The sequence below is a fragment of the Bos taurus genome, chromosome 8 (genome assembly GCF_002263795.3).
Source record: "Bos taurus isolate L1 Dominette 01449 registration number 42190680 breed Hereford chromosome 8, ARS-UCD2.0, whole genome shotgun sequence".
NCBI classification, from domain to species: domain Eukaryota; kingdom Metazoa; phylum Chordata; class Mammalia; order Artiodactyla; family Bovidae; genus Bos; species Bos taurus.
This window is the reverse complement of record NC_037335.1, coordinates 6,777,784-6,849,872: the sequence shown is the minus strand read 5'-3', so window position 1 is coordinate 6,849,872 and position 72,089 is coordinate 6,777,784. Positions and strand designations below refer to the sequence as shown.

At 38.8% G+C, this 72,089-nt stretch overlaps 1 protein-coding gene across 1 annotated transcript; it reads left to right on the top strand.

Annotated features, from left to right (window-relative positions):
• Positions 1-25,364: 25,364 nt before the first annotated feature.
• On the top strand, positions 25,365-62,201 carry HPGD (15-hydroxyprostaglandin dehydrogenase). The gene is given in 7 exon segments (NM_001034419.2): positions 25,365-25,484; positions 25,754-25,877; positions 28,436-28,542; positions 40,396-40,492; positions 55,091-55,167; positions 58,320-58,483; positions 60,473-62,201. Coding segments are annotated over 7 exon segments (801 nt in total). The 5' UTR covers positions 25,365-25,391; the 3' UTR covers positions 60,612-62,201.
• Positions 62,202-72,089: the final 9,888 nt, after the last annotated feature.

The following is a 72,089-nucleotide window of genomic DNA, read 5'->3' as shown; positions in this document are numbered from 1 at the left end:
ACAACAACAAATACCTGAGTGTTGTTAACTGAAAAGCCCTTGATTGCCTCAATAGCCACTTAGGTCATCATACAAGTACCTTCACAGTTTACAAGGACACTGCACAAAATGTATTTTAAAAAGAAGGCCCCTAAAAATGTGAGGATCTTTTAGGAATTTGAAATAGGATAAAATTCCTGTTTTCATACAGCAGAAATTCTGGAAGAAAATCTAATCTTTTATACCAAAGAAGTGAAGTGAAGTGAAGTCGCTCAGTCATGTCCGACTCTTTGCGACCCCGTGGATTGTAGCCTACCAGGCTCCTCAATCCACGGAATTCTCCAGGCAAGAATACTGGAGTGGGTTGCTGTTTCCTTCTCCAGGGGATCTTCCTGACCCAGGGATCGAACATGGGTCTCCTGCATTACAGGCACACGCTTTACTGTCTGAACCACCAGGGAAGCCCTTATACCAAAAAGGCTTCTTGAGGCTTCTTGCAAATGAGATCTGGCAATGGGGACATTGAGTTTACCTCAAGGAAAGTACTGCCAACCCTGCTACATCCCTAAACTTACACTAAGCGAAATGTACCCACTGGCTATGGCCAGAGTCAGTTCTTAGGAGAGTCGTTAATGGAAAAAATATGCAAACAAACAAACAAACCTGACCAGCCTTCCCGGAAACTCCTAAGGTTATCAAAAACAAGGAAAGTCTGAGAAACTATCACAGCCAAGAGGAGGCTAAAGAGATATTGACAACCAGATGCAGTGGAGTATCTTGGATAGACTTTGGTAAACAAAAAAACTACCTTAGATTAAAAACTAAGACAATATGCATAACATATAGACTTTATTAATAATAATAGGTGGAACTTCCCTGGTACTCCAGTGGTTAAGACTCTGCACTTCCAATGCAGGGGGTGCAGCTTTGAATCCTGGTCAGGGAGCTAAGATCCCACATGCCTCCCTACCAAAACACTAAAACATAAAAGAGAAGCAATATTGTAACAAATTCAATAAAGACTTTAAAGTGGAATGCATCAAAAAATATCTAAAAGCAAAACCTAAAATAACAGTAATAGGTAGCATTGGTACATTAACTGTAACAAATGTATGCTAGTAATTTAAGATGTTAATAATAGCGCAAACTGGATGCAAACTATAGGGAAACTTTCAGTTCTGTCATGATCTTTCTCTAAACCTGAAACTGTTTTCAAAAATGAAATTTGTTTGAAAAATAGCTGTTTATATATAGGCATAAATGATCCCTTAGCAAACTATGCATGTGAAATCCTATTTATATTAAGTTTAATTCATATTAAAGTACACATGCCTATGCACATGCCAGAGCTGTAGGATGCCTAGGCTAAAGATTACATCTCCTTGTTCCTTGGACTATGAGAGAGGCTGCTTTCTAAAACCCAAGACTTTCTGTTAGCAAGGGAGTAGCTTGCAATTTCTCTTCAACATGTAGTTCATTAACACTAGAGTAGCTGTTTTTTAATCACAGAGATAGCTGCACAAGGGCTTCTGTGGCTCATGGGACATATCCTTCCTAGCTAGAGAGAAAAGAAGTGCCCAAATCTGGGAAGAAATATCTTACAAACTGATGTGTGTGTGTGTGCGTGCGCGCGCGTGTGTGTCCAACTCTTTGTGACCCCATGGACTGTAGTCCACAAGGCTGTTCTATGGGATTTTTTCAGGCAAGAATATTGTTATGGATTGCCATTTCCTACTCCAGGGGATCTTCCTGTCCCAGGGATTAAACTCATGTCTCTTGTATTGGCAGGCAGATTCTTCACCACGGTGCCACTTGGGAAGCCCCATTAAGAACCGATACTCAGAGCATATCAATGGGAGTTCAGTTTGTAGGGGAAGCAAAAATGTCTTTTCCTTCTACCCATTTTAGGTTATCTGGCTAGGGCTCTGTAAGTCAGACTGACAAAAAACTAACAAGACAAAAACAAGCAGAAGTTTATGAACATGTTTATTGCATATACAAACGGAAACACCCAGTGATGAGTAACTTTAAAAGGTGGTTAGAATTTGGGTTTATATAGCATCTTAAAAAAAGGATGATATTATAGAGAAATGGCAAATCAGAAGAAAGACTTTGAGCTTCTGGGCTGTGCTTAGTCATGTCCAACTCTTTGCAACCCCTGAACTGTAGCCTGGCAGGCTCCTCTATCCATGGGGATTGTCCAGGTAAGAATACTGAAGTGGGTTATCATTTCCTCCTCCAGGGGATCTTCCCAACCCAGAGACCAAAGCCAGGTCTCCTGTATTGCAGGCAGATTCTTTACCATCTGAGCCACCATGGAAGCCCAAGAATACTGGAGTGGATAGCCTATCTCTTCTTCAGGGGATTTTCCTGACTTAGGAATAGAACTGGGGTCTTCTGCATTGCAGGCAGATTCTGTACCAGTTGAGCTAACAGGGAAGCCCCGCTTTGAGCTTCTAAGGGAACCGAATTCTGGGAAGGCAAACACAGGAGGTCTCCTCCATAGGAACAAGTTCCATTTTGAAAGCATGCTTGTGAGTCCAATATGTTCTTAAGTCCAATAAAGTTAGCCTAGATACCCAACTAACAGAATCAGCTATATACCCAACTAACAGAATCAGGTATATAACACTGTACTGTAATAGGTCTGTAATACTTTTCATATAAATAATACACAACAAACACAGAAAATAAGGAAAACATTTTTACTCTTATAGTACAGTACCTTGAAAAGCATAGTTGTACTACCTACATAATCGCGGCTTTTACCCTTGCTTCTGGACATCCTGGGCTTGAAATAAAGATACTGTATTACTGTACTCTATATAGGAGTATACAGGAAAGCACAGAAAAGCACAGCCACTTGTAGAGGATTCATGCACATAACAATGTACACCAGCCACGTGAACTAACTCACCTGACTGGACAGGTCAATGAACATTTGCCTCTTTCAAAGTTTGCAGCTTAAAGGTTCATATGTAGGGGACTTAATATATAGGGGAACTTGATGGTAGATCAGAGCTACTTTTAGCAATGTTTGATGTATAGATTCTTCTAGTGCTGCCTCTGGGCTGACATAGGTCTAGCATTGTCTCAGGTAATTATCATCTGATCTTCCTGGTAGAAAGGAGAGAGGAGACATCTACACAAATTTATATCCTGATCTTGGCAAATAATGAGAGAGTAGAGAGCTTTTCTTATGTCTACTTCTCATTTACCTTCATATCAAAAAATCACTATGCCAAAGGGACATATTTTGGGATAGCATCTTCTACCTTTGACAGTCATCACAAACTGTCTTCAATAACGCAATTCAGGAAATGTGTTTCTTTATTTTATTAAGGGTTTTTTTTTGCATAAAAAAAGAAATTTTATTTTGTAGATGTTCAATTCATACATTTTAGATTTAAATGAAGAAAAAAAAGTTTTTCCCTACCTTGTCTACAAATAAATTAATTTTACCATATCATTACCCTAGAAGGCTTTTGTAAGTTTTATTTTCCCTTATATTTAAGGATTGAAAAAGCCAGTAATAAAGCAAGACATCTCATGATTAGCATACGCTCTATGGAATAGCAGATGTTACAACGTACCCTAAGGACAAAAGAAGCTGCCAAAATAGAACAGGCCAGCTTTAACAACCCTGGAACTCAGTTTTGCCAAATGTTTTAAGTACAGGAAATGACTGGAGCCACTCTATTTCTTTTTAGTTAAAGCATGACTAAAGGTTGAGTCTTCCAGATCTCAGGCAAATAGCCAATTAAAGCCATGCCCATCACCTACAAATTTCTCCATGAGATTGCTGTGCCCAATAACCCAAAGAGTTATTTACTTCAATTACCTCAAGTAATAAGTCAATGCTAAGACCCCCACCCCCATGTCTTCAGAGTTATTTGCAATGATCCAGACTATATGGTCCAAATTAGAGGGTACGAATAAGGAATTGGAGGAAATACATAAAAAAAAAAAGTTAAAAAAATCTCCATGTGATATTTACTTTCCCATTTTTTATTCTCTGGATTATGAATCTTGTATTTATGTTTTTATCCAACATATATTTATGAGTTTTTTTAACCCAACTCACATTTATAATTACATATACACTGTATACTTTGAGTATACAGTATACTCAAAGCATACTAAAGGGGCATGGAAATTAATAAAAATACTTAAAATAGTCTATCAGGATTTATTGGATTAATTTTGTGAGAAATTGTAGACTTTTGTAAATTTGTAAGAAGTTGACTAGAGGAAAAATCAGGAATATTTTTGGATATATATTGTACATATATTTATGTTTGAACAAACAACCCTTAAACCATTTAACAGTTTATTCTGGCATAGGGCTAAAGGTCATATGTTTAGCTTCTTTGTGTGACAGGTGACTTTCTTTTATAATCTCTGACATCCTTAAAGGATTCCAGCTGTATTTATCACAAATATATCATCAGCGACAGAAAACCAAGTCAAAGTACATGCAGATTGGGCCAATAACATCATGATTTGCATATGTACTGCAAGACTTTTAAATCCTGCTCTCTTGTTTCAATTTGTCATGTATCCAGGTAACATTGTCGCTATAATCCCAGATTGTATCAAGGAGATACAGAAGGGGTGTGGTTTTCCAGTTGTGGTGTGTGTGAAACATGGTATAAATGGCCCCTGGAATTGTCAGAGTAGAAGAGATGGATGACTCTTTCGTTCTGGCAAAACCCCATCCTCTCAGAACCCAGCTTAAAAATCATTTCCTCTGGGAAACACTGAACTACCCTCCACTTATCCACCTCTTCAGATAATTTGTTTCCATTGTGCTACATGGGAATTCTACTTCCTGTTCAATTTTTCTGCAAACCTGAAAGTGCTCTAAAAATTCAAATCTACTCACTTAGAAGATGTCCTGAAAAATAGAATGCGTAAGGGGTGGGGGTCACGGTTTTGTTTCACATCCCTAATTGTGTTAAATTTTTTTCTTAAACTTTACGACTGCCATTAGAGTATTTAAAAACTCCAGTGTCAGCATATTAAGATTAATTTGGCCAAGCTATATTTTGACTATCTCAGATTCTTTACATTTCTGACACACTGCCAATAATCATTACTTGGCAAAGCAAGTCTCTCCTTAGGGAAACTTCCCTGCTTCTAAACATGCTTTTCTGCCTGTCAGCAGCCTGCTAATGTTCACAGTGGATGTTTTTGCAAGGGAAGAGTTCCATGTTTAGTTGTAGTAGTATTTGAGGATTCTATGTGAACTTTTTAATAACCTGTATAATGAATTTATTACACTAATAGATTATATTCAAATAATATGTATGCCAATATTTATTTATTTTTGACTGTCCTGGACCTTTGTTGCTGCATGGGCTCTTCCTCTAGTTGCAGTGAGCTGGGGGTGAGGGGTGAGTGGGGGTTTTCTAATCTCTATTGCAGTGCATGGGCCTTTCATTGAGGTGGCTTCTCTTGTGTGGAACACCGGCTCTGGGGTGCTCGGATTTCAGGAGTTGCAGCACGTGGGCTCAGTAGTTTAGGCTCCTGAGATCTAGAGCAGAGGCTCTATAGTTGGGGCACACAAGCTTAGTTGATCCATGAAATGTGGGATGTTCCTGGACCAGGGTTTGAACCCATGTCTCCTGCATTGGCAGGTGGATTCTTTATCACTGAGCCATCAGGGAAGTCCCTCAAATAGTATATATATATACTATTATATATATATATATATATATAAAAAATATATACTATTATATATATATATATATATATATATATATATATACACACACACACACACATATATATATGTATATATATATATTGACTCGAATCTATATTGCTGAAACTGTCAGCAATATATATCAAAATATATATCTATCAAATCTATCAAAATAAATCTTTAAAATCTGACCCATATACACTTTCAGCTATTATGTACTCCATACTATTAAGCTCAAAAATACTGAAACAATTAAATAGGATTATAATTTTCCAGTGGTCATGTATGGATGTGAGAGTTGGACTGTGAAGAAAGCTGAGTGCCGAAGAATTGATGCTTTTGAACTGTGGTGTTGAAGACTCTTGAGAGTCCCTTGGACTGCAAGGAGATCCAACCAGTCCATTCTAAAGGAGATCAGTCATGGGTGTTCATTGGAAGGACTGATGCTAAAGCTGAAACTCCAGTACTTTGGCCACCTCATGACTATGGAAAAGACTCTGATGCTGGGAGGGATTGGGGGCAGGAGGAGAAGGGGATGACAGAGGATGAGATAGCTGGATGGCATTACTGACTCAATGGACATGAGTTTGAGTGAACTCCAGGAGTTGGTGATGGACAGGGAGGCCTGTTGTGCTGTGATTCATGGAGTCGCAAAGAGTCAGACACGACTGAGCGACTGAACTGAACTGAATAATTTATCTAGAATCTCTTATCCTTCCAACAAATGTTTTTAATTACATAACTTCCAGACCAGGTGCAAGAAGCTGGGAATATAAAAGAGAACATTCTTATCACTAAGGAATTTACACTTTCTTGAGTGAAAGGGACCAATGAACAATTATACTACAGCATAATAATTTCTACAATAATGGGTAAATTTAAGATTGTTAGTGAGTAGAAAGTATTCATATACCTATTGCTCTTATTGTCATTCTGAAAATATTGCAGAGTTGAATTGACTGGATAAGAAAAATGATTAGGAAAGGGAACAAGAGATGAAGAAATACTAAGTGTATCACAATGATTTCTGATTTGGGGAAGTGATAGAGACACAGCACACATGAGCAGGACCTAATTCTGAAGTTCGAGGTGAGAAGGGGAGAGTGATCTATATAGAGGAAATTTCAGGTTCAAGAACAGGACTTTAGATTTGAAAATGGTCTATATTTAGATAAAACTGATGCCAGAAAATGCATATGCATAACCAGGGAGTCTGCATAATGTGTGAAAACAAGAGAAGGTGTTAACATTTAGAAGTTGACTTCAACAGATCAATAAAAGACTTTGCAAAGAACCATGAAAAGATTCAAAAATTGGAGGGGAAAAACGCAGAGTGCAAGGTCAGGAAAATTCAGGACATGAAAATGTTTCAATAGGTAAGTTATAAAGAGGGTCAGGTGGGTAAGATAAGTAAATGTGATCGAGACTGAAATGTGCACGGGCCTGTGGTGTGGGTATTGTTGTCACCTCAAGGGAAATTTAGGACAGTTCTGTTTCCTCTCCCCACTCTCAGTGGGGAGTCTAGCTTGGGATCCACCATCCATTTGCTTGCTCAAAAAATATTTTTTGAGGGTCTATTATGTCCCAAGAAATGGAATTTTTTGAAAGAAAGGAGCTCTTTTATGCACTTTTGGGCTTGGGCTACATCAGAACCAAAAGACCCAAACGCCTGCCCTTGTGGTGCATCCCTGCCAGAATTAGGTAAGACAGACAATAAAAATACTTTTTATTGTAAATTAATAATTTTTGTATTTATTTTTATAAATGTAAAAAGAAATTTTATATTCTTCAATCAATTTTAATGGATCAAAGAGTAAATAGGAAGTAATTTAAGATAATTAGTATATACCAATATCAAAATTGTTATTGTTGCTGTTTAGTTAGTAAGTCATGTTCAACTCATTGCAAAGGGACTGTAGCCTACCAGCTCCTCTGTCCATGGGATTCTACAGGCAAGAATACTGAAGTGGGTTGCCATTTACTTCTCCAGGGGATCTTCCAGACCCAGGGATTGAACTGAGGTCTGCTGCATTACAGGCAAATTCTTTACTGCTGAGCCAATGTGGCAGCAACAGATTTTTTTTTTTTTTCTAAAATGTTCACATAGGATTGATGCCAACGGAGAAAGAGGAACTGAATATAAGGGGGAAAGAAAGCAGATAAATGGTGAACTAACATTGCCATGAAGAGGAAAGGACTGGATTTTAAAGTACAGGTGGCTATTTGAGGTTTTTTGTATTTCCATACAAATTTTGAAATTATTTGTTCTAGCTCTGTGAAAAATACCATTGGTAACTTGATAGGGATTACATTGCATCTATAGATTGCTTTGGGTAGTATACTCATTTTCACTATATTGATTCTTCCGATCCATGAACATGGTATATTTCTCCATCTATTAGTGTCCTCTTTGATTTCTTTCACCAGTGTTTTATAGTTTTCTATATATAGGTCTTTAGTTTCCTTAGGAAGATACATTCCTAAGTAATTTATTCTTTTCGTTGCAATGGTGAATGGAATTGTTTCCTTAATTTCTCTTTCTATTTTCTCATTATTAGTGTATAGGAATACAAGGGATTTCTGTGTGTTGATTTTATATCCTGTAACTTTACTATATTCATTGATTAGCTCTAGTAAAAAATGGGCCAAAGAACTAAACAGACATTTCTCCAAAGAAGACATACATATGGCTAACAAACACATGAAAAGATGCTCAACATCACTCATTATCAGAAAAATGCAAATCAAAACCACAATGAGGTACCATTTCATGCCAGTCAGAATGGCTGCGATCCAAAAGTCTACAAGCAATAAATGCTGGAGAGGGTGTGGAGAAAAAGGAACCCTCTTACACTACTGGTGGGAAAGCAAACTAGTACAGCCACTATGGAGAACAGTGCGGAGATTCCTCAAAAAACTGGAAATAGAACTGCTTTGTGACCCAGCAATCCCACTGCTGGGCATACACACCGAGGAAACCAGAATTGAAAAAGACGACACGTGTACCCAAAAGACACGTGTACCCCAATGTTCATCGCAGCACTGTTTATAATAGCCAGGACATGGAAGCAACCTAGATGTCCATCAGCAGATGAATGGATAAGAAAGCTGTGGTACATATACACAATGGAGTATTACTCAGCCATTAAAAAGAATACATTTGAATCAGTTCTAATGAGGTGGATGAAACTGGAGCCTATTATACAGAGTGAAGTAAGCCAGAAAGAAAAACACCATTACAGTATACTAACGCATATATATGGAATTTAGAAAGATGGTAACAATAATCCTGTATGCGAGACAGCAAAAGAGACACAGATGTATAGAATAGTCTTATGGACTCTGTGGGAGAAGGCGAGGGTGGGATGATTTGGGAGAATGACATTGAAACATGTATAATATCATATAAGAAATGAATCACCAGTCCAGGTTCCATGCATGATACAGGATGCTTGGGGCTGGTGCACTGGGATGACCCAGAGGGATGGTACAGGGAGGGAGGTGGGAGGGGGGTTCAGGAGCACGTGTACACCCTTGGCAGATTCATGTTGATGTATGGCAAAACCAATACAATATTGTAAAGTAAAAAAAAAAAAATTAAAAAAAATAAAGTACAGATGGAAAAATTAGAGTTATGCCAAAGACGTGACATTGCTAGTGTGATCTGAATGCAAGGAAAAAGGAATAAAAAGTCATGGGTGTGATAATAATAAGAGAGATAATAAGATAATAATATTATGATAACAGTTTAGGCTTTCAGGGAAATTATAAGGTCTCCTCCTGACAGTAAAAGGAAAAGTATAGAGATAGAAGGGTTAGCAGATACTTTGAATTATTACACCTGAGTATGAGAGGACAGCAAAGAGCTGGGCATGAGAGAGAGGATTGCCAAGAGGGTCACTCTTATCATTAGAGTTGATGCCCTCGTAGGACCCGAGCAGCCTGAATTTGAAAATAGAGAAGTTGGATAGATTTGTCATTACAGATCCAGTAGATGAACATTGGTGCTTAGGTAATTGGCAATAAGGTAATGCACTAATGGGTTGTGGATCCTAGAAAATATGTGTGTGCATGCTCAGTTGCTCAGTCATGTCTCTCTGTAACCCCATGGACTGTAGCCCACCAGCCTCCTCTGTCCATGAAGTTTTCCAGGCAAGTATACTGGATTGAGTTTCTATTTCCAACTCCAGGGGATCTTCCTGTCTCAGGGATTGAATCCATGTCTCCTGCATTGCAGACAGATTCTTCACCACTGTGCCACCTGGGAAGCCCAGAAAAGATGAGGATCAGAGAAAATGAGATGCCAGGTAGGCAAGCAGAATGCCTGAAGATCTGGAGGTGCAAGTTTGGAAACCTCATATGTCCAGCTAATCAGTTCTTTCGTGGATCATGCTGGATGTACAGATTTATTATCAAACCCAAGGTCAACCTACATATCCACCTATTTTACCTTCCAGGGAGTTTATAGTTTTGCATTTTACATGTAAGCCTGTGATCCATTTTAAGTTCATTTTTGTGAAGGGTCTGTGCCTGTTCATTATTTTGCACATGAAAAAATGTGTTCCAGCTGTCCCAGCACTGTTTGTTGAAAAGACTGTCTTTAAGCCATTATATTGTCTTTGCTCCTCTGATGAAGATCAGTAACTACACAGATTTCTCTCGACTTATGATGGGGTTGTGTCCCAATAAGCCCATCGTAATTTGAAAATATCAAAAGTCAAAAGTGCATCTAATTACCTAACCTACCTCTTAGGAACAGCTCGTTCCTCCTTTCTGACTAGTTAGGGCATGGTTCTGACCCCATTTTGGAAAATAAGACCCAGACTGGATATTGCTGGCAAGTTGCAAAAAAATGTATGTTCTTCCAGTTTCAATCTAATTTGAGTTGCTGATAAACCCCACCTAGGAAAGATTACAGGGCTCTGTGGTACTATTTTGTGTTCCGGAAGCCATGGTTTTTTGAGGGTCCAGAGGTCACCCTGTGGAGGGGGAAGCTGTGACAGTCGATAGTGCTTTCAGGAGAAGGATGAATTGATTCTCTTTTCCCCAGGGGATGTCACATAACACCCGGCATACACAGGAGGAGAGCGTTCCCGGATACTGCAAAGGAGCGTGCACCTTGACGTCCAGAATTTGGTTTGCTAGAATCACTTGTTGTTGACAGGGGCCAGGCTGAAACCATAATTGGTGCAGAGACACTGCATATGATTAATAGGTCTGGTGCTGACTGCCCTGAACTAGAGAGAAGGTGCCTTTTCTGAAAGTGCATCCACAGATGTCCCAGTGACTAAGTCTATAAGAGATGAGTGTGTACACCCCATACTAGGACTCTTCCAGGAACTGAGATCACAGAGCAAATAAGGGTTTGTTCACTCTCATAGCGTCCAGACTGTTCACCTTAAGGCTATTGCTGCACAGTCCGGAAAATGAAGATAGAGGAGAGAGAAATCCTATAGTCTTTTATCATGCAGCCAGAGTTTTGTTGACTCAGATAGAGATGATTTTTACTGCTTGCCAATGTGGCCAGCTACTAAGAAGGGTTGCTCTTCCCAAGGCACGGAGAGGCAGAAGGTCAAGTAATTATAAGCTTGCCAAAGCCTCTGGTTTCTGGAAAAAATATAGATAGAAACTTATACTGAATCACTTTTTAAAAGTTCTATTGACATCTGACATGCTATAGACTGCACATAATTAAAGTGTACAGTTGGATTTGTATGCTACTGCTACTGCTAAGTCACTTCAGTCGTGTCCGACTCTGTGCGACCCCATAGACGGCAGCCCACCAGGCTCCCCCGTCCCTGGGATTCTCCAGGCAAGAACACTGGAGTGGGTTGCCATTTCTTTCTCCAATACAGGAAAGTGAAAAGTGAAAGTGAAGTCGCTCAGTCGTGCCCGACTCTTAGCGACCCCAAGGACTTCAGCCCACCAGGCTCCTCCGCCCATGGGATTTTCCAGGCAAGAGTACTGGAGTGGGGTGCCATTGCCTTCTCTGGGATTTGTATGAGGTACATATAAATCCATGAAACCATTGTAACCATTCTAACGAGCACATCCATTGCCCCGATATTCACCCTGTGCCCTTTTATAATCTCATCCTGCCCTCACCAGCCCTCTGGGAATCCACTGACTTACTTTCTTTGACAATAAACTCATTGAAACTTTCTAGAATTTTCCATGACTGGAATCATAACGTTTGCTTTAAAAAAATTTTGGTTTTCTTCATGCTTCATAATTATTTTCAGGTTCAAAAACAGTATTTATGTGAATAGTTTCTTATTTCTGTTGTTGAGTAGTATTCTCCTGTTTGGATATACTACTACTTGTTCATCTACTTAGCTGTTGATGGACATTGGGTCTCCTTCCAGTTTGGGGCTATTACAGAGAAAGCTGCAGATTTTAAATGTATAATTTGATGTTTTGATACATGCTTAAATCTTTGACACCAAAAGTCTCTTTTGAGCCTTTTTAAATCCATCCTTTGTGACTTGTAAGATTGTTGGTGCAGGGACGCTCAGAGTGGACATTCACTTGCAGTGGATATTGATATGTCCATACAAACGGTGAGGACCCTGTTATGAAGCCCTAGTCCTTCCCTGACTGTCATCTCACAGCCATTCTTGCATCATCAGTCTCCACCACCTTACAGGGTTATTTTACTTATAAGTCCAGACATCCTGTCACTTAATGCATAACCTCTTCAGAGTGTATTTTTAAAATGTAATTTCATAACCTGAGTAGCTATCACACAAAATACAAATATTTAAACTATGACCAAAATGGATAATGTGAAGGAGTTTACAATTCACCAAAAATTAAATTTGACCAATAAACATACAAAAAATACCCAACTACACTAGCAATCAAGATATACACATTCAAATACAACCAACAACCAGCTATATAAATTTTTTTGCTCAAATTTAGCAAAGATTTAAAAGTGTGACAGCATTAGCTAGTAGGAAAATGGTCACTTTTATACCAGTTGGTGGGAGTATACATTGGTATCACATTTTTGGAAATTTAATCTGGTATATCCTAACTCAGAACTTTTACTTTTTGGAATTTAAATTAAGGAAATAATTAGAAAGGGTTTTTTAAGTAAAAATGCAAATAATTGAAATATCCAATAATAAGATATTTCCTTTCATGGAGTAATGTGTGTCATTAAAATAATGCTGTTAAATAAAAAGATGGGTACATATATACAATGAAATATTACTCAGCCATTTAAAAGAACGAGATAATGCCATTTGCAGCAAAACGGATGGATCTAGAGACTGTCATACTGGGTGAAGTAAGTCACAATGAAGGAGAAATAGTGTATGACATCCCTTGTATGCAAAATCTAAAAAGAAATGACACAAATGAACTTATTTACAAAACAGAAACAGACTCTGAGTCTGCCACTGGACCACCAGGGAAGTCTCAAGACTGATTCTAATTCTAGCATTTCTTTCTTTGTCCAATGTCTTTGTCCAACGCCTAACTTATTACAAAATCTCAGTATACAAATCAGTTCTTCCTTTTAGATTAGAATGCAACATTGTTGCACTTTTCCTTTTTTTGCTTCATCTCTCTTGAGATTGAGAATGAGTAAAATCAAATATATTTCACATGCCTTGCTCTTTCAGTTGAAAAGAGACACAATCCACTACCCCATCATCCTGTCTTCCTGTCTTCCTTCTGGGCGAGTGTTGCCCACCTGCTCTACTCACGGCTCCCAGGGAGTAAGTTATTTAAAGTCATGACTCATTTACTCATTTTTTCAAATCCTCACCACTAGGCAGCAGAGTCTGACTATAAATGGGAACAGTAGCTTTAGGTGAAATTGAATTGAATATTCTTGTTCCTTCTTTCTTAGACCAATTATTTCTTCTTTACCTTCTTGGAATTTAAATTATGAACATGCTGTCTACTCCCCTGTCCCTGTTCTTAGAGATCTAATACAAGGAAGCTTTTAGCCTGCCGTATTCCAGTCTTGACTGTCATCTCACTAGTTCCCAGTAATAAGGGAGATCTAGTTCACCTCTTTCTGGTTCATTTAAATGTCATTTTATTCATTACTCCAAATCACTCACATTTTCTTATTGTTTTCATTTAAGAGTTACCAGGACCATCCATGTTGCTGCAAATGGCATTATTTCATTCTTTTTAATGGCTGAGTAATATTCCAGTGTATATATGTACCACATCTTCTTTATCCATTCATCTGTTGATGGACATTTATGTTACTTCCATGTCTTGGCTATTGTAAACAGTGCTGCAGTGAGAAGTGGGGTGCATTTATCCTTTGGAACATGTGTTTCTTCAGATATATACCCCAGGAGTGGGATTTCTAGATCATATGGTAGCTTTATTTTTAGTTTTTTAAGAAACCTCCATACGGTTCTCCATAGCAGTTGAACAAATTTACATTTGTACCAACAGCGTAGGAGGGTTCCCGTCTCTCCACACCCTCTCTAGCATTTGTTATTTGTGAATTTTTTTTTTTTTTTTTTTGGTGATAGCCAGTCTGGATGGAAGTGGGGTTTGAGGGAGAATGGATCCATATATATGTATGGCTGGACTTTCCAGGCAGCACTAGTGGTAAAGAACCCGCCTGCCAATGCAATAGACATGAGAGATGCGGGTTCAAATCCCTGGGTTGGGAAGATTCCCTAGAGGAGGGTATAGCAACCCACTCCAGTATTCTTGTCTGGAGAATCCCATGGACAGAAGAACCTGGTGGTTACAGTCCACAGGGTTGCAAAGAGTCCAACACTGCTGAAGCAACTCAGGATGCACACAGAGCACATACGTATGGCTGAGTCCCATCGTTGTTCACCTGAAATTACCACAACATTGTTAATCAGCTATACCCCAAAACAAAATAAAAAGTTTAAAGTTTGGGAAAAATTTTTTAAATAAATTTATCATTCTGTGAAAAAAAAAAAAAGTTACTGGGAAACCCAGCCAAAGTATTTGGATTTTAATTTTATCTAATTACATCCCCCTTCTTTTGAAATTTTTTCCTTCCATCCATCTTTTCTCCCTCCTTTCCTCCCTTCCTTCCTCTTTCCTTCCTTCCGTCTTCTTTCAGCTTCTGCCTCTGTCCTCTCTCTCTCACTTTCTAAGCCAGACTATTGACCTTAATTCCACAAGATACCCAGGTTACTTGCATAGTTACAGTTAAAACCCATAGTGCCTGTCAACAAGAATTTTTCCATTATTAGCTTCCATTGTTATTTAGACAGCATAATATAAGGTCTCACCTTATCGGTTCCAAAATTTGACAGCAATTAAGAAAACTAAATTCCAAAGCAGAGGGAAAGCAAGCTAGCATATTTTCCCAAAGGTTAAAGTCTTGAAAAGACAACCTCAGTATCAGTTTTCAATTAAAGAGCCTGATTGTTTGAGTTATTTAGGTGTGTCCAGATATATTTTAAAACAAAATTAAACAAACTACAACAATTTTAAGGGGTGTCTGGAAAAATACACTTGCCTAACTTCTCCAATTATTTATGGCCTTTTGTGAGTCAAAGAGCAAATGAGAATGTAGAAGTCTTCTTTGGTCAGATAGAGCTCCAGAAATTCCACTGTGTTCCCAGATCAATAAGAGAATGTTCCTGAAATGTAACCAATAAATTATACAGCACATAACTAGCCTTTATCTTTAGATCATCTTGAGGAAGTCAGTTCATAAATATTAATGGCTCCGGATCAAAGACTTTATTATGTTTTGTTTTTTTTTTCCAAAATAAAAGTTAACCTAGTTGTCCCTATTTGAAATAGATGTCTGATCGTAGGCCTCTGGTATGGAAATGGCTTGTCCTGATTCCATATCCTAATATATATTATGTGTTAGTGGTATTAGATCCAAGATAACTGAGACATACACTTCGAATTTTGTAGTACTTCCAAATGCTATATCTAGTTCAACCTATTTTTTTCATTCAAATGACTCTGTGTTGCTGTCATGTGTCACTGATCTTCACCAATATTTTAAGAGCAGAGAGCATGTGGTAGGTGGGATAGACATATGTGAACCCCTGAAACTTGTCTGCCCCACTCTCCACGATGGCTTCTCCCATCTTCCACCTTAGCCAGGACTCATGGGACAGTGAGGGACCTGTCCCGAACCTGCACATGCAAAGCCTCCAAACCAAGGAAGAAGTCCACTTGGTACCCTGTTCCCTGTCCTGCCTCCATTCTTTGTTCCCTATTTTCAAGGAATTCTAAGCCTGAATTGGAGTACAGGGCAAAGGCGAGGAAAGAGGCAGAGAAAGAGAGAAGGAAGAAGATGGGGGGATTAGGGAGGAGCTCTCCCATCTCCCCAAGCCCTAATCTTCAGGACCAGAAAACTGAGGATTCACTTTGCAAATACCCACAAAGCCTACAGAGGGGCAAATTCTCCAGGCTTCCAAGTCATAGATCCTAGAAGTTTCTGAATTTGGTTTTCTGTTGTATATTCTAACTCTCAGAACCAAAAATAGCTTCACTGAGGAACATTTTTCAACCTTCATTTATAAAGGCCATTAAATCGATTGCCTTAACGCCCTGACCCCAAATTTACAAAACATGGGAAATCACGCATTTTAAAAGTCCCTTGCAAGTCTAGGCACTAGATATCTCTGAAAGTTGTCCTCTACCATTACTAGAAGGCTGACCATCGAAGAATTGATGCTTTTGAACTGTGGTGTCAGAGAAAACTCTTGAGAGTCCCTTGGACTGCAGGGAGATCAAACTAGTCAATCCTAAAGGAAGTCAGTCATGAATATTCATTGGAAGGACTGGTGCTGAAGCTAAAGCTCCAATACTGTGGCCACCTGATGCAAAGAACTGACTCATCGGAAAAGACCCACATGCTGGGAAGTCCTGAAGGCAGGAGGGGAAGGGGACAACAGAGGATGAGATGGTTGTATGGCATCACAGACTCGATGGACTTGAGTTTGAGCAAGCTCTGGGAGATGGTGAAGGACAGGGAAGCCTGACATGTTGCAGTCTATGGGGTCACAAAGAGTAGGACATGACTGAACGACTGAACAATAACACAAAAACCATTACTAGGTGCTAAAGAGCAGGGCCCTTTTTGACAACCAAAAAAAAAAAAAAAAAATCTCAGATCACCAATGGAACATGAGCAACATATACACTTCTGAACTCTTAAATCTTTCCTCCAAAGAAGACTTTGCTTGTGTATTTGAGCATAGTGAGGCACAGGCCAGTTTTGCTAGAACCTTTCATAGTCTCCCTGTCTGGTAAGTCCTCCTACTGGAGAACCTAAAGAGTGGGGAAGTGTTTTCTCCACGATGCATGGGAGGGTCTAAAAATTGCATAGAAAACCCTCAGTGCAGGAAACTTGCCTCTCATTTTCCCCATCATACTATGGCACTAGAAAAGGCTAATCTGATTACCCTTCTGTGACTAGAATGGTTAAATTTCCAAATAAAAACATACAAACCACTAGGTATAAAATAAGCTACAGGGTATGTTGTACAATGCAGGGAGTATACAGCCAATATTTTATAACTAATAAATGGAGAACAATCCTGAAAGCTGTGAATCACTATATTGAACACCGTGGCTTACATAATATTATACAGCAAATACGCTTCAGTAAAAATAAATAAGAAATTTTAAGGAAAGGGCTAGTCTTAAATAATTTTCTAGGACACTACCTAAAAATTCAAAAAGAATAAATAATATTCCAAAGATAAAGCAGCTCAGCCAAGTACCAAGAAAATTTCCTTCCCCAAGATTAAAAACCAGATGTATAAGCCCTAACATCCAGCATTATACATACACAACATATTTTTTGTCATTTATCAAGAGTGCTACAAACTCAAAAACAGGAAACAATTCAATGGAAATGTGACTAGGTGGCTGTCCCAGGAGGTTTCACTGACACGCATCCTCCTGATTCTATCTTGCCAGGTGGATTCTTGTGGTCAGTGTCATGAAGGAATCTTCTCTTCTCTTGCTGTCTCCACCAGAACTGTTCCTCCCAAACCCCTAGACTCTGTCAGTGTAAAACAAGATAAATACAGTTGATCTTATTCCCTTGCCCTCAACTTCAACTCATTCTCCAAATGGAATCAAGATAAACTTTTTAAAAAAATGCTTAATGAATCTTTCATTTGGACTATACTCCACTACATAAAATCATAAAGCAATGAAAAAGTATTTCAAATTGTTGTTACTATATATATATATTCTCTTTAGTAGACAGCATGGTAAAAAAGGAAATAGCAATTACCCCAAATCTCACCACTAAAAAACTGTCACCATTAAAGCATTGATAGATTTTCTAACAGTTCCATTTTCACAAGCAATATACATAATTTTTAATCAAGATTTGGGTGTTGGCTGTATTTAGAGTTTAGCACTCCATTCCATTAGGATTCCAGCTTACTGCTATATCAGAAGATTCTCTAATTTTTCAGCATTTGTTGTCTAATAATCTTTATTCATCATAGCATTAACTGAAAAGTGGAGACGAATTTAGCTTTCAACAGCTGAGGAATTGTTGGTACATCATTGTAGTACATCCCCTCCATCAAACATTTAATCAACATTAAAAATAATTTTCCTAAAGATAAACTTTTAAACACTTAAATCTGAGAGCAATCTCTGGTTTTTAAGGCCATTCAGTGACTTGTCAATGTCCGAGAGTGAAATCTGATGTTCATTTTATTACTTAAAAGGTTCCTGGGATCTGGCCTTACCTTCTGCCATTACTTCAACCCCCACCATCATCACCAAGTGAGGAATTTCCTTTTCTGCTCCCTATACCTCCATCACAGATCACCACCAAGTGAGCATTTAGCAGCTGTGACCTTGACCATTTAACTCTCCTTCTCCCATTTCCTTTGCCTTCCAGGTCTAAACGCCCACAGAAAAATGTGATGCCTTGTCAATTACAAGTCACAAGACTAACTCAGCCTCAAATGCCATGTAGATTACAAGGTTTCCCAGTTTGGTAGAGTCAATAAATGGAATTCCATTTTCAAACTGGAAAACCTGTTATGGGATGAACTCTCTCCTCCCACCAACCATAAATTCATCTGTTGGAACCCTAAACCCTAGGACCTCAAAATGTGATTGTATTTAGAGATAGGGTTTTTTAAAGGAGGGATTAAGTTAAAGTAAAGGCCATAATTATGGGGCCCTAATCTAATTATTATCTGTATAAGAACCAGAGATTGGGACACACAGGGTAACATCAGGTAACGCACAGAGAAAGACGATGTCAGGACACAGGGAGAAGGTGGCCGTTTGCAGGCCCAGGAGAGAGGCCTCAGAAGAAATCACTCCTGCAAAGGTTCGTCTAGTCAAGGCTATGGTTTTTCTTGTGGTCATGTATGGATGTGAGAGTTGGACTGTGAAGAAGGCTGAGTGCCGAAGAATTAATGCTTTTGAACTGTGGTGTTGGAAAAGACTCTTGAGAGTCCCTTGAACTGCAAGGAGATCCAGCCAGTCCATTCTGAAGGAGATCAGCCCTGGGATTTCTTTGGAAGGAATGATGCTAAAGCTGAAACTCCAGTACTTTGGCCACCTCATGCCAAAGAGTTGACTCATTGGAAAAGACTCTGATGCTGGGAGGGATTGGGGGCAGGAGGAGAAGGGGACAACAGAGGATGAGATGGCTGGATGGCATCACTGACTCGTTGGACGTGAGTCTGAGTGAACTCTGGGAGTTGGTGATGGACAGGGAGGCCTGGAGTGCTGCGATTCATGGGGTCGCAAAGAGTCGGACACGACTGAGCGACTGAACTGAACTGAACTGAACACCTTAATTGATCTTGGACTTCCAGCTTCCAGAGCTGTGAGAAATAAATATCTGTTGTTGAAGCCACAGAGTCTATGGTGTTTTATTACGGCAATCCGAGCAGACTGGTACACTATGAAAAGTTAGAAATATTTAACTTGCATTCTGGAGCTGAAAATCTACCCATATAATCATTATTTTTCCATTTTCAACTGTCTTTACCTCTAAATCTAGAAATAAATATGAACATCAAGGAAGAACCTAATAACAAGGATTCATTCATTGGTCAACGTATACAGGGCAGGCCCTGTAATGGGTGCTTCATGAATGCCAATTTATTCTCCACATAACAGCCCAGGACACTTAGGACCACACAGATTGAGTAATCAGCCCAAGATCATACCATCAGCACAAAGATAGAGATGACATTTGAAAGTGCATCTCTGTGAGAGCTGAGTTTGGTAGAAGGAGCAAAGGCTTGAACCCAGAAGTGTTGCTAAATCTCCAAGTCTGATCTTAAGTCAGATTATTTGTCTTCCATGAGCTCAGTTTCTTCATCTGTAAAATGAGGATAGTGTGATATTTACTTTGCAAGATTGGAAAAAGGATTAAATGAGATAATATGCAGAAGAATAAGAATGCAGTAGATATTCAAAAGTGGTCAACCCCTCTACTGTAGCTTGTCTCAGAGACAAAGCCAAGAAAAGAATCCTTGATGCCAATATCAGCAGAAATTGGCTTGTTTCAGTAAGGCCCTTCAGTTTCAATAAAGAATAAGCCTATTTCTCTATTGATTTATATGTGATCATTTATAAATTAAATAGGCTTTTAAGTGACTGATCTGCCTCTGTCTAAGCTGGGGCCTGTGACTAGGTGCTTTTGGGATGTCTGTGCTCACCTCTAGAACAGGACAAAGGAAAATCAAGTGGAGACTGGCCCATCTCGACAAGTCAGAGCTGAGCAAACAAAGTCTCATGCCGTGTGAAAATATAAAGTGAACAAGGAACTCTGATTTGAACTAAAGTCTATTTGTGTTTCTTAAAGAAATCACTATTCAATCATGGTGACAAGTACTGCTCAGTTACAATACTTTCAAAAAAATAAAAAGTTTAATTGAAAAAAAAAAAAAGAAGAAGAAGCACCACTCAGGAGTCAGCCACACTTAGAGTCAAAGTCACCTCCTTCAATTTTCGAGATAAGTGACCTTGGCCAAATTCCCTAACCTCCCCAAACTGGTTTTCCTCATCTGTAAAATAACACAATAATAACTGCCTCATGGTTTGGTTGTAAATAATAAATGCAATTATATACGTACAGTGCTTCATGATAATAGCATTTACATAACACTTGCTATGTGTCAGTCACTGGCTTAAGAACTTGACTTACATATATTCAATTTGGTATAGTCTTCATAACAAGTTTTTGAAATAGGTACTATCAGCAGCTTCATTTTACTGAGGAGGAAGCTGAGATTCAGAAAAGTTAAGTCACTTTCCCAGAGTCACACAGGAGTAGTTGGTGGAGCTGGATTCCAGAGGCTGTACATTTAGCCTTTATGGAATGCCTGCCTCTGAGTAAATGCCTAATACTTCAGTTCAGTTCAGTCGCTCAGTCATGTCCAACTCTTTGTGACCCCATGGACTGCAGCATGCCAGGCCTCCCTGTCCATCACCAACTCCCAGAGTTTACTCAAATTCATGTGCATTGAATCGGTGATGCCATCCAACCATCTCAGCCTCTGTCGTCCCCTTCTCCTCCCACCTTCAGTCTTTCCCAGCATCAGGGTCTTTTCCAATAAGTCAGTTCTTTGCATCAGGTGGCCAAAGTATTGGAGTTTCAGCTTCAGCATGAGTCCTTCCAATGAATATTCAGGACTGATTTCCTTTAGGATGGAGTTCTTGGATCTCCTTGCAGTCCAAGGGACTCTGAAGAGTCTTCTCCAACACCACAGTTCAAAAGCATCAATTCTTCGGCGCTCAGTTTTTTTTATAGTCCAACTCTCACATCCATACATGACTACTGGAAAAAACCATAGCTTTGACTAGATGGACCTTTGTTGGCAAAGTAATGTCTCTGTTTTTTAATATGCTCTCTATGTTGGTCATAACCTAATACTTACAATTGCATTAAAGAAAAAATAATCCTCTTAATTTGACTCTTAATTTTTGTTTTTTATTTTAAGAGGACTTTGTACAACAAACTAAAGCATAACCTATCAATAGGAATGCTTTCAAAAATCATATGAATATGGTTTGTTTCAGATTTAGCCTAATTTTAACTAAGAATTATGTTTTTAATTACATAAATTACATTGATGATAGAATCACAGTAAGTTAATGTAAATGAAATTAAATAATGTTAGGAGCACAGAAGATGAGAAATGTTTATCAAAAAGTCATAGAGGAATGGAGGATTTGTTTACTGAATAAAGAGTACCTTTTTTGATTTTCAAATATACATAATATCCTATAGATAGTTTTAAGTGAAAATGTACCTTTCATATAAAATATAATAAGATTTCAACACATTCTTCTCCAAAGATATAACACCCATGCATTTTTTTTTTCCAATCTTATGTTTAAGTTGTGTAAAAAAGTAATCACAGTATATAGGAATTTTCACCATCTAATTCAAATTTTCTGTCTTTTCTCGAACACAGATCTCACATTTATCTCACATATCACACTTATTATTTTTCTTCATACAATCTTGGTGGTAAAGATGGTAAAGAATCTGCCTGCAGTGCAAGAGATCTGGATTCGATCCCTGAGTATGGAAGATTCCCTTTGAGAAGGGAAAGGGAATGGCTATCTACTCCAATATACTTGCATGGAGAACTCCATGGACAGAGGAACCTGGCAGGCTTCAGTCCATGGGGTCCAAAGAGTCAGACATGACTAAGTGACTAACACTAAACTACTAACATTTACTCAGTACTCACTTTGGGTGGTCCTGCCCTGAATGCTCAGGACACAGCTGTCCTTGAAGACACTCAGAGACAGGAAGGTAATTATAATAATGTGAGCGGTGTTTCCACTGTAGTTCTTCAGCTCAGTAGGAAGACGAGTGAAGAAGGTAGGAGAGGACTATGCTTGGGTGAGCAGATACTGTACTGGTATGCCAAAGGCCTGAGCCTGGCCAGTGAGGTCAGTTTTTTAATGGATGCAGCTTCCCAGGCTGCAAAGAGGAGCTACAAGAAAGATAAGGGGTGTGGAATGCCTCCCGTGCCATGCCAAGGATTGAGATATTTTAAGGGTTTTAAACATAAGAATGTCTAAACATAATCAGATTTGTGTTTTAGGATTTTTATTGGAAGGAGTGTGGAAACTAAATTTTTTTTTTTAGTTGGAGGATAATTGCTTTACAGTGTTGTGTTAGTTTCTTCTGTACAACAATGTGAATCAGCTATATGTATACATATATCTCCTCCCTTTGAACCTCCCTCCTACCCTACTCGCCATCCCACCTCTCTAGGTCACCACAGAGCACTGAGTTGAGCTCCCTGTGCTATACAGCAGGTTCCCACTAGCTATCTGTTTCACACATGGTAGTGTATATATGTCAATGCTATCTGGAGGCAAAGAAATAATTCAGGAGTCTAACTGCTATTTGTGTCAGAAGAGAAAGTATAAAGGGTCTGAACAAAGACAGTCACCATGGAAACCAAGGGGAAGGAAAGCCGTGGGGGTTACTAACTGTGCTCGAATTCACAGACTTTCCTTTCTACTAATAAAACTGTTTCTCACATTTTTCTCCATCTCATATGAGCTAAAATTGTTATCAATTTATGCCTGACCTAATTTCATTGTCCCTAAAGTCTGATAGGAACTGCTACTTACCAATAAGGGCTCTGAAACACAGAGTTGAAGCAACTAGCTCAAGGTCACACAATCAGGCAGGAGCAGAGAGACAAGACCCAAACCAGCTTTGTCTGAATCTCCAGCTGATGTACCCACCCACCCATGCACCCACCCACCCCCTTTCTGCTTCTATTCTCCTGTTTTTCACTCTCACTGACTGGCTTTTAACCTGAATCCATCCCTGTCCTTTCTTAAAAGAATAACTCATCTGCTTACTAGTCTTTCCAACACGGTGCAATCTATTGCTTTCCATGTCATGTTGGTCTTAAACCTCTGCAATGTTCACCTTGTCATCATTTTTGTCCTTAAATTTCAGCATTTGGTTTCTGTGCCATCTAAATATACTGACGCCGGGACTTCCCTGGGGGTCCAGTGGTTAAGACTTTGTGTTCCCACTGCAGGGGCATGGGTTTGATCCGTGGTTGAGGAACTAAGATCCCACAAGCCACAGGATGTGGCCAAAATATAAGTAAACATAAACATTGATTTAAAAAATCCATGATGAACGAAAATCAAATTTAAAAGGCAAATATACTGACACCAATTATTATCTGGAAAATTTTAAAGTATTTCTTCATCCTTCTTTCCCTGTGCTTATCAGAGTACTTTGCGTTAGTAATAACTCCTTTATTCCCTGAAACTCTTTTTCCATATGCTTTTCCAACACGTCCCTGTGTCACTCCAGCGGCTCCTTCTCTGGCTCTTATGTTAGTTCTTTCCTGATAAAGAAAAACATTTCCTTTCTGCTATGTTCTGTACGTGCTTCTAGAGGTTTGGGTTTTCCTTTGCTTCCTTTTAATTTTTTTTTTAAATCCTCTGCTGTTCTCTTTCAATATAAAGTCTTCTGTTCCAGTGGTGTGCTGACAACATATATTTCACACAACCTCCCCATACATGCCTGCGTGCCAGTTACCTAATCTGCTGCCCCTTGGGAGCAACAAAGAAGTACGCAAAGGATTCATCCCTGTTGTGTAAGCTTTTTGCCTGACCTCTGTCTCCCCAAGTACTTAGATTTCTTTGATCATGCAAATAAATGCCGGGCAGGTATTCAGTTTACAGAACTAGAACCTGAAGCCTGCAGATGACAACAGGAAAGAGAGAAAGACAAAGTCAGCGGAATACTCCCAACTGAATGCATCTTAATGCAACAGCTCAAGCTCAGGAGGACCAGGAACCCCTGTCCCATACTTAACTGGAAGCCTCCAAAACGAGTATGACTCAACCAGCAAACATTCCATTGAACCTGCGCCTCACCAGGCTGACAGCGAGGCTGGAAGCCCAGTGCAGTCAGTGATGACAGTTCTTGCTGGGCACTCTCAGGGTGACCCAGAATTGACACTGATCTGAAACACGAGTGTCAACAAGACTCCTAAAAGTTCCATCCTTGAAAGACAGGATCCATGGGTTTCTGTTCAGAGCACAGTTCAGTAAGGAAAAAAATAAAAGAAGAAACCTAAAAACGGTGTTAGTCACCTTTGCTCCCTCCATCCCCACTTCGATGTCCATGAGATAAGAATTTAAAAACTTAGATTAAGACAAAAGCGCAGTCCCTAAAATTGTGCTTTACTGTTTTTGTTTTTTTGCTTTGTTCCTTCTTTTTCTATTTTTTGGAGGGTGGGGGTGTTGGGGGAGAGTGGGGTGGGTGAGGAAGATCTGGGCACAGAGGAGGAATCCAAGTTCTTCAGCTTCTCCTCTGCCCTCCTTTTATGGGGTGGTCTTCAGCGCACGGAAGGGATCTCTTCTTGGGGAGTAACCTTTCTGCTTGCTCTTTAACCAGCCAGCCTGCGTCCAAATCATCATCTCCCCAGCTAGTTAGGTTACAAGCTCCACAGAGGCAGAGCTGTTTATTTACCGTATGTCTCATGCCCTAGTGCAGGGGGAGGCTCCTAGGCTCGGCTACGAGTCAGGAAGGCAAAGATCGACGGGCCGAGTGCTTAGGGCCAGGTGACACAGTCCTGGGTGCCGGCGCGGCTTGACAGCTTCATCCCCGCCCACTGGCAGGCGAGCGCGGCCCGGCCACACATGCGCGCGCGCAGGGTCCTTAAAAGCCGCGGCCGCGCGGAGACGCTGAGCTTGCCCACCGAGCGCAGGCGGCGACATGCACGTGAACGGCAAAGTGGCGCTGGTGACTGGCGCGGCCCAGGGCATCGGGCGAGCCTTCGCCGAGGCGCTGCTGCTCAAGGGCGCCAAGGTAAGCGCGGCGAGGCGCACTGCCCACCCGAGACCCGCTCTCCAGTCGAGGTCCCGGAGAGTGAGCGACCCGGTGCTCTCCTTGCCGCCTCCAGAGCTGTCCAGGCTGGCGCACTCCAGCGGACTTCGAATGCGCTGGCAGAGAACCCGATCTGTAAACTGCCCGGTCTCAAGTCCAAACGAGGAGCTTCCTGTTGTCTCTGTATTGTCGGTCTGTCTGTCAGTTTTACCAGGAGCGAAGGATCTCGATTCCTCCCCTTTTGTCCGTAGGTAGCGCTGGTCGATTGGAATCTCGAAGCAGGTGTCAAGTGTAAAGCCGCCCTGGATGAGCAGTTTGAACCTCAGAAGACTCTCTTTATTCAGTGCGATGTGGCCGATCAGGAACAACTGAGAGGTAAGCGAGGGGAAAATCAATCCATCAGCGCGGAGCGCGCCTTGAGCAAGTAGCAACCTGAAGGCAGCCTGCGCCAGAGAGCCAGCTTGGGGTGGCGGCAGGCTACCTTCTGCAGAGGGGCTATCTCCTGCAGAGGGGCTACCTCCTGCAGAGCAGCTACCTCCGAGCTCCAAGAGATAGCCGACTGCTACCTGACATCACAATAGACATAAAAAAAACTAAGGAGGAAGGGATATCTGACATCCCAATAGACATAAAAAAACTAAGGAGGAAGAAAAGCCAAGCATGTTTGAGAAATCCTTTTCTTTTAGTCACTTGGCAGCACATAATGTAATCAAAATTCCTTGGTGTATTCCAAGATAGTGCTGCTTCAGTAGTTATTAAATGATTGAGCTTGCAAATGGAACTTAGAAAGATAAAGTAGGCTAGGGGATTACGGCGTACTACTTCTCCCAGAAAGCTGGAAGACGGCAGAATCCAATGGCAATCAAATGTGGCAGTGTTTCTCCTTGGAACATGCTAGAATGCAAGGTCAAGGGTTGTCATCACAGCTGTGCTGGATGCTTTTGACCAGATGTTCTCCCTGATTTTTCCCCTATGAAATATTTTAAAAACAGTAATAGTTGTATTGCAGAGTTAGAATTGCAGAAGAAAAGTTTCTATCAGACTTTCCTCAATGCTTTCCTGTTTCTGTCTACTTGATTAAGACAGATGGATCTACTTGACCAATCTAGAAATAGTATTGGTGTAGACAAAAAAAAAAAACAGATTTGATCATTTAGAAGTCCAACAGATCTGTATGAGAAAATACGTGTATTTCAAGGAAAAATGAGAAAATAGAACATTTGTATTTCACAAAGTTTTTTTTTTTTTGGAAGACTAAGTGAAAAAATTTGTTAGGCACATCTTTAATTAACGGATCAAAAAACTTTCATGAAAGTCACTTTAGTACTTCTCTTCTTAAAATGGATGAGTCTGTGTGTAATTTTTTTTTTTAAATGTTGGAGTGTTCTGTGAAAGAGTGAAAATGAAGTGGTATGTTCGAAGGAAACAAATTGTTCAGGGAAATTGTTTTAAAGGAAATTATGTAATTAAACTCTGAAAATTTTATAAAGACCCATAACATGGATTATAAGTGTGAGCAGAAGAGACCTGTAAACACAGTGCCAGAGGAATGTATTTTGCCAGAGGAAAAAGTTTTGCTGATTGCACAGGGTATTTTTCTTCAAGGGTAAAGTCATGTCAAATCCCAACAGCCATGCTGATAGAATAGGGAACAGTAGAGGTCATCTGAAAGCTATTTCTGTCTGAATTTATATAGTTTGGCACATGACATTTAACCTTAATTGTTTTGCTTCCCAGTATTTAAAATTAGTACCTTGGCTGTAAACATGTTCCTTAAGGATAACTGATTGTGGAGGAGGAAACCAGACACATAATGAGTGACCAGGAGAAGGCATGATGGTCAATGAGAAAGCCACATGTTTTCTGGATATCAATGTTTATTTGCATTTTAGGAAAACTTGGCATTGGCTCTTCCAGTTTCAGGATTTAGTGTGGCCTACAACTTTTAAAACTATGTAGACACATGGCCCAAGAGATGTCATTGAAATCATAAAAATACAGAGGTGAAAAAGTTCTTGGAGATGACCTACAGATGGAAAAAAAAAAAGCAACAGGAAGAGTTTAGACAAAGTATAAAGGGTGCCACAGCATTTAAATGTCAGCAAAACCTAGATTGTAAGTTGCTTGAGCCCAGAAGTGAGAAGCCATTAGTATTTGACAACCTAATTTCCTGTAAGGTGGTTGTGGAGTTCTGAAGAGTGTGTGCGTACCTGCTATGTCACTTAAGTCATGTCCAACTCTTTGTGTCCTGTGGACCGTAGCCCTCCAGGCTCCTCTGTCCATGGGATTCTCCAGGCAAGAATGCTGAAGTGGGCTGCCATGCCCTTCTCCCCATCGAACCCACATCTCTTGTGCCTCCTATATTTGCAGGCAGGTTCTTTACCACTAGCACCGCTTGGGAAGCCCACTAGGTACTAGATGCATGGAAATGGTCGTAATGGATCTGAATACACAAGTGCTTAATATGACACTTTCTGAAGATAATATGGCTTATTTTTAAAAGGATGTTTGTCATAGGCTAAGCCACAGGACTTCAGTAACTTCTCAGGGACAGAGATGCTGGCTGCCCAAACTGACTTCCAAGAGCACTTAGCACAGGGTCCTCAGCTCTCTAAAATTTACTCCATTGAGGTACTGCTTACAGAACTTTAATGTGCATACAAATTGTCTATGGATCTTACTAAGGTTAAGATTCTGATTCTGTAGGTCTGTGGTGACCACTGATTCTGCATTTTTGACAGGTTCCCAGGTAATTCTGATTGATGGTGCTGGCTCGCAAACCACACTGAGAAGCAAGGCAATAAGCCACAGTCTAAGAGTGTAATTTTCACCAGAAGACTGCATAAGTTAAAACATCATTTCAGGGCATACACTGTGATAAATGTGTCTGGGCAAAATAAGAACAGATCTATAATGTCTTCTTTTTTTATTAGATACTTTTAGGAAAGTTGTAGACCACTTTGGAAAGCTGGACATCTTGGTCAATAATGCTGGAGTGAATAATGAGAAAAACTGGGAAAAAACTCTGCAGATTAATTTGGTAAGCTGTCTAAACCATGTTCATTCTCTACAATTATTTCATAAAAGGATATCTTAAAAGGAAAAAAGAGTTTTTTTCCATGGAAACAATATAATGACCTACAATTTAGAAAAAGGGAATTTACAAAAAGCTAGGGGAAAAAAGCACTTCCTTTCACAAATAGGAAGACATTTGAGATTTCCAATTATGAAAATAAATCTGTCTTAAAATATTAAAGGAAATAGGAAAAAAACCATCATTTATCAAATAACTTAATAGTTGTCAAACTATGATCTCCAGCCAAACTAGCCTGCCACCTGTTTTTGTATGACCTGCAAGCTACAAATGGGCTTTACATGTTTTAATAGTTGAAAAAATAGTAAGAAAAGAAGAAAAAAATGAAATGTATAAATATATGAAATTCAAATTTCAGTGTCTGTAAAGCTTTATCGGCACACAGCCAAGGTTGTTTATGCACATGTTGTCTCTGGCTACTTTTCTGCTACAACAATAGAGCTGAATAATGGTGACAGTGGCCCTGTGATACACAATGCCTAAAATGTTTACCATTTGAGTTTTTTCAGAAAAAATCTTTCCAATTTCTGCTTCACATTATTTATTTAAAAACTAAATTTAATTCCAGGACTACAAAGGCTAAAGTGACCATTGTACTTTGTAATAATTAAGGTTTTTATTATTAATGTCAGTGTATGTGTGTGTGTGCATGTATGTGTATCATTTCTACAATGTTTGATGATAATTTAATTATTTCATGAACTGTGAAAATATAGAATTAGGAAATAAAATTTTTTTTCTGCATTGTATTACAAGCTTACAGATTATCCCATTTTATAAACACATGACATAAACCACTGGGGTTTAGAAATACTGAAACTTTAGCTAAAGCCAGATGTCAGAGCTGGGCTGGGCATGGGGTCACTATGCCCTTGGTAATTTCTTTTATTTGGTAATATTTTTTATTAGTTTTTTTTTTTAATTAATTTAATTTTATTTTTAAACTTTACATAATTGTATTAGTTTTGCCAAATATCAAAATGAATCCACCACGGGTATACATGTGTTCCCCATCCTGAACCCTCCTCCCTCCTCCCTCCCCGTACCATCCCTCTGGGTCGTCCCAGTGCACTAGCCCCAAGCATCCAGTATCGTGCATTGAACCTGGACTGGCATCTCGTTTCATACATGATATTTTACATGTTTCAATGCCATTCTCCCAAATCTTCCCACCCTCTCCCTCTCCCACAAAGTCCATAAGACTGTTCTATACGTCAGTGTCTCTTTTGCTGTCTCGTATACAGGGTTATCATTACCATCTTTCTAAACTCCATATATATGCGTTAGTATACTGTATTGGTGTTTTTCCTTCTGGCTTACTTCACTCTGTATAATAGGCTCCAGTTTCATCCACCTCATTAGAACTGATTCAAATGTATTCTTTTTAATGGCTGAGTAATACTCCATTGTGTATATGTACCACAGCTTTCTTAACCATTCATCTGCTGATGGACATCTAGGTTGCTTCCATGTCCTGGCTATTATAAACAGTGCTACGATGAATATTGGGGTACACGTGTCTCAGGCATGTGTAAAGTGCAGAGGGGCCACGGTGTGTATATAAACACATAGGGAGTGCTCCCTACTTCACCATATCCAACTTCTTAAAAATAGGTACCATGTCATGTTTTTCTTTGTTCTTCCCTCACTAATCAACATGATATCCTGAAGATAGTGCTTAGTCCATAAATATTTGACTTGAATTGACATTCTCATGAGTAATGACTTAACTGTAATAACTTGATAGAATTGATGAAAATTACCCTAACTCGCGAAAAAAGGTAATCTGTGAGCACTACTTTTTTTAAGGTACAGAGTTGCACCCCAAGCTTGACAGATCCCTAAAATCCTTTGACCCAGATCAAAAGGTACTATTTTAAAATGCAAACACCCTCCTTCTCGTTCTATCTAAGATTTGTCTCAAGCATTCCTGGGTATCATATTTCAAAATAACTATTTTTTAATTTTTTTTAATTTTATTTTATTTTTAAACTTTACAATATTGTATTAGTTTTGCCAAGTATCAAAATGAATCTGCCACAGGTATACCTGTGTTCCCCATCCTGAACCCTCCTCCCTCCTCCCTCCCCATACCCTCCCTCTGGGTCGTCCCAGTGCACCAGCCCCAAGCATCCAGTATCGTGCATCGAACCTGGACTGGCGACTCGTTTCATACATGATATTATACATGTTTCAATGCTATTCTCCCAAATCTCCCCACCCTCTCCTCCCACAGAGTCCATAAGACTGATCTATACATCAGTGTCTCTTTTGCTGTCTCGTACACAGGGTTATTGTTACCATCTTTCTAAATTCCATATATATGCGTTAGTGTACTGTATTGGTGTTTTTCTTTACGGCTTACTTCACTCTGTGTAATAGGTTCCAGTTTCATCCATCTCATTAGAACTGATTCAAATGTATTCTTTTTAATGGCTGAGTAATACTTCATTGTGTATATGTGCCACAGCTTTCTTATCCATTCATCTGCTGATGGGCATCTAGGTTGCTTCCATGTCCTGGCTATTATAAACAGTGCTGCGATGAACATTGGGATACACGTGTCTCTTTCCCTTCTGGTTTCCTCAGTGTGTATGCCCAGCAGTGGGATTGCTGGGTCATAAGGCAGTTCTATTTCCAGTTTTTTAAGGAATCTCCACACTGTTCTCCATAGTGGCTGTACTAGTTTGCATTCCCACCAACAGTGTAAGAGAGTTCCCTTTTCTCCACACCCTCTCCAGCATTTATTGCTTGTAGACTTATGGATTGCAACCATTCTAACTGGCGTGAAATGGTACCTCATAGTGGTTTTGATTTGCATTTCTCTGATAATGAGTGATGTTGAGCATCTTTTCATGTGTTTGTTAGCCATCTGTATGTCTTTTTTGGAGAAATGTCTATTTAGTTCTTTGGCCCGTTTTTTGATTGGGTCATTTATTTTTCTGGAGTTGAGCTGTAGGAGTTGCTTGTATATTTTTGAGATTAGTTGTTTGTCCGTTGCTTCATTTGCTGTTATTTTCTCCCATTCTGAAGGCTGCCTTTTCACCTTGCTAATAGTTTCCTTTGTTGTGCAGAAGCTTTTAAGTTTAATTAGGTCCCATTTGTTTATTTTTGCTTTTATTTCCAATATTCTGGGAGGTGGGTCATAGAGGATCCTGTGGTGATGTATGTCGGAGAGTGTTTTGCCTATGTTCTCCTCTAGGAGTTTTATAGTTTCTGGTCTTACGTTGAGATCTTTAATCCATTTTGAGTTTATTTTTGTGTATGGTGTTAGAAATAACTTTAAAAGGTGTTTGTTAAGTGTCTCTCAAAATGTTTCTGATGTGTGTACGTTTAGAGACCTCACAACTGCTGTTTCTAAGTTGAGACAACTCTTTGATTTTCTTCTACTTTACACAAATAGTATAGTTAAGTAAAATGAAATATTTTCATTCTGTGAACCATAGTTACATCTCTTGGCTAAATCTTACTTTATTACAGTGTATCAATGTCTAATACCATTGATTTTGCTTAGTTAACATCTAATTTAATTTTACATTTGTGTCTCTGTTGTGAATGATAAGATCTTATCATTTTCTGAAAATATTTCTATTTGATTTGGCTGTCAGTTATTCCTGTGCTTACTTTATCTCCTTCATTGGTCTGTTTCTGAATAGGATGTAGTTATATCTCAAATGACAATTGTCAATTCGCCTACCTCTTTCAGTCATCCTGTCAGTTTTAATTCTGCATAAATGGCTGGTGATCATAATTTATCGACTGTTGACTTTTTCAAGTTGTAACCCTATTGCAACCTGGGAATTTTTATGTGTTTTCTATTTCCAGATATAAAATTGGCATCCATGTTTTCTTTTGATTCTCATTTACCTAGGCATACTTTTTTCTGTTTCTTAATTTTGAAAATGAAAATAACCTTTTATGTTAATTTTGTCTCTTGCTAACAGTATAATGTAAAATCTTATTTTTCAAATCACATCCTAGAACTTTTTACTTTTTATATTTGTGAATTTAAGCCACTCATTTATTTTTACTCTTCTGTTAGGATTTATTCCTTTTGCTTTAGTTCATGCTTCATGTTCACTAAATTTTCTTTTTGTCTATGTTCTGTTTCCATTCTTACCTTAAATTCCACTGGATAGCCTTAATTTTCTTTGGCTGGTAAGAAAATAGTACATTTTATGTGTACTCTTTGGTGGTTATCCCTGACTGATTGTGAACCATACTTCAGTATATCCTTTGGTTGCCAGACTTAAAAAAAATTTTTTTGAACATGCAACCAATTGGAAACTTTAGGAATTTAAAGAAGATATATTTTTATGAACTTATGCCACTCTCTGAAACCACATAAAGTGACCAAATTTTTTAAATTGAGCTATACTAATAAAAAAAAAAAATCACACAACAGTTCTTTCCCTTGTGTATCACTATGATTTTTAGTTTCATCTGTAAAACTCCAGACATTTTATAGATAGAGGTCCCTAGGATGTAAATTTTCCATATTCAGTTCATTCATAATGGGTATCTACTGTGTCTTTTCTCTGAGAAATCAGCTGTCAGAAAACATATGCAATGATTAGAGTTAATATAAAGAAACATGAAAATAGTGAAGAGATATCACGGGGGGATAGGATTGGATTCTAATGATCTGTTTTCATCCAGCAGAGAGGGCATGTTTGCTTTATTATAATAAATACACAGGTGAATAAACATCTGCTCCAAGCTGGGAAGTTCTTGCATTGTCTGCAAATAGAGAATTCTGGAAGGCGGGAATTTTATTTGTTCCCTTTGGTTATAGCTCACTCTCCAGGATTCTTCCTCATTGAAACTCAACTGGCCTTTACTTTTCTTTGAACTCTGCTGACAGAGGCCACTCCTTAGCTTAACTCCAGAGACTGATGACATTTGTTTAATGTTATGGAAAGAGAACAAGCTATAACCTTTGTCACCCATATATAACTTAAAAACAAGTTCCTTCACTGCTACCTACAATATGCATTGCAAGAGTAGATTAGAGTCTGACTAATCATTGTCCTCCTAACTTGATTATCTCTGGTAGTAGAATGCAAATATTTGTGTGTGGTTAGTGTATAATACTTTTTTTTCAATTCTGCTCTGAATATAATTTGCTTCCTTGAATTTTACAATTCTGTGTGTGGTCTTTTCCATGTTTTTTCCATATTCTTGTCCATGTCAGAGAGTCACCAGTTAGTTAAAGAACCTCACCACATATCATTCCCTCTTCTGAAAGCTTATACAACATAACTTATCCTCATAGGGCGTATCAGTTTTTGAAATTTTATTAGAATTATTTTGATACATGTACAACGTATGATAATATGCTGTAAGTTCTTTCAAGGCAGAACATTTTTGTTTTGCATGCTTAGTAGATGTTCAATTAAAATGTATTAGAAAAATAAACCGCTATCCTGTGATATTTTGCAGACACAGATATTCATTTTTGTGTTCAGTACAATGTTTGTATGGTTTCCTATTACATCAGTGTTGCAAACAGTATCGTCTATCCTTCCACTTTTATTCCTTACCAAATTTATCCCTTCTTCATTCTTCAGACAGTGGTTCTCACCATGTGTCCCACACAAGAGCTCCAGTAAACCTCTTCCCAGTCTTTTTTTTCCCATTAGACTTCTCTGTCCTTCCTTTTCAGACTGAAATCAGCCACAGGAGCCTTATTTATAGCTGCTCAGACTCACAAGGAACATTCAGGAAAGAAATAATTTTTACATAACTATCTGTTGGTCTGGCCATTGAGCAGAGGTAGACTTAATACTGATAAAGTATTTGAATACTGATTAAGTCATTTGGTAATGTATTTATTTCACTATTTGAAACTTTAATAAACCTAAATAACTCATTCACACTTGGGTGGGACTTACGACTTAATTTGGGCATATGACTAACTTGTATTGACTCCATTAGTATATTCAAATAAAAATTAAATAAAATTGATGGCTATCACTGGGGATTCTTTAAAAGGATTTGTTCTATACCTGAATTTAAAACTCATGAACTTTTGGGACTTCCCTGATGGTCCAATAGGCAAGCATCCATGCTCCCAATGCAGGGGGCCCAGGTTTGATCTCTGGTCAGGGAACTAGAGCCCGCATGCCGTAACTAAGACCCAGAACAGCTGAAGAAATAAATAAAAGTAAAATAAATAAAATATTTTTTAAAGTTTATGAATTTTTATTTCATTTTTCTGATTTTTTATTTCCCAGATTGGGAAAAGATGAAAATAATCCTTTTACCTCTAAAGTTGGTTAAACTTCAGTAAAGCATAATTTGTATGAAGTCACATTTTCTTCATTCCCACCATCTCATTTCTAAATGAGGTAGACTTTTCTGCTCTACTCTGCCTCTAATGAAGAGTTGAGGAAACAGATTGAAACCCTGTTGTCAAGCATACTCCTTTTTCTTGGCTCCCAAGCATGCTGATTACAACTTAAATTAATAACTATTTTCTGTTATTGCATCTCTATCATATCTAAAGATCCTATAGAACTATTTTAGTTAGTTAGTCAAGGCTTCCTGAATTATAAGTAGCTTCTGCAAGGGGGAACAAAATCATATTTACCCCCTAAATAAGCAGAAATTTTGAAAGATTGAACATGGAAGAAAAAAAAGATGAAAATAGATTTCAGAAAAAATGATCATGTCTATTAGTATCCCTTGAAAACTGACTGGAGGAAAAACAAGAACCTAAAAGGTAGAGTTTTATGATTATATGACAGAATTTTTTATAATTGCTTTACTTACTATGTAGCACAAGAACCATAAATAAACTGAAAGCAACTCCAGAGTGGAGGGAAATGAGATAAAGGAAATAACAGATTAGAAAATTTCAGTAGTAAACACACACACACATACAAATATAAATGGAACATATATACATATATGTGTCTGTGCGTTGCTCTGTTGTGTCTGACTCTGTGACTCTGTGGTTCCTCTGTCCATGGAATTCTCCAGACAAGAATACTGGAGTGGGTAGCCATTTTCTTCTCCAGGGATCTTCCCGACCTGGCAATCAAACCCAGGTCTCCTGCATTGCAGACAGATTCTTCTTTACTGTCTGAGCCACCAGGGAAGCCCATGCTCCCCTCCACGGGATCTTCCCAAACCAGGGATTAAACACACATCTCCTGGGTCTTCTGCATTGCAGGTGGTTTTTTTTTCTGCTGAGCCCCCAGGGAAGCCTATCTATACATATATGTGTGTATAATAGAAGACATGATGCTTAATGAGAGGAGTTAAGTTCATTTATCCATTTATCTTTATTACTAGAGAATTATTTCCAGGATAGGGGGATTTATGAGAGTGATTTTTAAGTTACAGAATGCCTTAATTCATGAAAAAAAGTACTTTAAGATTTGGAATACTAAACAATTGTAATTTCAGTATACATATAAAAATTCTCTCTTCATAACCAAAAATGTTGAGTAAGCATGTGCTCATTAGATTATTTTGTCAATAGTCAAGTTTTTACTTATTCTCACTATGTAAAATTAGGGCTTCCCTGGTGGCTCAGTCGGTAAAGAATCCACCTGCAATGCTGGAGACTGGGTTAGATCCCTGGGTTGGAAAGATCCTGTGGAGGGCATGGCAACTCACTCCAGTATTCTTGCCTGGAGAATTCCCATGGACAGAAGAACCTGTCAGGCTGCAGTCCATGGGTTTGTAAAGAGTCGGACACAACTTACTGACTAACCACACGTAAAATTAGACATTGAATTTTCCTTAATATATGATCTGGGATGTGGAAAAGATTGTCATAGTAAAGGAAAAGAGGTGAAAATACCATATATGTTCAGCTAAAACATTAGGGTTTTTTTCTTGTAGATTTATTTGAAGAATACTTTCATTTGAAAAATTACTCAATTCTTAACCTGATAATAGATGGCACGACCATTATTTTTCCTCCTCCATCAAAAACCAGGAAATAAATCTGGCTTTTAAAAAAACATTCCCCAATCTTCTATCTGGCTGCCTCATGTAGATGTTGAAAACCCAAAACAGGTGTCAGCAAAGCTGTAAATACCTGAGAATAAAAGAGTAGTGTCAATACACATAAACAGAGGTTCTGTTCAGACATGCTAGAGACCTGGTCAGAAACACACAGAATCTGACTTCAGTAATTCCAGCCATGTACATTTGTTAATCCTTCTTATATAAACCACTGAAGGTTTTTTTTTTTCCTTTTAAAAGGGAATCACGTGCAAGTTTTATGCATTCTCCCTGAGTTTGCTTAATATCACACTGATGTATGGCTTGAGTGAATAGAATCTTCAGTTTACTTCTTTGTGCTAAAACTACTGTTAGGTATAGAGGCAACTCTGGATGCTTGTCAAGAAAACTCCAAAAGGAATTTTTAAAATAAAAAGAAGGTTACCATCAATATATGCCCTCAGGTTCAGACTCGTTATCCCATTCTCTGTTACATTGTTTTCTTTGCAGTATTGTGAAAAATGAAAGTCATAGGAATTAAGATGTCAAAAGGAAATTTTCTCTTAAAAGTCTAAGTTGGAAGGGAGAGGCATTCTTAAATCTAAAAGGGAATGTAAGGTTTCAAATACGTTGCATGTCACAAGTTGCTTTTGATAGTGGTTAGTTCTTATTTATTTATTTATTTTTGGTTGTGCTGGGTTTTTGTTGCTGCACGCAGGCTTTCTCTAATTGTGGAGAGCAGGGGCTGTCTCTGGTTACAGTGCACAGGCTTTTCTTGTCATGGAGCACAGGCTCAGAAGTTGGGCACATGGGCTTAGTTGCTCTGTGGCGTGTGGGATCTTTCAGGACCAGGGGGAAAACCAGTGTCTTCTGCACTACAAGGCAGATTCTTAACCACTGGACCACCATGGAAGTGCCAATTAATTCTTAAATGTTAGAATAATACCGAAAAGGTGCCTATATGTGGGTGTCAGTAATAAGAATAAGCTATCAAAAAGGTAGCTGCAAGAGTGATGAACAAAATTAAGTGATTTCATTACTGAAGACCATGTGTCCAGGGAACAATAATCCCCCACTCAGTCTAGGTGAAACAGCTATGTGATCTCACAGGACACTGAGTCAGGGCTGCTTGATGCTGCAGCTCTGTGATATCATCAGGACAGTCCCTGTCATCTCTCCCATCTGCCATTGTTCATGGTGGTTCCCTCTTAAGGATGCTATCTCTATAACTTCATTCCAGCCATTGTTGTTGTTCAGTCACTCAGACATGTCCAACTCTTTGCCACCTCGTGGACTGCAGCATGGCAGGCTTCCCTGTCCGTCACCAACTCCCAGAGTTTGCTCAAACACATGTTCATTGAGTCAGTGATGCCATCCAATCATCTCATCCTCTGTCATCCCCTTCTCCTGCCTACAATCTTTCCCAGCATCAGGGTTTTTTCCAATTAGTTGGTTCTTTGCATCAAGTGGCCAAAGTATTGGCACTTCATCATCAGCATCAGTCCTTCCAATGAATATTCAGAACTGATTTTCATTAGGACTAACTGGTTTGATCTCTTTTCAATCCAAGGGATTCTCAAGAGTCTTCTCCAACACCACAGTTCAAAAGCATCAATTCTTCAGTAGTCAGCCTTCTTTATGTTCCAATTCTCACATCCATACATTACTACTGGAAAAGGTCAGTTTTCATTCTGATCCCAAAGAAAGGCAATGCCAAAGAATGTTCAAACTACCACACAATTGCACTCATTTCACATGCTGGCAAAGTAATGCTCAAAATTCTCCAAGCCAGGCTTCAATAGTATGTAAACCGTGAACTTCCAGATGTTCAAGCTGGATTTAGAAAAGGCAGAGGAACCAGAGATCAAAGTGCCAACATCCGTTGGATCATAGAAAAAGCAAGAGAGTTCCAGAAAAACATCTACTTCTGCTTTATTGACTATGCCAAAGCCTTTGACTGTGTGGATCACAACAAACTGGAAAATTCTTAAAGAGATGGGAATATGAGACCACCTGACCTGCCTTCTGAGAAATCTGTATGCAGGTCAAGAAGCAACAGTTAGAACCGAACTTGGAACAATAGACTGGTTCAAAATTGAGATAGGAGCATGTCAAGGCTGTATATTGTTACCCTACTTATTTAACTAATATTCAGAGTACCTCATGAGAAATGCCAGGCTGGATGAAGCACAAGTTGGAATCAAGGTTGCTGGGAGAAATATCAATAACCTCAGATATGCAGATGACACCACCCTTAAGGCAGAAAGTGAAGAAGAACTAAAGAGCCTCTTGATGAAAGTGAAAGAGGAGAGTGAAAAAGTTGGCTTAAAGCTCAACATTCAGAATACTAAGATCATGGCATCTGGTCCCATTACTTCATGGCAAATAGATGGGGAAACAGTGGAAACTGTGAGAGACTTTCTTTTTTGGGGCTCCAAAACCACTGCAGATGGTGACAGCAACCATGAAATTTAAAGACACTTGCTCCTTGGAAGAAAAGCTATGACCATTCTAGATAACATATTGGAAAGCAGAGACGTTACTTTGCTGACAAAGGTTCATCTAGTCAAAGCTATGGTTTTTCCAGTAGTTATGTATGGATAGAGAGTTGGACTCTAAAGAAAGCTGAGCACTGAAGAATTGGTATTTTTGAACTGTGATTTTGGAGAAGACTCTTGAGAGTCCCTTGGACTGCAAGGAGATCCAACCAGTCCATCCTAAAGAAAATCAGTGCTGAATATTCATTGGAAGGACTGATGCTGAAGCTGAAACTTCATTACTTTGGCCACCTGATGCGAAGAACTGACTCATTGGAAAGACCCTGATGTTGGGAAAGGTGGAAGGAGAAGGGGATGACAGAGGTTGAGATGGTTGGATGGCATCACTTACTGGATGGACATGAGATTGAGCAAGCTCTGGGGTATTGGTAATGGACAGGGAAGCCTTCTGTACTGCAGTCCACAAGGTTGCAAAGAGTCGGACATGAGTGAGCAACTGAACTGAGCCTTTGTTGGCAAAATAATATCTCTGCTTTTCAAAGTAATGTCCCTGCCATTCCCTGCGTACAAAGCAATGAAAAAGGAGTAATGCAATCATTTGGTTTTCTTAAGAGCACTGAAAAATTTCTCTGTAGCATCCTCCTTCATCACCCTCCCCAATCTGGACCCCACTTGCGGCTGACTCCTTCTCTGGTCTTACTGGCTGGGAAATGGGTCACTTTTATCTCCTAAACCAGTCACAGGCAAGGTGAATGGGATTTCTGCGACTCAATTAGATTAACCACTGTCTGCACTAAAGCAAGGGAGATCGCCTTCCTTTGTATTACATGAAGAAGTAGATACAAATACAAAAAAGAAGGAAATGAGAACTGTACAGGCAATCAAGGGTATCCACTATGATATATTCCAAGAGGCAAGAGAATGAAACACAGCAGATGGATGTGCCACAGAATACCTGGGCAAGAGAACTATGGGCTAAACAGGGTGAATAAATTTTGTATCCACGATTTAGAAGAGAAAAAGAATATATAGAATTCTTGAAGATGCTATGAATTAATGAAAGTTAATAAGATACTGTTGCAATGTAACATTTATCATAAAATCTCAGAAATTGGGCAACTAAGTGAAGTTTTGCAGAAATGTGATGAGCTCTACAAGTTTAGGCAAACAAAAGAGTTAATTACTGGCTTAAAACCAAAACACAGCCATTTCATAACCTTTCATTGATAACTTTTGCAGGAATCTCCATCAGTGTCTGAGATAGCAATAGAAACGTTGGGGTGTGACTATATCATAAAATATAATGGTTCTGTTGCTTTTCCTATTTCTGCCCCTGGACTAGGTTTCTGTGATCAGTGGAACCTACCTGGGCTTGGATTACATGAGCAAGCAAAATGGAGGCGAAGGTGGCATCATTATTAATATGTCCTCGTTAGCAGGTAAGGACAATTATGATGTTAATAATGATTTCTTATTGGTCATTTGGACCACAGAAATATCTCTTCAAAGTGTATTTATTACCAACTCAGGTTTGAAATGGCAACTTGGTTTACTTTTCTTTTTACTGGTTCTATGGGATTTTCTGTTTCATAATATCAAAAGTTTGAACTCAAAATTTCTTTCTTTTGTTTTAAATTGTGACTTTAAAGTTACTTAATACAGTGCTGTTTTCAAGAAACATGTTGTTGTTTAGTCATTAAGTCGTATCTGACTCTTTCAAACCCAAGGACTGTAGCACACCAGACTCCTCTGACCTCCGCTGTCTTCCAGAGTTTGCTCTAATTCATGTCCATTGAGTCAATGATGCTATCTAGCCATTTCATTCTCTGCTGCCCCCTTCTCCTTTTGCCTTCAATCTTTTCCAGCATCAAGTTCTTTTCCAATGAGTTGTCTTTGTATCAGGTGGCCAAAGTATTAAAGTTTCAGCTTCAGCAGCAATCCTTGCAATGAAATTTCAGGGTTGATTTCCTTTAGGATCAACTGGATTGGTCTCCTTGCAGTTCAAGGGACTCTCAAAAGTCTCCAGCACAAGGTGGAGAAGATCTTTTTCTCCAGAAAAAGGTGAAGGCATGGGCAATACTTAAAAGACATATTTGATCCTAGAGAGGGCTTTAGTTTAGATTCTCAGAGACTGGAATCCTAATTCAATAGCATCAATTCTTTGGCATTCAGCCTTCTTTATGGTACAGTTCTCACATCCAAACATGACTACTGACAAAGCCATAGCTTTGACTATACATATATATTTTCCTAGCATTGCTATTTGTCAAAGGTTATTGTGAGATTCCTAAACAGTAAAGTTTGTAAAAACACCTTTGTTGAACTAAAAAGGACTAAAATGAAGTTAAGGTATCTCTACTCATGTGTGATGGTAGTAAGAGTGTATAATTATAAAATACGGCATATATAGTTAGTTGGGATATACTGTGGGGGAAACCAAACTTCATCTCTTTCTCAGTGTCTCTAGCCCAGTGCAAGAATTAAATTGACATAAGATAGATCAACAGAGGAGCAAAGCATACAGGTTCTCACATGTCCATGAGAGCCCCCAGGGGAAAAATGAAGATCCAAAGAAATGGTGAGACCTCAGTGTTTGTAAACTGGGTTGAGTGAAGCGAGGCATTTGCAGGAAAGTAACTAAAATATTGAGGAGACTCAAGAAAGATAAGAGTTATTTTAACAAGATCTGTATAGATGTCTCTTCTCCTTGACACCAGTCTCTGATGATAAAGTTTCCTTCCTCCTGGGACTGGGACAGCATCTTTTACATGGAAGTTCTGTGTCCTGTTTTCAGGAAGAAAAGAGAGATTAAAGTGTTCCCTTGCACCTGCTGTTTTACAAGTGCCTTTAGCTCAAAAGTCACCCTTATGCCCAGGTGACATATTTTGAGATGCCATACTCCACCTCCCTCCAGTGCTAAACTTCTTTCATAAATAGACCCAAATGGGTAGTGGCTTAAATATAGCACAAACTTATTCCTCACTCCTGGATCAACCTAGGGCAAGATGCTCGCTGCAGGAAACCTTTTCTGTATGCAGCCTTTTGGGAAACCAGGCTGGCTGAAGCTGGGAGTCTAGGAAATGCAAGCGAGTTGTGTGCCTAAGGGTGGACATCAGCAGAGAGCTGATCATTCTTTCCACAATATGCCATTCAAATTGTGTTTTATTCAGGGCTATGTGACTTGCGATCAGCTGATATCATTTTACTTGGTATAAGCCATAAACCATTAGGGTTTCCCAGGTGGCACAGTGGTAAAGAACCCACTGCCAATGCAGGAAACACTAGAGATGCAGGTTTGATCCCTGGGTTGGGAAGATACCCTGGAATAAGAAATGGCAACCCACTCCAATATTATTGCCTGGAGAATTCCATGGACAAAGGAGCCTGGGTAGGCTACAGTCCATGGGATTACAAAGAGTCGAGCACAACTCAGCACAGCACAGCAGCAGCTATAATCCTTTTGGCAGGAACTTTTGGAGCAAAAGACTTCACTTTGAAAATTCTAGGAAAATCATCATGAATGGTTCTTGAATAGTTCAAGTGGAGTCATGAAATTTTAGAAACCTGACCAATATGGACACCAAGTCTAAACTATCTGTCCAAAAACGAGACTTTCTTCAGTCATCAGGTTGGATTCAGTTATTGTGGTAATGGCAGAACAGTGTGCCCACTTCCTGTTCTCCACCTCTCAGCTCTAGTACCATTGCAAGCATCAGCATTAGAGGTGCCTGTGATCACATACCTGTCTGAGGCTCTGCGTTTTTCTCATTCCATTGGGAATCATTGTCAGATAGTGCTTAAACCACTGTGAACTTCACCCAAGTAGAAATGTAGACATCTCCTTCTTTAGAGGTTCTCAAAAATAAACTAGCATTTCATTTTCTGTGTTGCTTCAAGACAAAAATGACATCTCTGGAGTTATTATAGATATAGTTATATAAACTGTTCAGGGTAATCTGGTTAGTTTTCCTAATGTGACATCTACTTACAAATTATAATATTTCAAGTCCAAGAAAAAGGTGAAAGCATGGGAAGTACTTAAAAGACATGTTTGATCCTAGAGAGGGCTGAAGTTTAGATTCTCAGAGACTGGAATCCTAAAGGGAAATTGTCAAGGCTAAATCTATACACCTTTGAAATAAAATCCTAAGAAAAATATATAAATGATTGGAGAATTAAGAAAAATGTTTAATAGTTTATTAAAATATAAACGTGGAAAGAACCTATGGTGGCAATCAAAAGGTAATTCCATGAATTCCTTCTTAAAGTTAAGAGGTCTAGTAACACTTTGAGAACCATGAATGCCATATAGTGGGAGACCCTTGACCTTGTATCATTGGAGGCACTGATTTCAGTCTCAAGAGGACTAGAAGCCCTCAGTGTTGAACAATATAGGATTCTCTGGGAGAGATTCTGTAGCAGAAGAGGCTCAATTTCCCCCAAGAGCATGAGTAGAGAAATGCAATGTAGTACTGCCTCTTATCCAATGAAATTATTTAAACATATAACAGCAATTAACTTTAACTGAGCACTCACCATTTACAGGATACTCTTCTAAATACTATGGACACCTTGTGCTGTGCTTAGTCACTCAGTCGTGTCCGACTCTTTGTGACTCCATGGATGGTAGCCCACCAGGCTCCTCTGTCCATCGGGATTCTCCAGGCAAGCATACTGGAATGGGTTACCATGCCCTTCTCCAGGGGATCTTCCCAACCCAGGGATCGAACCTAGGTCTCCCACATTGCAGGTGGATTCTCTACTGACTAAGCCACTAGGGAAGTCCTTATCTCATTTAATTCTCTCAACAGCCCTGTGCAGTAGTTTCTATAATCTCCATCTTGAAGATAAGGGAGCCTAGTCTGGAGAGCATAATAAGTATCTTGCACAATCTTACATGCAAGGAAGCTTGGGAGTTGGAATTCTCATAATAGCAGCCTGATAGGAGATCCCCTATGCCTTAACCGCAAGATTTTCTATCTCTTCTGTCTATAAGTTTGTTAAATCTGTGTCTGTTTCCATGTCTCTCTTAGCCTAACTATAAAGAAAGAGAAACTGAAGTCCTGTAGCTTAATTAAGCCAGTGTGATGTCCCAGTATATTCAGGACTCCTGGGCACTATTTTAATCTCAGGACTACTTACTCAACCTTCAGTGAAAGCTTAAGCTTTTGCCCTGTTTGACACACACAGAGTAAAGCCCTGGAACCATGTGGGGAGATTACCAATGTCACAAGTCAAAACATGCCAAACAGAAGAGCAATTTAGATGTCCACTCGCCTTTCTTGGCTAAAAGCTTGGTTTGTCACACTTCTTATCCTGAGTGTTAATGAACTCTTATTCATTATCCCAGAGTTAATATTGGGAAGCATGTGTGAATCTTTTGCTAGTCATGTAGACAAAGCAATGAATGGATGGAAATTCAATGAGGATACCATTCTGCCTTTGAGTTACTTTCTGATACTCTTACAATCTAGTGAAAATCAGAGCAATCCAAAATGATTCTCCCTCTGTTATTCCTCCCGATAAGCAGGGTAATTCCACTGGTGATGGTTCATTAGTTCATCTCTGTCCATTACACTTGTCTGGGTACCTTCATAATGCCCATCTTCCATACCTGCAACATCTAACACCATTTCCTTGTTGCCTCTGACCCATCTGGGCAACCCCTGCTAGCCCTCCTCTGACCCTTGGCTTTGACACTGAGGTTCTCTCATCTCAGAAAGAATAAAAATGTACTGTTTTGTGTTTTATCCACTCATTATGAGCCTCTGATCTTCCCTTAATGAAATCAGTTTGATAAAAATACAAGATTTTGTAATAGTATAGCAGAGAATAAATTGTAGCTGTCTCACATCTTCACACTTTCCTCAGAATTAGTATCAAAAATTTTGTGCCCTTGAAGTCAGAGCATGTTGGCAGACGTCAGCTGACCAAAAAAGTCTTTGAGAATTACCAGAGTCAAAGTTTTGTTTGTTTGTTTGTTTTTACTTCTCAGCTTATATGAGATATAACTGACAAATGAAATCATAGGAAAAGTAGTTCTAGTGCTTGCTTCCTGTGTTTTCCAGATGTTCCTTCCCTATAGACCTTTCCTCTTTCCCCTACTGCTCTCTCTGTTGAAGGAATAATGGGTACTATTCAGTCCAACCAGAGTCCATCCCATGATCTCGTGTCCAGATCCAGTGGAATCATTTAGTGTCATAGTAAAACCTCAAGTTGACACACTGGTTTGGGCAGAGGAGTTAATGAGTAATGACCACTGACGCAGACAGAATATCAGATGCAATTAATAAGTTTAACAAACAGAGGAGTAGTTACAGTAGAGAGTGATTCTTTGCTGTGTTGAGGGAAAGGTGTCTCCAGTCTGGAGCCAGGGAAGTTGTTCCAATCTCTGTTAACCACATAGACTCTTCTGTATGAGCTTTCATCTATAAATCTAATATATAAACCTGCACTCAGTTTGCCACATTCATCCTTAATTATTAAGCAAGAAAAGTTGAACATCAGAGAAGAGCAAAGTCTGGTTTAATGCAGGTAATCAAACAGCTCTGCTCCCATAAGACATCCCATATATGTGTGCGTGAGTGCTCAGTTGTGTCTGACTCTTTGTGACCCTGTGGACTGTAGCCCGCCAGGCTTCTCTGTCCATGGGAGTCTCCAGGCAAGAATACTGGAGTGGGTTGCCATTTCTTCCTCCAGAGGATCTTCCCAACCCAGGGATCAAACTCATGCCTCCTGCACTGGGAGGTGGGTCTTTACTAATAAGCCGTCTGGGAAGCCCAAGACATCCAATAGGAGTCAAGTATGCTTCTTTATACTTAGTTACTCAAATAGTGGGAAAAGAGAAGTCATCATAGGAAAAGGAATCAGCCCACCAAACCTGCTCCCAGCTACTCAGCTACCACAGTCTTGGTGTTTGCTGCAGGTGATCTATGTGCTTCAGAAATAAGGCACTCAGTGGCATTTTGTGAGTGACACTATGAAGGTCATATCACTGAATTGAAAACATTAAGAGTCCTGTGAAAATATTTGGATATCTTAGAATTTTTGTAGCTAAATACTAGCCCAGTGACATACCCATTTGAGTTATGTCATATCTCAGTTCAGTTCAGTCGCTCAGTCATGTCCGACTCTTTGCGACCCCATGAATCGCAGCACACCAGGCCTCCCGGTCCATCACCAACTCCCGGAGTTCACTCAGACTCATGTGAGACTCACATCCATCGAGTCAGTGATGTCATCCAGCCATCTCATCCTCTGTCGTCCCCTTCTCCTCCTGCCCCCAATCCCTCCCAGCATCAGAGTCTTTGCCAATGAGTCAACTCTTCGCATGAGGTGCACAAAGTACTGGAGTTTCAGCTTTAGCATCATTCCTTCCAAAGAATACCCAGGGCTGATCTCCTTCAGAATGGACTGATTGGATCTCCTTGCAGTCCAAGGGACTCTCAAGAGTCTTCTCCAACACCACAGTTCAAAAGCATCAATTCTTCGGTGTTCAGCCTTCTTCACAGTCCAACTCTCACATCCATACATGACCACAGGAAAAACCATAGCCTTGACTAGACGGACCTTTGTTGACAAAGTAATGTCTCTGCTTTTCAATATGCTATCTAGGTTGGTCATAACTTTTCTTCCATGTCATATCTAGAACAATATAATTTGTTGTGTTACAGTAAAAGTGCTAAGGTTACCACTTTAAATAACATATTCAAGTTAACCAAACGTGTTGAACATCTACAGAAAGGTATTGGGGTATGAAAGCAAGCTTTATACCCCAGGAGCTATATGTCAGTGTCTCTTGTAAGTATGTAGCACTAAATATTGGGCTGGCCAAAAAAGTTCATTTGGGTTTTTCTGTTACGTCTTATGGAAAAACCCAAATAAACTTTTTTGGCCAACCCATTAGTTATCATGGCATAGATGAAGCAGAAACATAATAAGCAGTGAAAGTCTTTAAGATTCACATGGCCTGAAGAGAAGCATTTGGGCTGCAATGTCACAACAGACCAGAAATTTCAGGTTATCACATGGTACAACCCTCTGTAACTCTTCTTGCTTTAAAGAAGGGGAACTAACATATTTAGCAAATGCCAAGTTCCTGTCATATCCACAAATGCCGGGCATTGTGATAAACCATTGGCTGTACAATGTCACATTTAACTTTCACAGTTCCCTACAATAGAAGCCTGTTTAATTATCTACAATTTATAGTTGAACAACTCATCTTGAACAAGTTGCATAACTTGGTTAAAGTGGTGAGAATTAGTAAAGAAAGCAATGGACATGAGTTTGAGCAAACTTAGGGAGACAGTGAAGGACAAAGAAGCTTGGCATGCTGCAGTCCTTGGAATTGCAGAATTGGACACGACTTAGAGACTGAACAACAACGATTTTAGTGTATCTTGTACAATGGATGACTCTGCATTATCTGGATCTTCATTGATCCAAAGAGCCACCTCCCTCCTTTAGTACCAAAGAACATCTTCATGGTGCCATTTTGCTGTCTTATGACTTAAAATTATTAAGAAGACACACACTAGAATGAGTCAGTAGGAAAGGTCAAATATTTATATATTGGCCTTTGAGAAATGGATGAAAAATTTAGCATTTCCTAGCCGTGTTGGGCGGAGAAGGCAATGGCACCCCACTCCAGTACTCTTGCCTGGAAAATCCCATGGACAGAGGAGCCTTGTAGGCTGCAGTCCATGAGGTCGCGAAGAGTTGGACATGACTGAGTGACTTCACTTTCACTTTTCACTTTCATGCATTGGAGAAGGAAATAGCAACCCACTCCAGCGTTCTTGCCTGGAGAATCTCAGGGACCGGGGAGCCTGGTGGGCTGCCGTCTATGGGGTCGCACAGAGTCAGACATGACTGAAGTGACTTAGCAGCAGCAGCAGCAAGTGTGTTGGGGGTGGGGAAGACTGTTAAGGAAATGAATAGTCTTTCAGAATTCAATATGAAAGATATTACCTTTGTTTAGAGGTAAATTCTACTCTGGGGCGGGTCCTGCAATTATGATGCCAGTCCTTGGCCCCCAAGTTTGCACAGGGACATTCTTCGAGTGGCTTAAAAAGCTCATCTTGGTTTCCTCTAAACCCAGCATAGGCAATAACTGAACTTTTAGGAAGGGGCATTTTGATGGGATATTAGGGGCAACTTTCTGAGAATTAACAATCCCTGGAAAGTGCTACTGAAGTTACCTTTTGGAAAGATTTTTATTATGAAGATGTAGTCATTTTGTGAAAATTTATGCCACTTTTTATGTCATGGCACATTTCAAAGCATGATTTGTTAATGGCAGGCATGAGACTGAGGGGGAAATAGCAGCATCAGATAAGGTGTTCTACTGTGTGAAAGATCATATAATGAAGACATCCACCAGTTACTTCAGTTAGCTTTCTGCATAAACATAGATAAATGCATTCTCACTAGTTCTCGCTTCCCCTTCTATTAGAGAAGTGGTGGTCAAATGCAGAGAGATAGGTAGACACTGTGAGATGGGTAGAAAATGTGAAGAGTTAGCTGCTGAGCCCAAAGTTTATCATGCAAAGACATCAGTATGTTTAGACTCTGAATTTACTTTCCTAAGTCGAATTCCTTTAACACTTCTGTATAGTTTATTTTACATGGTTTCTATCCACTTAAAAGCAAGTATGTTCATGGATTCAGTACAATTGCCATCTGAGCATATTTCAGTTTTTTGCACCAGTGAAATGGTGCTTTTGAGCTTTGTACTCTCCGTGAAATGTAGATATTGAAGCTATCTTTTGTAAATATGGGTAGAAAGAATGTTAAAGGTAGAAGAACTAATGTGGAAATGGAAATGATATTTTATCTTTATGAATGACTTTATTCTGTAACTGCATGTTTAATTTCCAAGTATTTAAACATTTTTTGATCGTTATTCCATCAGTTTGTGTCATTTGGTGTTATTATCCTGAGCGGTTGTAGAAAATATTTCTCTGTTTCATGGATAGATTGTCTTGCTTTGTTGATGTTATTTTTCTTAATCTCAGTTATGACAGACATAAGCCTGCTACTAATTAGACGTGTTCTATTTTGGAGAGAGCCATTTTGCAGTTCTTTAAGTAAACTTGCACAGTGCTGGGCCTAGAATAAATAAGCATTAAAAGTTTCTTCCTAACTTTTTTATAATTTAAGACATCTATTTTTAAGCACAATTGAGGATTCCCCACAACGTCCAACAAAATGACATTTCTTTAGAGACTGTTCTCTCCTGGTCACAATCCTTGTTTTGTTATTCTTAAATCCTTTAACATGAAGACAAAAGAATCTCTCTGTGCATATGGGAATTAATTTGCAAGATTTTAAAATATCTAAATTCATTCCAGCAACTGCGCCTGCAGTCATTATACTGGCAGAACTCCCTGTGAAGTCAGATGGGGTCATCTGGCTGGTTGAATATCAAAGTTCTACCCTACCCCTGCACAAGGGGCCCTCCGGTTTGGTTTACGCATTTCAACAGAGCATATTTGAAATACTACTTCATTATCCTTTGTATTTAAAGTTACTGAGAATACATAGTTCTTAAATGAAGGCACTCTGTAAAGACTTTTGAATTAGGATTCGCAACAGTCCACAGTTGGCCAAGGGTCAGAAACCAAATCCAGTTAGGATCCTGTACCAGATTTGTGGCATTTTAGTGTAAAAGATACATTTTCATAAAAAGGTGCACTGTGGAGAAACAGGTAAACTAATTAATAAAACAAGACTTTGAGATGTTTCATCTTAAAATTTTATTTGCATTTATAGAAAAATAACGGCAAATGGTAGGTAGAACTTCTTACGTGGTACGCACAGTTTTAAGTATTTTGTGTAAATTAGCTCATTTAGGACTCACAATGGCTACTATTACTCCTCAAGTTCACACAAGGAAAACACCACAGTATCCAGAAGTAACCCCTCCAAAGGTAGAGCTCACTGTGGTGGATTCAGGATTTGAGATCAGCTACTCTGGCACCCCAGATCCAAACTCCTGTAATTCCTCTCAACAAATTCAATTAAAAGGACATTTTTAAATGGTTAAATAATATAAGAGACGACATTCTGGTCAAATGGTGATCCTTCCCTTGTTTTTATACATTTATAACTAACAATTTAAAACATGTTTTCATTCTATTTGGCACCTAATTGGTACCAAACACATATTTCTAAAATGAATTCACTCCTATAAAAGCTTTTGAATTAGCACACACTGTGTTTTAAGGGAAGAAAACTAATGGGAAGTCTCGAGACAGAGGAAGAGATCCTGGCTGGAAATGTGGAATTTAAATTTAAAAATCATGTGTGTTTGTGTGAGAGAGGGAGAATGAAAGAGACATTGAGAGAATGAATTTCATCCACAAGAGTGGATAAAGTCACATAGGGGAAAAGTGTGCATAGAAAGAGAGGGACTTCCTTGGTAGCTCAGTGAGTGGTAAAGCATCTTCCTGCCAATGCAGGCACATGGGTTTGACCTCTGGTCTAGGAAGAATCCCACATGCCTTGGAGCAACTAAGCTGTGCACCACAACTTTTGAGCCATGCTCTAGAGCCCAGGAGCTGCAACCATAGAGCTCATGCACCTAGATCCAATTTCTGCAACAAGAGAAGATACTGCAGTGAGAAGCCTGTACACTAGACGGTGGCTCCCACTCTCTGAGTCTAGAGAAAGCCCACGCAGCAAGGAAGACCCAAGGCAGCCAAAAATAAATAAATAAAAAAAATTATTTTAAAAGGCAGAGAGGGCCAAGGTCAGCTCTTGGGTCCTCCAGCCTATTCCTGGGTCTGGTTGAGGAGGAGGAGGAACTGCTAGCAAGCGTGAGGCAGAAGGACACCAGCGAAAGGAGGGAAGTGTTTTGAGGAGAGCTTAATTCACTGTGTTGGTTGCTGCTGAGGAAAGTGTCCAGGAAGATGAAGGCTTAGCCTTAGCAGACATAGGTCACTGGCAACCTCCACAAGATCTGTTTGACTGGATTGGTCAGATGAAAGCCTGATTAGGGTGAACTATGGAGCTACGCAGAGGTAGCTGGAGAGAGGTGAAACCAAGAGGGCTACTATTTTTATTTATTTTTTTAAGTTTGATTTTTTGTTGTTGTTCATCATGGATTTTTTGGCACCAGTTTTTTATTTTTATTTACTTTTGGGTGACAGCTACAATTTTTAGATGAGAGATTTTGAGACTTGTTAATATCTCAAAGAAAAGTGATTCTCTTTCGATTCTGCACTTGATAAAAGTAATCCATATAGGCTTCTTAAAATATTTCCATCTTTAATTTCTATGACACGATGCTTAACTTGTTTTCTTCCTACCTCCACTGGTTCATCTTCCTCTACCACAGAGGGCTTCCATGCATGGTTGTGCAGGTTATAAACTGCAGGAACTCTGTGGGGCACAATTTCTACAAACTACCATGTGAGTGGTGATCCCAGAGTCATATTGGACACACCCTGAACAATTCTCTGTGCTGACCCTTATTTCTAGCCTCAGAACAGATTTTTATGTGAAGCATGTAGAAACCATATATGAGTATATGTTAGTGCTGTGAGTCTAAGGTCAGTAACAGAGTATGGTTAACCAACACTGAAGTTGACTGCAAAAGAAATAATGTTTATACTTGGATCGTGAGATCCAAGAGAAAATGTTGGATTTCTGAAACATTTCAACCTCAGTTAAAGTCATTGTCAAAAAAAAAAAAAACACAACACTTTTCTCTCTCCCTTTAGCCTTCCTTTCCAAAGCAGCAAACTGAGGGAGAAAGAGCAAATGTCAACATTGAAAGTCAGTTGGCAAGCTGGGGACAAAACCCTGTAGGATCTTTAGCTGTTCGAAACGTAAAAAGCAATAGTTAAAATCTGCATGTAGTGGGAGATAAAGAAAAACTATTTAACTAAGTTAACTACAACTTGCCTAAATAAAATAATTGAAAAATAGAATTTTCTTTCTTTTATCATCCTCCGAACTGAATATATCTATCATAAGAGCAAGGTATACGCAATTGATAGGTATACCCTTACAGTGTAATACTATTCAGAAAAAGAAAGAAAGAGAAATGAGCTATTGATAGACATTACAACATGGGATGAATCCCATAAGAATTATCCTGAAAGAATCCAGATAGAAAAGTTTACATTGTGTGCTTATATTTATATAAACTTCTAATCTATAGTGACGCAGAACAGATCAGTGGTTGCTTAGAGGGGAGGGAAAGGCAGAAGGAAGGGATGACAGAGTACGCACAAGGAAACTTTTGGGGGATGTTTGTGTTCCTATCTTGATTGTGGTCATGGTTTCGTGGGTGTCGACATATGTCAAAACTTATCAAACCACACACTTTAAATATGTGCAGTTTATTTTATGCCAGTTATACCACCAAGCTGTAAAAATATCTTAAAAGGATGTTTGGTTTTTGAATGTCTGAAAAGGATTTATGCAGCCTTTGATCTAATACCAGAAAGTGAAAGCAGAGCAAGAGGAAACATTTCGCAGGATCACAGTGAAAATATCACTGGAATGCTAGGAGAGTTACAAGACCAAGCGCCACTTCAAAGATGCAGACAAATTCTGATTGCATCTCCAATATACCTTTAAAGCAAAGTGCGTTTCGCAGCTTGCTCCTTAGAAGCAACACAACAATATTAGAACTCCTTCACTGCTGTGACACTTAAAACTAGTTTGGGTTCGGAAGTTCACTGCTCCCACATATGTAACAGAAATTCACTCCACCTTCATCTTTGACAACATCTGTGAACAGAGTCCTTCTGGGTTTTGTGGCTGTCAACTAGCTCATCTCTGATTCAGGTTCACTCTGCATTTCCTGCTGTCTGTGAACACCACCTTCAACCATTGCCTTGGCCTCATAAACATTGAGGGAGACGGTAGAACAGTAACTAACTTACAAGAACAAGAAGCAGAAGTGTCTGACTGTACCTGTTTATTTGCTTTATCTTGATCTCTTAATACACCTGTATGCCTAATACATCTGTGAAAGAATCATTAATTCTTTCTTGTTGACTGACACTGAAGACCTTAATTAACTTGCACATGTTACTGAACAAAAACAAAACGAAAAGGAGAACCACATGTTCCATGCTTTGAGATCACTGGGTGGATGCACTCTGTGTGATCTACCATCCCAGGGATTTAAACTGCTCTTGAGCAAACATACTTCATAAATTGAGACCTGGCAGGCACCCAGGAAGTGGTTAAGGTTCGCTGAACTTTGGCATAACCGGCTCATGATCCATCCGTCTTGTTCTGGGACTAGTTAGCTGGGTGGAGGTGAGCACGTCTCAGCAGAATCATTTAGTAGTATTAGCATGATATTTGATAGTAATAACATTATAGTAATCAGGGATTACTGCTTCCTGATTTGGAGAAGGCACAAATTTTAAAAATGATAGAGCACGTTAGCTCAGGAAGTTAAAAGCCAAGATAGAAAAATGGCTGTAATTAAGTTTCACTGTTGATTGAGATAGACAATTGACAATTGACAATTAGAAATAAAAGTGAACTTACTTGGAAAACAGATTCACAGACATAGAGCACGGACTTAAGGTTGCTCGGGGGAAGGATGGGAGAAGGGATAGTTCAGTTCAGTTCAGTTCAGTTCAGTCGCTCAGTCGTGTCCGACTCTTTGCGACCCCATGAATCACAGCATGCCAGGCCTCCCTGTGTTAGGGAATTTGTGATGGACATGTACATACTGCTATATTTGAAATTGATAACTAACAAGGACCTACTGTCTCCCTCCAAATCCTCTCCCATCCAGGGGAGTTTGGGGAAGAATGCTGCTAAGTCACTTCAGTCGTGTCCGACTCTGTGTGACCCCATAGGCGGCAGCCCACCAGGCTCCCCCGTTCCTGGGATTCTCCAGGCAAGAACACTGGAGTGGGTTGCCATTTCCTTCTCCAAAGCATGAAAATGAAAAGTAAAAGTGAAGTCACTCAGTCGTGCCCAACTCTTAGCGACCCCATGGACTGCAGCCTACCAGGCTCCTCCGTCCATGGGATTTTCCAGGCAAGAGTACTGGAGTGGGGTGCCATTGCCTTCTCCTGGATACATGTATATGTATGGCTGAGACCCTTCACTGTTTTCCTGAAACTATCACAACATTGTTAATTGGCTATACTCCCATAAAACAGAAAAAAAATTTTCAAAAAAAAATGTTTGATAGTACAAATATCTACAGTAAAGTTTGTTTTTCTTTTTTCGTTTCTTTGGGTGGGAGGTGCTGTTGGGCTGGGAGGTAGGCGAGAAAAGATACTATATATGCTACAATGCTATCTTTTCCTGGACTGTGAATTTAATCATATATTTGAACAGTTACTATTGCATGTCTATGGAAAATTAGGCCAATTGTAAAATTGCTTGAATTCTGTTGTTGAGCATGCAATTATGAAAGGAAATAAAATAGGATCAAACATTTTTGTTTCTGGTTTTCTTTTCCTAAGTCATGGAATGAGATCTAGGCATCTGCTACCTCCGAATCAAAAGAAGTTAATTTTTAATTTTCTTCAACACTTAGAGGCATCTTTCAGGGCAGTTCAGGGCAGAGAAACGCTGACCAACTTAAAATGAAGACAAATAAAACCCTCCAAATCCTGCTTAAGCTATCTAAATTCCTTCAGCCTTAAAAAATGTAGAATATACACTTTTTAAAATCCAGGCTTAAAAACTGAAAATTAGATAATAACTTACTGGATTTCAAGATGATTCTTTTGGTGTTTTAGATAAGGTCAACTTTTCTTGACTTTGTCAGGGAGGCAGATAAACTTTTATATCACCCTTGCCTGTATCTCTAGGCTGTAACTTACCAACTGTAAATTCAGAACAATAGAGCAGAGGTCATGCTAGAAGTATACGATGCTAGGACTAGTGAGTTTTACAAAGTTGTCCAATGATGACCTTAGAGTATTCTCTAAGATTAATCTTAAAATGGAACAGGCACAGATTATTTATTTTCACAGCAATTGTTGAGGTTTGTCTGCTTTTTTTTAATAAAATTATTTTTGGTTTTTATTTTTCTGTTTCAGGGCTCATGCCTGTTGCACAGCAGCCTGTTTATTGTGCTTCAAAACATGGCATAGTTGGATTCACACGCTCGGCAGCGGTGAGAACACAGCCACAATCTCTCTTTCTCTTTCTGGGCAAATGTGACAGATGAGCTCTATAAAGTAGAGGGGAGCAGAGTTAAAATTCAGTACATTTAGGGACTTCCCTGGTGGTCCAGTTGTTGAGATTCCTCGCTTCCAATGCAGGGGGCATGGGTTCAATCTTTGGTCAAGGAACTAAGATCACACATGCTGCATGGTATGATCAAAAAAAAAAGGGGGCAGAAAAAGTGCAGGTAGAGTGTGTTGTATGTTTACATTTTTATGAAAAAAAAAAAAAACAACAAAATTTGCTTTAAAATTTTTTTTGATACATTTAAAGATAGAAAAGTAAATTATACTTCAGTGTTGTTGTTCAGTCACTAAGCCACATCTGACTCTCTGTGATCCCATGGACTGCAGCATGCCAGACTTCCTTGGCCTTTCACTATTTCCCAGAAATAGTGAAATTAATGTCCTTTGAGTTGGTGATACTAGTGAAATAGTGAAATTAATGTCCTTTGAGTTGGTGATACTAGCTAACCATCTCATCCTTATTTATTATTAAAAATAGTTTCCAGGTAACATAAAGGGCCAACTATAGAGTAGATTATTTTAACATGAAGTAGATTCTAAACACAGGTTACTGAAAAAATCCTTAAGGATTAAAAAAACAAAAAGATAGCCTTTATTTTTGAAATTGACTCCAAATTAAAAAACCATTAACTATAAGACTTCCTTAAATGCTCAAGGCATTACTTATCTTGACGATATGGTAAAAATGAGTCAGAGCCTGGAGGATGGAGAAAGGGGTGAGGCTAGCTTTTACCTGGTAGCATTGTCAAGGATTCTGTCCCCATAGAGATATAGGGTAAATGTGTGAGGAGCTTAGAAAAATATTTTAGCCGTAACTGACCACATGCATTGATAGTATGATGTACCTTTTTATAATAATTGAAAACAAATGTACAGCTTAAGTGGAGCCTGATGAACAAGGGTAAAGTAGAAGGATGATTGATCGGAGGTGTAAGCAAGAACCAGACCAAAGGCGACTTATGGATCAAAGTCATGAACTTGGACTTTATTCTAAGTATAGCCGTCATTGGGTCTTTTCTGCACAGGAGAGACAAGATTATATTTCCATGTGAAGAGGATCATTCTTGCTACTATTTAGAGAATGTATGGGAATTTCCTGGTGATCCAGTGGTTATGATTTTGCACTCTCACTGCCAGGGGTGAGGGTTCAGTCCCTGGTCAGGGAACTAAGATCCCTCAAGCCATGTGGTGCTGCCAAAAGACAAAACAAAGAAAATGTATGAGAGAGGACAAAAGTAGAAGACGAAAGAGCAGTTGAGAGACCTCTGCAGTGGTTAGTCTAGTTGAGACAGAGAGAGGGGCCTGATGACGAGGAAATCATTAATAGCAAGAAATGATAGGCATAGAGAAAGCAGATGGTGAATGGTAAATGTTCAGTAAAAAAGGAAGATGAGCAGCTGTCACACTGTTAATTGAAACTGATTGGAAATTTTACCTTGCAAAGTCTTAAATCTTTAAATCAACTTTTAATGAACACATTACAAAGCAAAGTACATTCATGCATGCATGCTAAGTTGCTTCACTGGTGTCAGACTCTTTGCGACCCCATGTACTGTAGCCCGCCAGGCTCCCCTGTCCATGGCATTCTCCAGACAAGAATAACTGGCATGGGTTGCCATGCCCTCCTGCAGGGGATCTTCCTGACACAGGGATCAAACCCATGTCTCCTGCAGCTCCTACATTGCAGGTGGATCCTTTACTGCTGAGCCACCAGGGAAGCAAAGTAAATCAAAGCAAAGACCAGAAATGTTGCATTTACAGTTACAAGACTGGAACTTGTACAGTTGATGCTCATGATTCATTAGTTATGTTCTGTAAAATCACTTGCAAACACTGAATTAGAGGATACTGAACTATTGCTTTTAAGGGAAATTTGGGGTTAAGTTCCTGCAAGGAACTTGTCACAATGTCTTGTTCAATAGCATTAAGTTTATTTCTATTTAAAGACACCTTATTTAATATGTATTGTGTGTAATATGTATTGTATTATTAACAGCATGGCCAATAGCATTTGTACCTCACACCTGAAGAAAGCTCCTCTAATGTATGTATTTTCTCCCATAAGGCACATTGCAGCCTTCTTGCACTTAGAAATACTAGACAGCACTTTAGCACTATGCCTTGAAAGCATTTCAAATAGTAAAATCACCAACAAAAAGCATAAAGATGAGAAAAACCTGGGCAAGTACCCTGAAAAGGATGCGTGTTTATGGTAGAGGAGCTGAAACGAGAAAGCAGAGCATTGTTTTGTTTGACCCTAGTCCACATCAGGCAACTCAGATTTCTTTCTACTCTGTGTTTGTCCACAGATAAACTTGAAAGTGCTGTGAGTATTGATTTGAGGTCTTAAGAGTAAATTTTAGCAAGGAAGAAAAAAGAATCTACAAACGACTTACATTTTGTTTTACAAATAGTTCAGATAAAATCTATAGGTTGAAAATTAAGCCAAAAGATGTTAGTCTGAAAATACTTAAAAATTGTCTTCCAGATAGTGTCAATTACTAAATGTCTTTAGAATAATCAAAGTCCTAAAATTTTCCACTAAATGTATTTTTAAGCAAGTAAGAATACTTTAATACAACCCATTTCAAAGAAAACTTGGGATATCAATTCTAAAGCCTTAGCTTCTTTTTTTATTTTATTTTAAGCTTTTTATGTGTGTGGTGGGGTATAGCTGATTAGCAGTGTTGTGGTAGTTTCAGGTGGACAGTGGAGGGGCTCAGTCATACAGATACATCTTTCCACCTGAGCCTTAGCTTCTTACCTTCAGCTTCCTGCAGTGTTCAGTAGGTAAGAGTACTTTAGATAATCAAGTATTTTCAGAAGTGCACAATACTGAATTTTTTAGAAAGTAATCAAGTGAGCCTTTTGGGAATTAGTTTACCACTTTAGTTTTGTATTCCTTTACTTTCTGCCATAAATCAGCCTTACCAGAGCCATCTTTATAGAGCTAGAAGGATAGCTGTTTAGCGGTTTTCACATCAGAGTCTTTTAACTAGCTTTAATTATCAGTTTATCCTACATGATACATTTACGAAACTCCTGAAACCTGCAACCTTCTACTTCCAATTAACAGATGGCTGCTAATCTCATGAACAGTGGTGTGAGACTGAACGCAATTTGCCCAGGCTTTGTTGATACGCCCATCCTCAAATCCATTGAAAAAGAAGAAAACATGGGGAAATATATAGAATACATGGGTCCTATCAAGGATATGATGAAATACTATGGAATTTTGGAGTAAGTAAAGCTATACCTGTCTTCCTTTAATATAACAAAGCAAAGGGCTATCTAAACATGAGCAATCAAAAGGGAAAAAAATTAGCTTTTACATCTGAGAAACTCATGCAAGCTTCAAAGTTTTGATTTGGCAAAATCTCTGCAAAAAAACTTTTTTCTGGGTTTCTGAATAGACTTTAGTTATATATCATGAATTTTGTTTTTAGATGTAGAGAATGCATTATTAATACCTTTAGCCATAAGGAAGTATTTTTTTTAAAGGTGATGTTTAATTGTCTTTCGAAGAAGTGATACCTTATCTGCCTGAATTCAAGCAATGTTTAAATATACCCTTCGTGACATTTCATGTGGCCCCCTAACTTCAACCACTTTCCTAACCATGTCTGAGTTAAAGCAGTTGACATTTCACAGGATGGAGTCATCGGTATCAAATCCTGACTCCACCACCGACCACAAACTTATCCGTCAACCTCTGGGTACTTCAGTTTTCCCACATGTAGAATAGGAGTGATCGTAAAACAAGCTTACAGGACTTTGAAAAGTCTACAAACAAGTTGATAAATGGAAGTTACTTAAAACAGCAGCAGATAAATAATAGACATTCAACAAATGTTGGCTACAATTCTTTCTCCTTCTAAAATTCTTTCTCCTTCTACAATTCTACCTCCTGAGAAATCAGTACGCAGGTCAAGAAGCAACAGTTAGAACTGGACATGGAACAACAGACTGGTTCCAAATCAGGAAAGGAGTATGCTAAGGCTGTATATTGTCACCCTGCTTATTTAAGTTACATGCAGAGTACGTCATGAAAAATGCCGGGCTGGATGAAGCACAAATTGGAATGAAGATTGCTGGTAGAAACATCAATAACCTCAGATATGTGATGACACTAACCTTATGGCAGAAAGTGAAGAAGAACTAAAAAGCCTCTTGATGAAAGTGAAAGAGGAGAGTGAAAAAGTTGGCTTAAAACTCAACATTCAGAAAACGAAGATCATGGCATCCAGTCTCATTACTTAATGGCAAATAGATGGAGAAACAATGGAAACAGTGAGTGACTTTATTTTCTTGGGCTCCAAAATCACTGCAGATGGTGACTTCAGCCATGAAATTAAAAGGCACTTGCTCTTTGGAAGAAGAACTCTGACCAACCTAGACAGCATATTAAAAAGCAGAGACATTACTTTGTCAACAAAGGTCCGTCTAGTCAAGGCTATGGTTTTTCCAGTAGTCATGTATGGATGTGAGACTTGGACTATAAAGAAAGCTGAGCACCAAAGAATTGATGCTTTTGAACTGTGATGTTGGAGAAGACTCTTGAGAGTCCCTTGGACTGCAAGGAGATCCAAGCAGTCCATCCTAAAGGAAATCAGTCCTGAATAGTCATTGGAAGGACTGATGCTGAAGCTGAAACTCCAATACTTTGGCCACCTGATGCGAAGAACTGACTTATTGGAAAAGACCCTGATGCTGGGGAAGATTGAAGGCAGGAGGAGAAGGGGACGACAGAGGATGAGATGGTTGGATGGCATCACCGACTCAATGAACATGAGTTTGAGTAGGCTCTGGGAGTTGGTGATGGACAGGGAGGCCTGGCATTCTGCAGTCCATGGGACGGCAAAGAGTCAGACACGACTGAGTAACTAAACTGACAATTCTTTAAATTTCTACTCTAAGAATATTTCTGATAGGCCTAAATTCTTCTGTAGGCTAAAGTTGGGAAAATAATCATTTACTCAATGTAAATAATAAGGATAAATTTATGAATCCTTCTTATCAAAATAACAGAAGTTTAGGTGTGGACATCTACAGAAATTTATAATTCAGTGAATATCTCATTGAATTAAAAACTCAGGTAACAGTGCTGCATTACATACATTTCCCAATTATTCGTTAAAGGTAATAGATACTTCAAAAATAACTCAAAGTGATGTGACAATTATGGCTTATTCTTTAATTTTAAAATATTGATTTTCCCTTTATATTTAGCCCTTCAATGATTGCCAATGGATTAATAACACTCATCGAGGATGATGCTTTGAATGGTGCTATTATGAAGATCACAACTTCTAAGGGAATTCATTTTCAAGATTACGACACAACCCCATTTCACATGAAAATGCAGTGAACATCTTATATGTCAGCTTTAACTGAAAATAAGCACAAATGACATACTCCATCTTCTATTGAATATAGCTTTTTAAGTGAAATGTTACTGTTTTAAGCCTTCCTTTCACGCATGTGATGTTCATTTTCTCTAAATTATTAGTTAAGTATATAGACTTTAAAAAATGAGGAACTATCAAAAATATGACATGAACCAAAGCTAGGTTTTGATCTTTATAGTCTAAACAAGGGATATTCCAGGAATATTCTGCCTTTCAGAAGATATATTTAAATTTGTGATTCATAAATGTTAATTCTTCAGAACTTCATTTTAAAAGAGATACTTGAATTGTTATTTAAGTCAAAGCAGATGTAAAAAGCTCATTTTGTCTCTATGTTCACACTTTAAGAGAAGGAAGGTACCTACAATGGCACATATTTAGTAACAATAACTTTTACTTACGCACCATCTTTCAGCTGACTATTTCAGCTCTTTGAGAACATGGCATATGTAGGGCCCAGTAGGTAAGGAGTAAATTATTGTATGAATATATCCCAAATGAAAAAGCTAATGTATGGAAAAATGAAAAAAAAATAACTGGCTGGGGTGTTGATCAACAGTTCACCCTTCCATCTGGTGAAAACATCTTTTCCTCTGTGCTTGCTTTAAAAATTTTGACTCCAAAAATCTCAGGAATGAAACTTTTAATAGCTATAGCAAAAAAGCATAGTTAGTACTCCTAAAATGTTGTATTTAAGACACACTTGTTAAGAAAGAAATACAAATGTAATTTTTTTCAGATTCCTTCTTTATTTGTGCCAATTTCAAAAATGCCTGCTTTTAGTAAAACTTTTTTTTCTTCTAATCTTCATGAGTCACTCAGTGTTCTATGTAGAGATGTTGAGAAGAAACCAATTTTGTGACAGCCTCAACTGAAGATTGTTTTTGTGTTTTCAAAGCCATAATAACAAGAGGTAAAAATAGCTGTGGTATTTTGCCATTTTTCCTGTCAGGTATTTTAAGACAGGATCATTAAATGCACCTGCTTCGGGTAATGCTATTTGCAAGCAATAATTAATGCTAATAATAATGACATGCAAGATTTCCAAATCAATCATTTCCTTGTAGAAATATTGAAAAGTACCTCATTCTGCCTGCTAGCTCTTAAGCTCCCAGGTGGAGCAAAATCCATCCATGTGAGATTAGTATGGATTTCTTAGAGATATTGGTGAGTTGTCAGATTATGGCTCTGTTTTAATTCTGCCATAGAGATCTGTTACCTTCACTTTTAAGGAGTGGATTGAATATGAGGAACTGTTGTCTAGATGTCCACATACTTGAAAAACACCAAGAAGTGAACATCAGTGAAAATCTAAGAAAAGTTAAGTTGTACAATTAGGCACAATCGTGTTCATAACTTGTGGCGGTAACAAACCAGTTAGTGATATAGGTATGAGGAATATCATTTATCTTACTCTGTCTTCCACTGTAATGCTCAAAGCTGTAGCTTAAGCTTTTAATTTATGGAGAAGTCTTTGTACTGGTGGCCTTCACTATACATTGTGCTTTGAATTATTGTTTTTAAATCAATAAACTATGCAGACATTTAAACCCAAATACTGAGTAAAACTGAAAAGAATGTGTTCTATTTTTTAAGATTATTTTTACATTAAAATGTTTATTCTATAAACAACTTTAAATAAATCATAATGTTATATGGTGTTGTATATACTGGTTAAGAAAAATAAATATTAAATTTCCAGGGAAGGGAGTGGTGAAATCTTAAATGGAATTTTTCAGTGAAAACCCTAATGTAAATAAATTTTTTGAACAAATTTTTCTTAGTAAGTGAAGTAGGGCTCCCAAGGTAGCAAAACTAAAAATGTATGGGTACTGAAAAAAGATTAAGAGATTGGATAATGACTCTGAAATGTCTCACACACTTAGTTGTCCCATATAAACATAATTTTATATACTTGTAGAGAAGGCAATGGCACCCCACGCCAGACTCTTGCCTGGAAAATCCCACGGATGGGCAGCCTGGTAGACTGCAGTCCATGGGGTCGCTAAGAGTCAGACACAACTGAGCGACTTCACTTTCACTTTTCACTTTCATGCATTGGAGAAGGAAATGGCAATCCACACCAGTGTTCTTGCCTGGAGAATCCCAGGGACGGGGGAGCCTGGTGGGCTGCTGTCTATGGGGTCGCACAGAGTCGGACACGACTGAAGTGGCTTAGCAGCAGCAGCAGCAGTAACATTTAAAATAGAAGTGATTATGTGATAATTTTTAATTTTGCCCTGTGTATAAATTTAGGACACTGAAAAGGTCTGACAGTGTATGTATTTAATAAAAATTTAAGGCATTTCACAAATTAAGTATCATTTATGAATAGCTTTTTCTTGCACGTAGTTTGCAGGGTCAGCCCCTGGTGATACAGAACTGAGCAGTGTAGTGGAAAGGAATGGATTTGAGAATAAATAGACAAATGACAGGCATGAAATACATTTGATATTTTCCCTGATATTGTCCCTGCTATAGACTTGAGCTTGTCACTTAGCACCAACTAAAAGTTGTTTTTAAGAGCCATGAATAAAGTGAAAGTGTTAGTCGCTCAGTCGTGTCTGACTCTCTGCGACCCCATGTACTGTAGCCCACCAGGCTCCTCTGGGTGTGGAATTCTCCAGGCAAGAATACTGGAGCAGTTTGCCATGCCCTCCTCCAGGGGATCTTCGGAACCCAGGGATAGAACCTGGGTGTCCTGCATTTCAGGCAGATTCTTTATCATCTGAGCCACTAGGGAAGCCCAAAGATATCACTAACTCTATAAGACTATAATGATTCGATGTTCTGGGGCCTAGCTCCACAGTAGCTAGTGACCCTGCAGTCATCTTGCATGATGTATGGATTTACTACTAATTCCTATCACCAATCCATAAAAGCATTTGTCTTTATCTTATACTCAAAAAATACTGTCTTTCCATCACTGTATAGATGCTGTGAAGGATGTGCTATGCTGTGCTTAATTTCTCAGTCATGTCAGACTCTTTGTGATCCCATGGACTGCAGCCTGCCAGGCTCCTTTGTCTGTGGGGATTCTCCAGGAAAGAATATTGGAGTGGGTTGCCACGCCCTCTTCCAGGGGATCTTCCCAACCCAGGAATTGACCCCAGGTCTCCCGCATTGCAGGTGGATTCTTTACCATCTGAGCCACCAGGGAAGCCCCCAAGGATACAATGATATTAAAACACATTGCCTGCCTTATTAAATCCTATCACATTTTTTATGTTTAACCTCTTGAGTTTAAATTAAAAGGATAAACTGGTAAATTCTTAGATTTAGGTTGCCCTGAAGTAATTGCATGCTAGTCAGGCACCATTTTCTAAAATCTAAATGTATAAATTTAAGTAAATTTTGTTTGTCCTTAAATTCATATGTGTATGAAATATACAGGGAGAGACATATAAATATATATTTGCTCCTATAGCCACAAAATAATTTTTAGAACTATGTGTCCATTATAATTATCTAGTATGAGTAGCAGCGGATTCAGATAAACCTCGAAGCTCATGATTTAACATAATAGAATTGTTTTCCTTTGGTCACACAAGAGTCCAGTGTTGATATTCAGTAAGCATGTTTCCATGAGGTGGATTAGACTGCTTCTGCCTTGTCGCCCCACCGTGTAGGACTCGAGTCATTCAAATCCAGCCAGTGGACTGGAAAAGAAAAAATGAAGAAGGTATCCCTGCTTCTTAAACATTTCAACCCAGAAATAAGAGTGATTATTTTTACTCATAGCCCATTGATGAGAACTAATGGAAAAGCCCTGCCTGAAAGCGAAAGATGCTGGGAGATGCAGACACATGCATGCCTCCCAGAAACAACTCTACACCATAGAAAGGGAGCATGAGTTTTTAAGAGACAAATACATCTTTTGTCTTTGCCACATCTGCTATGTCTGTAAATCCCTTGTTCCTCACATTGAATACATTCACTCCCATTCCAGAGAAACATCCTAAAATTCTATGCAGTTACTGTATCCAACTCGAATTCAGATCTCCAGTACCTGCACTGATGTTTCCATTAAGATTCTATGGTTTCTCGTGATCCTGGGACAATTCATCTGGCCTGTGCACACACGCTATAGTCATGAGCAGAGAGAAAATCTACAGTCAAATCTCTCATTTAGAAAAGAGAAGAATGGGATCACTGGTCATTAGGCATGGTAAACCCTGCAAGCAGGCACTGTGAAATCTTTGCCCCAAAGTGGGGAACTTTCTTGACTTGACTGCAGTCTTCAATTTGAGAATAACGATTTTTTAAAAAATTTTTTATTTTTGTATTTGGGTAGAGCTGATTAACAATGTGATACGATCGAAGGGACTCAGCCGTACATATGCATGTATCCATTCTTTCCCAAACTCCCTTCCCATCCAGGCTTCCACATAATATTGAGTAGAGTTCCATGTGCTGTACAATAGGTCCTTGTTGGTTATCCATTTTTTATCCAGTGTGTACATGACCATCTCAAACTCCCTAATTATCCATTCCCCCATCCTCCCCGTACCCCAAAACCACAAGTCAATTCATAATTAAATGATTTTATCATTGTGCTGGAAAAGGGGGAGAGTGAGGTGGACTCTGGCTTTGCCCTAAGGGGAGTTCTTTTTCCTGTATTATCCTCCATGGTTTGTTTGTTTTTTGGCTTCTTGGTTTTTCTTTTTTTGGTACCAGATCTTCTAGGAAGTGGTATAGTTTCCACGCATGCTATCCTGTCAATGCAAGTTTCAAAACCTGAGGGGTTTTTTTCAGTCTTAAATAGTTAAAGGTTGAAAAAGTCTGGCTTGTGATTTCTTTAGCTGAGCAATTTGAAAAACTGTGTAGGCTTCTGATTATTTGCTTCCAGTTGATTTCAGTTGTATGAAAAATGCCCAAATATATTGAATATTCATAATTAATAATCATAATTCTCCAGCCTGATAATTTTTTTTTCTCCCCATTCCTTCTCTTCTTTCAATATAAGTGCAGCTACATTGAGGTAAGCCACCTTGGAGGGAACTCAACACTTATGTTTTGTGGCAGAACTCCGCATTAATGGATCTTTAATGCAGAAAACATTTCTGAATCGGACCTTTTCATTTTCGGAGTCTAAAACTAGTTGAGTTTTCAACCCAAAAGGCTCCACATTTCTGGATTCTCTCTTCTCCCTTATTTTCGTTTTTACTATAAACTAACCAACTTAAACCAACCTGAACTTACCTCCTAGTTCTATTCCTTGCTAAGTGTAACCAGAATGCACCAAAAGATATCACTAGCATTCCATCTTCCGACCTCTTCATCTAGAAATCGGCCTGAGGAGTCAGGGAAGACAAAATACTTGTCAGATGCTTCATCTTTGCTTCACAGGATTTTTCAGTTTTGTAGTCTTAAGTATCCACCTACTAGGGGCTTCCCAGGTAGTACAGTGGTAATGAATCCGCTTGCCAGTGCAGGAGACACAGGAGGCACGGGTTCAGTCCCTGGGACGGAGGCGCCTGGCAGGCTACAGTCCATGGGGTCGCAAAGAGTGGGATACAGCTGAGCACAACTGAGCAGCAGCACCATCTACCTGCTAAGTCAATGACACACGTTTCGGGTTTGTTTGATTAGTGTTGTTGTGTTTGGCAGCTCTACTTCTGCTACCGAGTGAATTAGCTAAGGTAGTGTTCAGAGCTGGAGAAGGCAACAGCATCCCACTCCAGTACTCTTGCCTGGAAAATCCCATGGATGGAGGAGCCTGGTAGGCTGCAGTCCATGGGGTTGCTAAGAGTCGGACACGACTGAGCGACTTCACTTTCACTTTTCACTTTCATGCATTGGAGAAGGAAATGGCAACCCACTCCAGTGTCCTTGCTTGGAGAATCCCAGGGACGGCGGGGCCTGGCAGGCTGCCGTCTATGGGGTCGCACAGAGTTGGACACGACTGAAGCGACTTAGCAGCAGCAGCAGCAGCAGCAGTGTTCAGAGCTATAAGGGATAAATCCCCAAACTGGGGCGGGGGGGGGGGCTTGATAAGATAGAGTTCCTCTCAGAAAGATTTAATACAACTGTGGAGTGGGCAGCCTTCCAAGGGGCTGAGTCAAGGATTCAGCTTCCTCCCATCCTCCATCTCCAGCATCTTTCGGAGCCTCAGAGTCTACTCATGGAGTAGCCAGATGCACCTGCTTCTTATGCACTCCAAGCCACAAACCATTTGAAGACTCGCTCAGACACCCCCTTCCAGATGCAAGAGGTGGGGGTGCAACTGAGAAGTGTAACCCTGGCCAGAGAACCCACTTTCCAGCAAAACACTACTCCCTGGAAAGAGGGGTATAAATCTTTGGTAAAGAGCTAGCCATCTCTGCCATATTGCTCTCAGTTTTAAGTTAAAATATATGATGTATGGCTTCCAGGTTGGTGAACACATGGAAATGTGAAGAGAGAAGGCTGGAGAGGTCACAACAGCTGTGCACCATTTTCTCTTTCCTTGTCCTGTGCATTGTTCCATGTGGCTGCTCCTGAGTTATATCTTTTTATAATAAACCAATTCTCTTATTGGTTTATTAAGTGAATTGGTTTATTCTCTTATTATTATTATTAAGTGAATAAATATACAAGTTTAAATCACTACAAAGTATGTACTTTTGCATATTTTAAATATTGGCATTTAAAAATATCCAATGGGAAAAATAAGCACCATGACCACTTTATGCATATCATCTGCTCTAAAATTCAAGAATAAATATTTTTGGAAATTTCATAATTTTTATGTTTTTTTTTAATTGTTTAGCTTATACTCATATCTTCTATAGCATTTTATCCTAAAGAATTCTTTCCTGGGGATTATTATATGATCATCACTCTTTGCAACAAGTGTAAATACACACACACACAAATTAAAAATTAATTTTTGTTTTGCATATAAGGCTCTAGATGGTAAAAAATTTCCTTTGGATTTGGTAACATTAAAATTATTAATAACAAGTATATTAAATTTTTATAAGTAATAATTATTCTTAAAAGCACAATGCATCATTATTAATATATATAATCTTTTAAAAATATTAAAAATCCAAGTCCACTTTCAAAAAATACATTAGAAATGTATATGGAAACTGAGATTTTCCCCGAAATTATTCATGTATGCAAGAATAGATATAAACAGTAGTTGTAGATAAAATAAGCATCAGTATCAAATCTATTCCTATTATAATTTCAAGATTTAAGAAACTTTGTAAATAAATAGCTGGGAATAAAAGGACTTTGGTTGTCTTTGAATTCTCTCTGAATTTTATTCCAAAAGCATGCAATAATCTCTCCTCAAAAAAGTGTTGTTTTGAAATCTATTAACTGACAACTCAGTTATTTCCTCCTTCAATTTGTATTGAAAGTAAAGAAAGGTCAGTTTTCCTGCCAAAGGATTTGTTATCCTTTGCTTGGAGTCTGTGAGTGTCCCAATTGCTGAGAAGTGTAACAGAATGGCTATCCAAAATGTGTTGAATGTCTTGTTTGCCATCCTAGGTTGCTGATATATATAAAGACTAACAACCCTTTGCCTGTCCTCACCTGATTTGGTCCAGTCAACAGGAGGCTCTCAAAACAGGTTGGAAGACCAAAGAAAGTGAAGTTAGGCTACTTTTCCTTGGCTTCATTCCTGAGCTGTTGGTGTCAGCATCTGTCAGAGAGTCCTTCCCCACCACCCCGCCACCCCCAGCTCCACACAATGCATCAGTCCTGGTGACCATTCTCTTCCTTCTCCTCCAGGTCTAAGGCTGGTAACAATCCACTGCAGTTCACACCCCTTGTGGTTTCCCTGAACACCACAGATAACTTTATAAATAATTGTTTTACTAAACTCACTTCAAATTGCCCAGTTTGAGAGAATGCCATTTCTTTCCTGCCAGGACTATTACTAATAAACTGAAACTTATCAAAAGACTGTTAGCTATAGCTGTTACTCTTTCACTCAATAGCACTCTGTCGATGAAGTTTAAATTAGGTGAAACGGGAGTAAAACACTTCACACTGTTAAAAATAAAATGAAAATTCTCGAATAAAACTTTAGGAATAAAAACAGGTTCTTTAGAAAATGAAAAGATAGTACAAGGATATTATTAACAAATTACAATAGTAAATTGGAATATTTACATTAAATGGGAAAACACCTAGAAATATACAACTTATTCAAATGGACACAAGAAGGGAAAGAAAATTGGATTAGTCAGATAACTACTAAAGGGATCGCAAACTAGCCAATTTATTTATCTATAATTAAATATTTCCCATTAAAAAAGTCTTTACTCAGATGACTTCACTGGTTAATTCTCTCAAATATTTAAGGAGGAAGCAATTCCAACATTACACTGATTCTTCCAGAGGTCAATTCCAACTTATAACCTTGATTTCAAAATATTGATCTTAAAAATGAAATAGCTGATTATTTTACCAGCAAAATTGGGTTTATTCAGGAATATCAGAGAAACAGCAATTTGGGAAAAACAAGCTATGGCAAAAGCTGTTGGCAAGTCCAACACAACGAAAAGGAAAGTTGAAAAGGGAAGTTGAAAGGGATTGTTTTGAACAAAAGTCTATTGGAGAAAAGTGAATGTTTAGGGTGATGACGGTTTCTCACTGACTGAGTTACTGGGGTTGTCAGTTTCCTATAGGAGACACACATCTTTCCCTGTTGGGGCCTGTGATTGAGGGTTCTTTCCTGTTGGTGATTCTTCTGTTGGGATGTGTGATTAACGATTCTTCCTGTAATTGACATGCGGTGGTACTGCCTGAGAGTTTCCACCCCGCCACCCCACCCCACCCCCAGCTTCCTGACTCTGACTTAGAGAGGTTTTTCTTTATGTTTTAATTTAATTTTTTTTAAATAGGAGGTTTTGTTATTGTTGTTTTATTTATTTATTGGTCGTACTACATAGCATGTGGGATCTTAGTTCCCCAACCAGGGATTGAACCCTTGCCCCCTGCATTCCTGCTTTGGAAGCATGGAGTCTTATCCACTGGACCACCAAGGAAAAGTCCCTGAGGTTTTTCTTTATTAATTTTCACCAAAACTTGCCAAAGATATTATCTTAAAAAGCATAGACCAATAACACTTTTTCTGTAATAAACATAAACACAAAAATTCTCAATGAGTTAGCAAAAAAATTCTTCTGCATCAAAACAATGGCAGAAATCAACAAGTTGGTTAGTATAATAATTAAATCTGGTCTAATATTTAAATTAAATCAGTGAAATTATCATATTAAAATTGTAATGAAAATATATGAAAGCACAAATGTTAAGGAGTACATAGATTTAAGGTATTTATATTTTCTAAAATTTGCTAAAACCACTAATATTAGATATCAAATCAAGCATGCCTAGGGTAAAATATGATAAATCATATATAACTGGTAATCTAACTGAGAAGAAATTTTAATAATAATTATTTGATAAGTCCAAACAAAAGAAGAAAAAAACAGTACATATAATGGTGAACCCAATAGAAAAATATTAGGTGTTTGTGCAAATCCTAATATGTCATCCTACACTTCTCTTTACAACCTCCATTGGTTCCCCTCTGAGGTTAAGACAAAATTCTCACTTGAGTTATTGTCAGGAAGATAGAATAGACAAAGTTTTCTCCAGGGAACAGAACTGTAAATAAGTAGAAGTCTAAGGGATGCGATTTAAGGTACCATCAGAATTAGGATACTGGAAAAAGTCAGTTTTCATTCCAATCCAAACAAAGGCAATGCCAAAGAATGTTCAAACTACCATATAATTGTGCTCATGTCACATGCTAGCAAGGTTATGCTCAAAATCCTTCAAGCTAGGCTTCAGCAGTATGTGAACCGAGAACTTCCAGAGGTACAAGCTGGGTTTAGAAAAGGCAGAGGAACCAGAGATCAAATTGCCAACACTCATTGGATCATAGAGAAAGCAAGGAAATTCCAGGAAAACACCTACTTCTGCTTCATTGACTATGCTAAAGCCTTTGACTATGTGGATCACAACAAACTGGAAAATTCTTAAAGAGATGGGAATACCAGACCACCTCACCTGTCTCCTGAAAAACCTGTATGTGAGTCAAGAAGTAACAGAACCAGACATAGAACCAGTTTGAACCTGACTGGTTCAAAATTGGGAAAGATTGAAGGCAAAAGGAGAAAGGGATGGTAGAAGATAAGATGGTTAGATAGCATCACTGACTCAATGAACATGAATTTGAGCAAACTTTGAGCCATAGCAAAGGACAGAGGAGTCTGCCTTGCTGACGTCTTTTGGGTCGTAAAGAATCAGACACGACTTAGCGACTGAACAACAATAGCAAATCGAATGCATTTGCCCTGGAAGCAGACAGTTCATTCCTCAGTGAGATGGTTGAAGCTGATGCCCACTAGCCCCCCATTATAAATCTCGTGCACAGCATTTCTACCTAAGTGAGAAATTGAACCAAAAGAGTTTTATATCTCTTTTAAACTTTATTTCTATTCTGTGCACTATGCAATGGTCTTTGCAGTAAAGTGTATACAAAGTAAATATGATCCGTGGTAATACTTTTCTTAATCACAAAAGATTGTTATGAGTTTCCTGCACTAGTTTGCTTCCTTTCTAACTTTTTTTAAATGTCTGGTTTCCCCTATTTATTTCACATATGGAGGCTTTCCAAAACTCTGTAGCCCTACACACAGGCTGCTTCTGTGGCTCCTACCCCCATCATACAGCCAAGTGTCTACTTTCAGCTTCTGGCAGGATGTTCTTAAATGGACGTCATAATGGCCACCTGACTGGATAAATACAAAGATTATTTTATTCAGATTTTGTGGCAAAAGGCTCACAAAATGTTAGTTGATGAATGGCCTGCTCCCTTCTTCCTGCCCATGGGAATGGGAGGGTTCCTTGGAAAGAAGGATGTTTTGAGCATCGGTTTTCTTAAGGAAATTTTATCATCCTTATCTGATGGCTGCTCAAGTATTATGGCAAAATGATCTTTTTTGGTTGCTTCCTCTTCCTGTATCTTATCAATGAGGGGATGTTGTAAGTTTGTAGGAATAGCACAGACACCTAGGGTTTTATAGGGATGAATATGAAATTGAGTCAGAAAGTTGGATCTTTCTAGTCTATGATCTTTTGTTTCTCTCATCCCTCTGATTCACTTCAACTGCCCCAAATCAAGTTCTCATAATATCTTACATGTGCTAATTTACTTTTATTTTTCTCATTAACTGCTCTCAAGTCTCCAAAGTCCTATACTGAGTGTGTAACATAACACTTGCTCCATTTGGGTCACTTCCCAGCTCAGACTCTTCTGCCTCCTATTTCCAGAGGCACAAAATCCAGATCTCCAGCTGAACATTCCAGACTTTTCTCAATCAAACTGTTACTAATCAGTCCTGCCTTATCTGGGCTCATCCTTATCAAATTATAGGCTTCCTCAAATCCACCCCGACCCCACCCTGGCTTTTGCTTCTTCTCTTTCC